The 72,089-nt window shown below is 34.7% G+C and overlaps 1 protein-coding gene across 1 annotated transcript; it reads right to left on the reverse strand.

Annotated features, from left to right (window-relative positions):
• Positions 1–43,769: 43,769 nt before the first annotated feature.
• On the reverse strand, positions 43,770–45,534 carry ENODL1 (early nodulin-like protein 1). The gene is made up of 2 exons (XM_089788110.1): positions 45,301–45,534; positions 43,770–44,815 (listed from the first exon to the last, which is right to left on the reverse strand). Exons 1-2 carry the CDS (start codon positions 45,479–45,481, stop codon positions 43,968–43,970), a joined length of 1,029 nt encoding a protein of 342 aa, XP_089644236.1. The 5' UTR covers positions 45,482–45,534; the 3' UTR covers positions 43,770–43,967.
• Positions 45,535–72,089: the final 26,555 nt, after the last annotated feature.

Raw genomic sequence — 72,089 nt, forward strand, 5'->3', positions numbered from 1 at the left:
AAGGATAACCTATGACCCCTTTTGACACATTATGACAATATATGTCCCTAGGACCTATTTGATTTGTTTGAATTGATCAATTCTATGCATTTCACGACAACCTATGTCCCTAAGGGTCCTGGGGACCCTAGGGACCTCTTTGGTTTGTTCAAATGGGTCAAAAGGGGTCATAGAAGAACCTATGACCCCTCTCAATTCATTTCATGACAACATATGTCCCTAGGGGTCCTTGGACACCTAGGTGCCTCCTTGATTTGTTTGAATAGGTCAAAAGGGGTCATAGGATAATCTATGACCTCATTCGACACATTTCATGACAACATATGTCTCTAGGGATCCTGAGAACCTATTTGATTTGTTCAAATGGGTCAAAAGAGGTCATAGGATAATCTATGACCTCTTTTGATGCATTTCATGACAATGTATGTCCCTAGGGGTCCTATTTGATTTATTTGAATGGGTTGAAAGGGGTCATTGAATAACTTATGACCCCTTTTGATGCATTTCATGGCAACATATGTCTTCGACCCATTTCATGACAACATATGTCCCTATGGGTCCCAAGACTCCTAGGGACCTATTTGGTTTGTTCGAATGGGTTAAAAAGGGTCATAGGATAACTTATGACCCCTTTTGATGCATTTCATAACAACATATGTCCCTAGGGACCTATTTGGTTTGTTTGAAATGGTTGAAATAGGTCATAAGATAGCCTATGACCCCTTTCAATGCATTTCATGATAACATATGTCCTTAGAGGTCCTGTGATGCCTAGCGACCTATTTGGTTTATTTAAATGGATCAAAAGGGATCATAGGTTCATAGGATAACCTATGACCCCTTTTGATGCATTTCATGATAAAATATATCCCTTAGTGTCCTAGGACCCCTAAGGACCTATTTAATTTATTTGAATGAGTCAAAAGGGGTCGTAGGATAACCTATGATCTATTTTAACATATTTCATCACAACATATGTCCCTAGGGGTCCTAGGACGTCTAAGGACCTATTTGGATTGTTTGAATGGGTCGAAAGGGGTCATAAGATAACTTATGACCTCTTTCAATGCATATCATGTCAACATATGTCCCTAGAAGTCATAGGACCCCTAGGCACCTATTTGGTTTGTTTGAATGGGTTTAAAGGGGTCTTATGATAACCTATGACCCGTTTGAATGCCTTTCATCACATCATATGTCCCTAGGGATCCTAGAACCCCTAGGGACCTATTTGGTTATTTTGAATGGGTCAAAAGCGGTCATAGGATAACCTATGATGCCTTTAAATGCATTTGATGACAATGTATGTCCCTAGGGGTCCTAGGATTCCTAGGGACCTATTTGGTTTATTTGAATGGGTCGAAAGGGATCATAGGATAACTTATGACCCCTTTCGATACATTTCTTAAAAACATATATCCTTAGTGGGACCTATTTGATTTGTTCAAATAGTTAAAAAGGGGCCATAGGATAACCTATGACCCCTTTCGACGCATTTTATGACAACATATGTCCCTAAGGGTCCTAAGACCCCTAGTGATGGAGACACAACCCAAGAACAGAATGTACACAACAAAAAAAGAAAATTGTATTAATTGAAAAATAAGCTAGTATATTCAGTACAGAGAAAATAAACTTCAAAACATGCCCTAAGGGCTTACAATAGCATAAATGTGGAGATAATTTCTCCTTTCAGTACCTCCTCTCAAACTCCACTCCGAACTGCTTTTTACAATGCCAAGAATCTCCTTAAATAGACCCCAGAGGGTTAAGGACTAGGAATACATTCTAGAAGGTTCTAGTAGGCATTCACCAACCAAATAGAAGGCTCTAGAAGCTGCGTTAGAAGTCGGTGCAAATCTAGAAGAATCCAGAAATGGTAACCAAACTTTCGGGAGGCATAACTTTTGAACCGTAGCTCCGATTGACAAACCGTTTACATTTCTAAAAAGCTCTCGAAGTGCTCTATAGCCCTATGGACAAGCTTCGCTCATCCCACATTTTTTACCCTTTTTGAGGTCATTTAATGCCCCTAACTTGACTTTGAAGCATTTTTAGGAGGTCTCCAAAACTCAAAAAACTACAATAACTTTCAAACCATGGGGCCTTTTGACCTGATTCTTTTTCTGGAATACTCTAAATCACAATTACATTCATCTGGCCAATTCACACCTTCTAGTTTACCAAAATGATGGCCCAATTACATGCTCCTATTTTTTTGAGATTTATACGAACACTGATAGTGGAACTATGAGAGTTGGAACCTTTATTTGACCCAAATGGGTATCCAAAAATGAAAACACATGAAGCAGAAACTAAGTCTAAGTACATTTTTTTGGGTGACACAGGATTGCCCTTATACCTCTTGATGCTCCTGCATGAGACACCCAGGGTAGATTGAAAAGTCACCCTATCACTTTATGAATGGTAGAAGAAATCCCAAATGGGAAACCTCAGCTGCTAAAATCCAAGTTGAGTCCTCGATCAGTCATCCTTTCCATTTGACCAAATACTCTTCATACTGCTTGTTTCTCGTACTCCTACCCACACGATGATCTAGAATGGCTTCTATCTCCTCCTTCTTAGAAATAGGAATTAGACATGGCTCTAACAGCAGCTCCTCATCTACACTATCATCATGCTACTCTATTAAATCTGCAATGTTGAAAATGGGAGAAATGTGAATACCATCTGGCAGCTCCACTTCATATGCATTTCCTGAGTCATGTTTCTTCAAAATTTTGCAGGGGCCAAATTTCTTCATTTTCAGCTTGTTGTAAGTACCGACTGGAAATATTTCTTTTCGTAAGTACACCATGACTAGATCCCCTACTTGGAATTCCTTATGTCTTCTCCTTTGATCAACCCTAGCTTTATACTTTCGATTCATCTTGGTAATGTGTGCTTGAACCTCTTCATGTAGATGCTTGATATGTTCAGCAAATTCTTCCACTTCAGCACTTATCCTCTCCCCTTGCTCCATCTTCCTCAATTCTGGTGCAGTCCTTGGGCTATTCCCATATACAATTTGAAATGGTGATTTTCCAGTACTCTTATTTATAGAGTTATTGTAAGAAAACTCTGCTTATGGTAGAATCAAATCCCATCCCTTGGGCTTATCCCCAACTAAACATCTTAGCAATTGCCCAGACTTTTGTTTACCACTTTTGTTTGGCCATCAGTTTGTGGGTGATGCATGGAACTGAATTTCAAGTCGGTTCTTAACTTTTTACACAATGTCCTCTAGAAATACCCCACAAATTTAGTATCTCTGTCAGAAACTATACTCTTTGGAAGAACATGTAGTCTTACCACCTCTTTGAAAAAAAAGTCTGCAATATGGACAACATCATCAGTTTTGTGGCATGGAATGAAATATGCCATTTTGGAGAACCTATCAACCACCACGAATACGAAGTCATTACCCCTTTGTGTCCTTGGCAATCCAAGAACAAAATCCATACTTATGTCCTCCCATGGCCTTGATGGAACATGCAATGGCTGATATAGGCCAATATTGTGACTAAACCCCTTGGCAACTTGACAAACCTGGCAACTCTGTACAAACTTCTTCACATCCTATGAAATTTGAGGCCAAAAATAATGTTCTCTAAGAATGGAAATGGTCTTATCTCGACCAAAATGTCCTGCCATCCCTCCACTGTGTTTCTCCTTAATCAGATTTTCCCTCATGGAACTCCTTGGAATGCACAATTGACTACCATTGAACAACATGCCATCCTGAATCCAATAGTCTAACCACTTGGTTCTATCTACAGCAACAGGTTCTTTACAAGCTTTCCATGCTTCAGCAAAATTAGGATCCTCGGGGTACAAATTTTTGAGTTCATCAAACCCAACTACTTCAACCTGCATTACTGTAAGCAACAACTGTCTCCTACTTAGTGCATTTGCAACCCTATTAGATTTTCCACTTCTATGCTTTAGCAGAAATGTATAACTCTGCAAGAACTCTACCCACTTCATATGCCTCTGATTCAATTTACCTTGGCTATTTAGGTACTGTAATGCCTGATGATTAGTATATGAAACAAATTCCTTTGGCAATAAATAATGCCTCCATTTCTTTAAGGCTTGAACTATTGCATAGAACTCTTGATCATAAATAGAATACTTCTTCTTTGCATCATTCAATTTTTCACTAAAATATGCAATAGGCTTACCTTCTTGGCTTAATACAGCCCCAATAGCAATACCACTAGCATCACAATCCACCTAGAACACCTTTATAAAATCTGGAAGTGCCAACACAGGTTGTTCTATTACCTTCTTCTTTAGCAATTCAAAACTTCTCGCAACGGCTACAGTCCATTTGAACTCTTTTCTATCCCCTCTTATTGTATCAATTAGGGGTGCAAATATGCCACTGAAATTCTTAATAAACTTCCTGTAAAAATTAACTAGACCATGAAATGATCTTACCTCAGTAGCAAACCTTGGAGTAGGCCATTCCAAGATGGCTTTTACCTTCTTTGGATCCATTTTGAGACCTTCAGGTGATATAACAAACCCCAAATAGACTAACTCCCCTTTTGCAAAGATACACTTCTTCAGATTAATTAATAGTTTCTCTTCCCTTAGCCTTTCAAGGACACTATGAATATGCAGTAAATGTCCTTCCAAAATCTTGCTGAAAATTAAAATATCATCCAAGTAGACAATAACAAATTTTTCCAAGAACTTCTTAAGTACCTCATTCATGAGCCGCATGAAGGTGCTTGGGGCGTTCGTCAATCCAAAGGGCATGACTAACCACTCATAAAGACCCTACTTGGTCTTGAAGGTTGTTTTCCACTCATCTCCTTCTCGAATCCGTATTTGGTGATAACCACTCTTCAAATCTATCTTTGTGAAGTACTGAGCTCCACTCAAGCTATCCATAAGATCATCCATCCTTGGTTAATGAAATCAGTACTTGACGGTTATCCTATTTATAGCTCGAGAATCTGTACACATCCTCCACTCTCCATCCTTCTTTTGTGCAAGTACTGTAGGTACTGCACATGGACTCAAGCTCTCTCAAATCAAGCCCTTCCTCAATAGCTCCTGAACCTGTCTATTTAGCTCCTCTGTTTCAGTAGGAGTCATCCTATGAGCAGCATTGTTAGGCAAACTAGCTCCTAGAATCAGATCTATCTGATGACTAATTTTCCTTACTGGTGGCAATCCATTTGGAACATTATCCGAGATAATATCTCCAAACTCCCCTAGTAAATCTAAAACTTCAAGTGGTATTTCACTACTACCTTCTTTATCATTCCTAGGAATCAAAGCATAGCACATATGTTGATGTTTCATGCCATCTAAAAACTTCCTTCCATCAACAAGACAAATCCTAGCACTACTACATACCTTTTCACCTTCCTTTTTCATTGGCTTCAATTTGTGGCAAACTCCATCCTTTGTCAAAGAGTATGTGTTTGCATGTCCGTCATGTACTGCATGTCTATCAAAATGCCATGGTCTACCCAACAGTAGATGGAAAACATCCATCAAAATAACATCACAGAGAACTTCATCATGGTAACTCCCAATTTTGAATTTCACTAAACATTGTTCACTTACCAAGACCTTATGATCATCTTTTACCCAATCAATCTGATAGGGTTGGGAATTTTTCTCCCTCTTGAGCTTCAGCTTAGAGACCATCTCTTCTGATACCAAGTTATCAATGCTACCACCATCAATGATCACGTCACAACATTTATCCTCACACTTGCATCTGGTATAGAAAAAACTCCTCTGTTGTCCTGGTTCAATCTCACCACTTAGTAGGACTCTTTCATTTACCAAGGTCTCTCCTCTTTCTGCATCCTCTGAATGTGATGATTGTGCATCTTCATCCACATGAGCAACCCTAGCTTGGCCCTCAACTCTCCTATCTATCCTTCCTTTTTGTTGAGGGCATTCAAAGGCATGATGACCTTCTTCATTGCAATGGAAATAGGTACCACAAAAGCCTCCTCTTCCTTGTCCACATCCTCTACCTCTTCCTCTTTGATTTCCAAAGTCTTGATCATGGGAGTGGTTGAAACTCTCATTCCTCTAGTTCCTGCTAGTACCCACATCTTCATTTTTCTTTTGGATTTCATTGCGGCCACCAGATGATCTACTGCTTCCCCTTCCTCCTTGACCGCGCCCTCTTTTTCTTCCTTCAAACCTTTTATTCAGCTTCTCTTCAACTCGTAGGGAAAACTGATATGCCTCTTCAACACTGGTCATTCTTACCAAACTTAATTCCTCCTAGATGCTAGGTCGCAACCCACTGATATAACAAGAAACCTTCTCCTTATTTGCTTCTACATGCCCCGCTCTAATCAAGAGTCAGTAAAATTCCTCTATATATTCTTGGACTGATCTTCTTGCTTGCTTTAACCCATGCATCTTCTTAAACAAATCAAGCTCGTAGTCCACAGGAATGAATTTCTTCTTCAATTTGTCCACCATGTGATCCCATCTTGTGATCTTCTCCTTTCCTCTTCTGTTTCTTTCCAATTGAACCTCTTGCCACCAAATTTTGGGATGGCCTTTCAGTTTGGCCTTTGCAAACTTAACCCTATTTGGGTCTCTGATATCCTCATACTCAAAGTATTCTTCCAGTTCATTAATCCAATCGATCAACTCATTTGGTTTTAGATTTCCTGAAAATACACCCACTTCAATTGTAGGTCTTTTCCCAAACTTAGTAGTGGCCCTAAAAAGCCTTTCCTCTGCATGATTTAGAACTTCCCCCTCAAATTCCTCTTCTGGTCCCATTTCTTCTTCTTCATTGTCATCCTCACTGTCGTCACTTGCGGCAACATTTGATCCTCTACGAAGCTCCTCTTGCAATGCATGTACCTGCCTTTGGAGGGCTCTAACCTCCTCAGGATTAATAGCTCATGCCCTTTCACCACGCTCTCTTTGTGGAGGCATCTTCTAACTCGAACCCACAACCACACAATCCTGGTGCAAACTGCCTCATAGTCAGCACTCTATCTACACCCTCAGGAAAACTAACTCTGATACCACTTGATGGGGACACAACCCAAGAACAGAATAGACAGAATAGAAAAAAGGAAATTGTATTAACTAAAAAATAAGCTAGTACATTCATTACAGAGAAAATAAACTTCAAAACATGCCCTAAGGGCTTACAATAGCATAAATGTGGAGATAATTTCTCCTTTCAGTACCTCCTCTCAAACTCCACTCCGAACTGCCTTTTACAATGCTAGGAATCTCCTTAAATAGACCTCAAAGGGTTAAGGACAAGGAATACATTCTAGAAGGTGCTAGTAGGCATCCACCGACTAAATAGAAGGCTTCAAAAGCTGTGTTAGAAGTTGGCGCAAATCTAGAAGAATCTAGAAACAGTAACCAAACTTTTGGGAGGCATAACTTTTGAACCGTAGCTCTGATTAACGAATTGTTTACATTTTTGAAAAGCTCTCGAAGCACTCTATAGCCCTATGGACCAGCTTCACTCGTCGCCCATTTTTAGGCCCTTTTCAAGGTTATTTAATGCCCCTAACTTGACTTTGAAGCATTCTTAGGAGGTCTCCAAAACTCAAAAAACTACAATAATTTTCAAACCGTGGGGCCTTTTGACCTGATTCTTTTTCTGGAATGCTCTAAATCACAATTACATTCATCTGGCCAATTCACACCTTCTAGTTTACCAAAATGATGGCCCAATTACATGCTCCTATTTTTTTGAGATTTACACAAACACTGATAGTGGAACTGTGAGAGTTGGAACCTTTATTTGATCCAAATGGGTATCCAAAAATGAAAACACATGAAATAGAAACTAAGTCTAAGTACATTTTTTTGGGTGACATAGGATTGCCCTTATACCTCTGGATGCTCCTGCATCACCTAGGGACCTATTCAATTTGTTTGAATAGGCTGAAATGGTTCGCAAGTTATCTTATGACCCCTTTTGATGTGTTTCATAATAACATATGTCCCTAGGGGTCCCTATAACCTATATGATTTTTTTGAATGGGTCAAAAGGATTCATAGCATAACCTGTGATGCATTTTGATGCATTTCATGATAACATGTCCCTAGGGGTCCTAGGACCTCTCGAGACCTATTTGGTTTGTTTGAATGGGTCAAAAGGACTCATAGGATAATATATGGCCCCTTTTAATGCATACCATGACAACATATGTCCTTAGGGGTCCTAAGACCCCTTGAGACCTATTTTCTTTATTCGAATTGGTCAAAAGGGGTCTTAGCATAAGCTATGACCTCTTTTAATGCATTTTATGACAACATATGTCCCTAGGGGTCCTAGGACCCCTAGGTTTGTTCGAATGGTTCAAAAGGGTTCATAGGATAACCTATGACCCCTATCAATGCATTTCATGACAACATATGCCCCTAGGGGTCCTAGGACCCCTAAGGACCTATTTGGTTTGTTTGAATAGGTCAAAAGGGATCATAAGATAACCTATGACCCCTTTTAATGCATTTCTTGAAAACATATGTCCTTAGGGGTTCTAGGACCACTAGGGACCTATTTGATTTGTTCGAATCAATCAAAAGGGGTTCATAGGATAATCTATGACATCTTTCAATGCATTTCATGACAATATGCCCCTAGGGGTCCTAGGAACCTTAGGCACCTATTTGATTTGTTTGAGTGGGTTGAAAGGGGTCATAACATAGCCTATGACACATTTTATTACAACATATGTTCCTAGGGGTCCCTAAGACCTATTTGATTTGTTTTAATGGGTCCAAAATGGTCATAGGTTATCTTATGACCCCTTTCAATGTATTTCATGACATTAGAGACCTATTTTTTTTATTCAGATGGGTCAAAAGTGGTTATAGGATAACATATGACCCATTTTACCACATTTCATGACAACATATGTCCCTAGGGGTCCTAGGTTTCCTAGGGGCCTATTTGATTTTTTTGAATAGGTTAAATGGGGACCCCTTTAGATGCATTTCATGACAACATATGTCTCTAAGGGTCTCAAGGACCTATTTGGTTTCTTCGAATGGGTCAAAAGGGATCATAGGATAACCTATGACCCCTTTTGATGTATTTCATAACAACATATGTCCCTCGGGGTCTTAGGAGCCCTAGGAACCTATTTGATTTGTTTGAATAGGTCAAAATTGTTCAATTTCCCCTTCCAATGCATTTCATGACAACATATATCCTTAGTGGTCATAAGAACCCTAGGGACCTATTTGATTTGTTTGAATGGGACAAAAGGGGTCATAGGATAACCTATGACCCCTTTTGATTCATTTTATGACAACATATGTCCCTAGGGGTCCTAGGACCCCTAGAAACCTATTTGGTTTGTTCAAATGGGTTTGACTCATTTCATGACAACATATGTCCCTAGGGTCCCTAGTGACCTATTTCGTTTGTTTAAATAGGTTGAAAGGGGTGATAAGATAACCTATGACCCTTTTCAATGCATTTCATGATAATATATGTCCCTAGGGGTCCTAGGACGTATAGGGACATATTTGGTTTTTTTGAATGCGTCAAAAGGGGTCATAGGCTAGGACCCCTAGGGAAATATTTTTTCTTGAAATGCATCAAAAGGGGTCATATGTTATCTTATGCTCCTTTTGATGCATTCAAACAAACCAAATAGGTCCGTAGGGGTTTGATGACTCATAGGGACATATGTTGTCATGAAATGTATTGAAAGGGGTCATAGGATAACCTATGACCCCTTTCAACACATTCAAACAAACCAAATAGGTCTGTAGGGGTCCTAGGAGCTCTAAGGAGATATGTTGTCATGAAATGCATCCAAAGGGATCATAAATTATCCTATGACCCCTTTGAACCCATTCAAACAAACCAAATAGGGACTACTAGGGACATATGTCGTCATGAAATGCATTGAAAGGAGTCATAGGTCATCCTATGAACCCTTTTGACCCATTTGACTTTATTATATTTAATAATAATATGCATAATCATAATCATAAAAATAATCATATATTACTATATTATATAATAATAACAATAATAATATATCACTATATTATGTTTAATAATTATTATTGTTATAAATTACTAATAAATATTAATATATAATATTATACAATTTAGTTGTTGGTTGCCCACATTTGCCAAATTTTGATTTCACTCCAAAATTTGGGCTATCATTTCAAGTACCTAATATCTAATCTTGAATTGGATATTGAATATGGGATCGGGTACCCAAAATATTCTCTATCATTGCAAACCTGATAATCACATTTTTTTGGGTTCATTTTCATGGGTTTGGAGAAAAAATATTGTTTGGGAACCATATGATTGAAATTTTTTCTATAAGGTGTTATTAGGTGTCTGGTATTGTTGTCTGAAATGGGAGCAATAGTCATCAAAAGGCTAAACGCAAAAGGAAGGTATTGAATGAAGATACACAACATGTAATGAAAGGGACAAGATAAATAGTTAAAGGAAGAGACAAGGTATGTTAAATTTGAATCAAGTTGATGATGTATTGATCAAAGTTGAAATCATAGAGTTATATAATGAATATGTTCAGTTGGGGAATTAAAATGTACCAATTGATAATCATAATGTCAAGATTGAAACTTTAGGAAATGAAAATTTACTGGTGCATAATGTAAATGCCATGATTGACCATGTCAAAAATGAAAATGCATAGGAATGTTACATTTCTCCTAATTATAATCGACATGAAGGTCCTAGAACACCAAAATGGATTATTGAAATTGATGAAATGATTATTACCAATTTAGAAGCAAAAAAATCACAAAAAACCATTTGGTTAAGGGCTTCAAGACTATATAAGATGTTTTTCGGCAACAAGACAATAGTGGAGAAATGTCAACTTTTTATGCACTTATTAAAGATGCAAAAGATTAGACCTATTCTTTTGAAATTGAAGATTCATATCAATAAAAAAATGGAAAGAAATGCCATTATTTTGAAGAATCTTTGTAGTTCTCTCAATAGCATTGGAAAAAATAGCAAGGAGAAGGATAAGAGAGTTGCTTGAAGGGTTATTACAACCTCTTTTGTAAGTCATCATTTGAGAAAGGGTAGATATATGAGACAAGCTTGTATTGACTTGAACCTAAATCATACTACTTTGAGAAGAGCACTTAGTAGATAAGAGAGAATTGATGATCCTATTCAAAATGAAATATCAACTTTTGGTGGGAGACTTCCATGTTTTGATAAGAAGCTATTTGATGATTTGAAGAAAGAAATTACACATTTTTGCCACTCTAGCTTAAGAGTATCACGCAATGCTAAAGATGTGTTGAAGTTGAGAATTGGCCTCAAAGACCACACACCACATCCTAAACATTATTTGGAGGTAAGTCAAATAATGTTGTTCAAAGAATTTAGAGAGAGTCATCCAAGATTGTATATATTAGAAAGGGCTTTTGAATCCTTGAAGCCATTTTATTGTGTGCCACTTAAAATTCAAAATACCTGTTGTTGCAAATATCATGTGGAGTTTTATGTGCACCTTGAACTATTATGCTCCATCCATTCTCCTTTGCATAGTAAAGAAATATTGGAGAATTTTGGTTCTAGTGGGCTTCCAAAATCATCAAGAGACTTGTTAGATCATTTTTTATGTCCTAGAGTTGATGGTTGTATCTTTTATGGAAATTCTTTCTTAAATGAGAAATGTTAAGAATGTGGTGGAATATCTAAGTTTAACACATGTTTCCATGAGGGGTGTAAAAAATATCTTGGGAGGAAAATAGTTTTAAAAATGTTATATGAAATGGTGAAATACACATTGAAGACTGGAGGTTAGGGCTCTAGATGTGAATTGGTTGCAAAAGAAATTAGTGTGGCTAGTTTTGTTTCAAATTTCAAGACAAATATTTTCTACAAGTATGCAAGGCATAGTCATAGGTCTCAATGGTTGGATCAAAAATTTAGAGTATGCAAGGAGACCTTTCCCATTGGTATTATTATATCAATTGTTGACTTTCTAGAGAACTACACATTACAACCCCAAAATGAGCCATAATCTTAGTATTACAACTCCACTTAGATTTCTATTTACATAACATATAGACATACCCCTAATAGTGAAAAAGACAATTAGAAGATTATTAGAGAGTGCCATTTTTACATGAGTGATGATAGATCTCACTCTCACAAGTTTGTGCAACATTGTTTCAAGAATTATTTTGATTTCTTACAAGAGCATGATAGACTTATGGATAGATAGATCATTTGGTCAGATAATTGCATAGGTCAATTCAAGAAAGCTCACATATTTTATTGGTTGTGTAGGATGCACATAGAGAGTGAGGTGCCTCATATTTGGAGTTTTTTTGGTTCATACATGTGAAAGGGGAATATGATGGAGTAGGGCCATGTGTAAAGAGAGCTCTAATCAAGGAGAAATTGAATATTTTAGGAGTAGAGCTTCTTGATGCTCATAGCATTTTTGATTGGTGTAGTTCAACATTATCATGGGGGGACTCTTGATTCAGTAGTATGCAATTTCTTTTAATTGGTTGAGGAAGGGTCCATAGGTGATAGATCATATTGTTCTACTATTAGAGACTCATCAAAAATGCATTTATTATGGAGCTCTGATTCTAGTACATGGGCCATATGGATAGGACAACTAGCTTGCTTTTGTCCTAGTTATTTTTAGTTTGATTGGGATCACAATGAGTCAAGTGAGTAGGTTGACACATGGGATTCATATTATCTTACTCTATTACCTATCATACCCTCCATCAGAAATGATGACACGAAAAGTTAACTCGAGCATAACTATCTATTGGATCTTCTTTAGCTAAGACATGTCTTTGCATTGGTTTCACCATAGGGGAATGATGAGAAATCAAATTTTTGGTTAGCACATTGTGTAAGAGGTAAAAAAAAGCTTTCATAACTGGTCATAGATGATGATGGATTCACATATCCTACTGGTTTAGTTTTTATTGTTGGAACATGGCTATAGATATACATATTGAGAAGTAATGGAATTTTTGCATTCAAAGACTATCAAAAGCACAAAACAATTCTCATATATTCACATCTTATTATAGCAACAAATGTGAATTTTTTGAACCATCAAGGAAGACCAAAAGTAAAAGAACTTTTCACTATTACTAATGTTGATCATAAAGCCCTATTGGAGACCCTAAAATAGAGAGAGGACCCTATAGGAACACTCGACTAGGTATATTTACTTCTTATGTTCTTTTGTTCATAATGATTTAGTGAACTTGTGATTATCTTGTTTAATATAATTATTTAATAATATTTTTTATGATAGTGGAATGTAGGTACATCATGAAGAGTATCCATGCATAAGACAAAACCTAAATAAGGAGTAGAATGAAGAAAAATCTATTCTATTTTTGACACTACAATTCTTGACAATATGGTTTTTGGTAGTTTTGTATTGATGTAGTAATGATGAAACACTTGAGATATTGTAAATGTAAACTTGTTGATTTAATATAAGAAACAAAGATGTTTTTATTTAATGTAATTTATGTGAAGGGGCCTTAAAATAGATGATTTCAATTAATACTAACACTAGACTTTGAAGTTGTTGATCTTGGCATCAAATCATCAATGCAATTAGCTCTAGATGGGTAGATGGACCCTAATGACACCTTATCCCATCCATAGAGAGCCTCCATCGTTCGCAACCACCCTATACCGAAGAGTCTCCAAGATGTTTTAATTGCATTTAGAGATCGATGATTCGATGGTTGTAACTTGAAGCTCATGGGGGCTATCAGTGAAATGTCAAATTCTACAATATGGTCATGTCAAGACCTATAATAACATATCTCATTTCTAAGAGATCACATTTTGTTTGGATTTAGCATAGTCATCTACCTCAATGCCAAAACTTGCAATGTGCCTTAGTTCATAGGTGCATCACTGTGTAACTTTGAAACCATTGATCTTGGCATCAAATCATTAGAACCATTAGCACTAGATGGGTGAGTGAACCCTAGTGATACCCTTGTTCCAGCCATGAGAGAGCTTCCATCATTCACAACCACTACATACTGAAGAGTCTCCAAGGTGCTCTAAGTGCATTTGGAGGTCAATCTTTTGAGGGTCATAACTTGGAGCTTGTGGGGGCTATAAGTGAAATATCAAATGCTACAAGATGGTCATGTTGAGGTCTATAATAACTTATCTCATATTTGAGAGATCATATTTTTTTGGATTCAATATAATGATCTTGCTCGATGCCAAAACTTGCAATGTGTGTCAGTTGATAGGTGCATCACTATGTAACTTTGAAACCACTAATCTTGACATTGAATCATCAGTGCTATTACCTCTAGATGGGAGAGTGAACCATAGTGACACCCTTTTTTTGGCCCTGGAGAGCCTTCATCATTCATGACCATCCTATACTAAAGAGTCTCCAAGGTTCTCTAAGTGCATTTGGAGGTTGATCTTTTGAGGTCATAACTCCCAACTCATGGGGGATTCAATGAAATGTGGAATGCTACATGATGATCATGTTGAGGCCTACAATAACTTATCTTTTTTATAAGATATCACACTCCATTTAGATTTGGCACAATGATCTTGCTCAATGCCAAAACTTGTAGTGTGCTTAGTTCATACGTGCATCACTATGTAACTTTGAAACCACTGATCTTCACATCAAATAATCAATACCATTAGCTCCATATGGGTGGGTGAACTGCAATGACAACATTTTTCTAGCTGTGGAGAGCCTCTAATGTTCGCAGGCACCCTATACCAAAGAATCTCCAACATGCTTTAAGTGTGTTTGGAGGTCGATCTTCTAAGGGTAGTAACTCAAACGAAGCTTGTGGGGGCTATTGGTGAAATTCCAAATGCTACAAGATGGTCATATTTATGCCTACAATAACCTATCTCATTTTTAAGAGATCACATTTCATTTGGATTCAACACAACAATTTAGCTCAATGCCAAAACTTGAAGTGTGCTTTCGTTCATTGGTGCATTAATACATAACTTTGAAACTGTTGATCTTGGCATTAAATCATCAATTCCATTAGCTCTAGATGGATTTTTGAACCCTAGTGACACCCTTTTTTTGGCTATGGAGAGCCTTCAACATTCATGGCCACCCTATACTAAAGAGTCTCCAAGGGGCTATAAATGTGTTTGGAGGTTGATCTTCCAAGGGTCATAACTGACACCTCATGGGGGACATTGGTGAAATGTTGAATGGTATAGGATGGTCATGCTAAGGCCTACAATACCATATCTCATTTTTGAGAGATCTCATTCTATTTAGATTCAGCATAGCGATCTTTCTCAATGCCAAAAGTTGTAGTGTGCCTCAGTTCATATATGCATCACTATGTAACTTCGAAACCACTAACCTTAGCATCAAATCATTAATGCCATTAGCTCTATATGGGTGGGTGAACTCTAGTGACACCCTTTTTCAAACTACAGAGAGCCTCCAATGTTCACAACTACCTCATACCGAAGAGTCTACAAGGTTCTCTAAGTGCATTTAGAGGTCAATCTTTTGAGGGTCATAACTCAAAGTTCATGGGTGATATCAATAAAATTTCAAATAAAATAGGATGTTCATGCTAAAGCCTACAATAACTATCTCATCACATTCTATTTGGATTTAGCATAGTGATCTCGCTCGATGCAAAAATGTGCAATATTCCTTAGTTCATAGGTGTATCACTGCATAAGTTTGAAACCATTAATATTGGCATCAAATAGTTAGCACCATTAGCTTTGGATGGGAGGGTAAATCCTAATGACACCCTTTTTCTAGCTACAGAGATCCTTTAATTTTCATGGCCACCTTGATCTGAAGAGCCTCCAAGGTGCTCTAAGTGAGTTTTGAGGTTGATCTTCTAAGGGTCATAACTCGAAGCTCCTAGGGGATATTGATGAAACATCAAATGCTACTGGATAGTCATTTTGAGGCCTATAGTATCCTATCTCCTTTATGAGAGATCATACACCATTTGTATTTGGAACAATGATCTAACTTGATGTTAAAACTTGCAGTGTGCCTCAATTCATTAGTCCATCACTACATAACTTTGAAACCACTGATCTTTGCATCTAATCATCAGTGCCATTAGCACTAGATGGGCAGGTGAATCATAGTGATACCATTGTTCTTTCCTTGAAGAGCCTACAACATTCACAACCACCTCATACCGAAGAGTCTCCAAGGTGCTCTAAGTGTGTTTGGGCGGGTGAACAATAGTGACATGTTAAGGGATTGTAGAGATCATTCCAAATTAAACATATATGATATAATTTTAAACTAAAAATTGCATCAAAATTTGATAATAAAGGTTGTTAAAATGTTCTTCACAAATCATTGCATTTGAATTGAATATTAAAAACATGATCAAAATGAATGATATTGCATAAAAATGAACAATACAAACATGATCTAAGATAAATTGAATAATACTATACTAAATTAATATGTATATCATTGTGCACATAAATTAAAAACATTTATATCAAAATACATGTATCCATAGACAAGTTACACAAATATATATCAATGGTCATATACCCATAAACAAATTATGCAAATATATACCAAAATACATAGATCCATATGTGTATAATATCAATGTTTTTGTATACAATGTGGCATATGCCATCTCAAAATGTCCCATGATGCATTCTATGACAACTATAGTATCCTATGCTGCTAGTGGATGCTCAAAATGTGGCCTCTTTGCTGCATTAGGTGGATCAAATGCCTCCTACATAAACAAAAAAGGAAAACCAAAAGTTAGACTACTAAATTTATATGATTCTATGTATCTAACATTAAATTTTTCAAATTCATAATGATCCTTTTTTAATGAAGATTTATAGTATTAAACTTTCATCATAAATACCTCTCTCATCAACCTCCTACATCGGTCAGGAGTTCTCTCATATGTCAAGATGCCTAGAATTTGGTTGGTTGTGGCCTATATATGTTCAAGTATGTTTGTCAAATGGATCTATAACTTAAAGAAAATAAAAAATATATTATACTTATAAATTTATACATACAATGGGGCTCTTGCTACAAATTGAAATGCTAGATGGTCTACAATGCCGAATCTACTTGAACTCATCACCAATAGCCATGCCTTGTACAATAAAGAATGTAACTAAATTTCATTACCACAAGCATTTTACAAGAATGCATCAATATTTAATCACTTTTAAAACACCTAATTACCTTTCCCTTGACAATAGGTTGTGCCTCACCCCCTGCAGTTTGCCCCCCACTGACAGGTGATACCTATAAGAGAAAAGAAAGATTAGAAACCATATATGCTCCAATATAAAATAGAAAAACAATAACAATGTAACATAATGTACTGTATATGTCTCAAGGCCAAATGAAATAGGCAAGAGTGTGACATCATGTTGTAAAGTTTTAGTCTTCCCCCTTTTTAACTTGTGGTCATTGGTTAAAGTGAGTGTCTTTCCAAGTGAGAGGTGTCTAAGTCTTCTTAAGGTCACTTTTCATCTTTCCTAAAGCACTCTACTATCTTCATTTTCCAAGTCTCCCTTTACAACTCATTTATTGAACCTTTCTATGTGGGTTTCCCATTTTTTTGGTGCATATGGGGATTAGGTGATTTAGGTGTGGTTGTGGTGTGATCTTATGTCCTCCCAATGAGAAGTAAGTGTTATACACCTTATTATCTATAATCTTTCCTTAGCATTGAATATCTCACAAATTTTGTGCCCATGAATTGTTTCTCTTATCAAGAAAACTAGACCAACTGTGATCCGATGATTTAAGTTGTGGAAAGTGATTAAAAGGGCTATGAATATAATTTTTCCAATGCCCAAGGATTTAAAATGCTATGGATAGAGGCCAAGATGTCTCTCTTTTAGATCTATGGAGATAAGATCAAATATTACTAAGGGTTACAAGTTTATGGTTTTACTGCTACATATTCAATAAATGGAACCATTTTGTTCTATTTCCAAAGCCTTATGAACCTGAGCCAAATCTCAGTTCAAATAATCAAAAAGTGTGGGCAGAATGATTTAAAGGCTCATAACTAGTAAGGCATGCTTGAGATGTAGGTTCAACACAAGTATATTTTAACAACTATTTATCAAGAACTACATCTAAAGAGATCAGAGCTACTAGTTGTGAAAGATCAATTGGCTTGGAAAGTGAGTTAAACTATTATACAAATAAATCCATCAATTTCTACAACTTGGGTGATCTTCATAAGAAGCTAAATTCCCAACCCATTCACCCAATCACCCTGAAACTCAAAGAGAGTGGATTGGTAGAGGTAGCCAACTTTCCAATGGTAGTTCATGCACCTAAGTTAGTAAAAGACTGCATAGGGAGATACAATCTAGAAACAAACTAGATTTTGTTTCTAGATTATTCCATTCTCTTGTCAATTAACAAGGCATTAATGCAATCAAAATTTGGCATCCTTGTTCAAGAGAAATATTGTGACATTTATTTTGTGTCCTCCACATCCATGTGTAATGAAAAGAAGACCCTTAGACGAGAGGACATGTAGAGAACCAGGTTTCAAACTACTCACTCAAAGAAGAGAAAAATGCCAAAGAGTCTATTTGGTAGTAATCTAAAGCAAGAGATTGTGGAATCCTCACGCTCCTCCTTAGACTAAAGGGACAAGAGGATATTTTAGAATTCATCAAGCACCACCTCTTCCTTGTACAATAAATTTGTGTTAGGGATATAAAGATTGATTGGGAACAAATCATCTATGATGAGATTGTTTCATGGTTGAATTCTGCCAGAGAATTCAATTTTATATGTCCTCTTATTTGGTTTATGCTTTGGAATCCCACCCTTTGTGGTTTGGTCTCCCCAGCATTCCAAATTATGATGAGCACACCAAAGTCTATGAATTCTACCTACATATGCAACTACAAAGGTTTTATGAGGAGTATGTAATTGTTAATGATGCCTTTACAATGAGGTTGTGTTGGGAATTACAAGCATAACCTATGATGAGATTCTCACCACAAGAAATTTTGGCTATAATCCAGTTGGGATGCTCATTCATTCAATTTCTGAGATTCTCCTATTTAGGAATAGGATCCTATGATGGATTTCCCAAGAGATTGCCTAGATATCCAAAGGACAAGGTAGTTATAGGCAAGTTGTTTTGACAAATCTTATAGGTAAACACCCTGTGTTCAAATGTTAAGAAGATTATTGGCATTTTGTTTTGTATTGTGGTAGGCCAATATTTGTGTGCTTCAAGGTAGATGCTCAGAACTTGGCAAAGATTTTTGAAAGAAAGACCAAATTGTTAGATTATGAGGTGCTCAGACCTCAATATGATCCAATTAATTTTAGAAGGGATCATCTGAAATTGGGATATGCCTATAGACATGTCCCAGATATTGAATATTTTTGGTTCAGTCAATTGGATCCAAACATAGAAGAGAATAAGAACTTACTACTTAAGCTACAGAAAGAAAGATAATTCGGGCAAGTAAGCTAAGCTTGGGTAGATCAAATATGGGCTCAAGGTCCCCCACTGGTTGAGAATATGGGAAGTCTAGTATTGAATGCTCACAAGATCATAGAGACACCATTAAATCGTCAAACAACCATACAAAAGCTAGTAGAGAAGATGACAAAGTAATTGGCCCTTCTACAAGAGGTGATAGATATGAAGACTAATGTGGCCATTGCTCACAGGATTCTAGGGACTGGCCAAGATTCACTATTCCACTAGAAGAAATCATTGCAGTTCTTTATAGAAAACTTCATGAGACCAACAAGTGAACTCAATGATGTGCATGACCTAGTGCAATAGATCATTGACAAGATTGTTTCAATATCTAAAGATTTTGTACACAAAGTCCTTTGTGTCTACTAATGCAAAGTTGGTGGACATTGAAAGAATGAAATCCAAGTTCTTGGCATTTTTTGACAAATCCATTGACCCACTCAACTTCCAAGTGGCCAAGATCTAAGAATTGTCAACAACGGATGTAGTCATCAAGAGATAAATGGATAAGTTCCAATTGAGAGTGACTAGAATTGATAAACTTACCATGATGCATGACTACTAGATGGTCCAAGCTAATAATATTCTCATTCTAGGTGTTGAAGAATTCAATAAAGTAGCCAAAGCCATGAAATATTATAGAGCTAAGTTAGTTACTTCTAAGAAGAAATGACGCTCTAATCTTTTCCTAACATCTATCATTATTCCCTCTTCCTCCTTTTGTCACCCTTCTTGGCATTTTTCTAATCTCTGTAATGGACAACGATTCAAGCTTGTCCTATTTTTCTATTTTTCTATTCAGAGGTGCTCTCCTAAGTAATCATCCAATGTAACCGGCCATTTTGAGAAGGCCTATAAATGTAATCTTTTAAGATGTAAATATGATTAGAAAAATTTACTTTAGGCAAACCCTTGTAACTGGGACTACTATGTGAGACTTTGAGTTCTTTTTAAGTCATTTATTTCATTTAGTTTAAGTAGAAGTTATGGAATGAATGTGTTAATGTTAAAAGTTGGATGAATGTGAATGTACTTGGATTCATTTCCTCTATTCAATAGATTGTATGCTTTACTATCCTTAGCATAAGCATGTCTCCTATTCATTGTGGTACATGTGTTCAGTTTAGTTCTTTGCATAAGGAAGCTGAAAATTGGTATGGGAGAAGCTAAGGAATAGACAATCTGGGTATTGTCAAAAAATTAGCTGACTTTGTAATCCAAGAATTACTTACTTCACTATCTCTCATTTATTGTTGTTTTTGTATTTAATATTACATATTTCTTTTTCTCTATATTTTTAGTTTGAGTAGATTTCATATTGTGAGATAATCCACCTTCTTTGTCTAGGTTGTTTAAAGTTTTGAACAACTTGGTTTTTTCCTTTTCTTCTCTCTAGTTAAGAGCATACCCCCAAAATTTGAAAGACAAATTCATTGGATATCTTGCACTCATAAGGGAGTTTTACATTTCAATTTAGGGGTCTTTGATAGATTACTACACAAACCCATTCTGTTGTTAACTCTATATTTTCCATAAGCCTTTATGCAAGTAAAGAGTCAAGGTATAAACCATTATATCAAGGAAGACAAACTATTAACCAACAATTTTTGGCAATTCTATTGAGGATTTACTCATATGACCTAAGTTCTCTTAAGTAAGTCTGTCTATGGATTTACTAAGAAACTTAGAAATTGTCTCTATGAAACACAAATAGTTGAGTTATGTATTGCAAATTATAATAAGAAACGATGTTGCCTCATGAAGGACAACTCCTCATAATGCAACCTAATCTTGGCTTCCAAGATGAACAAGAGGATATAATAAATTATTTGACCATCCTCACCTAGAAAATTTGAAAGCCCCTAGACCAATATGTTATAGTGGGGTTGTCATTTCACCAAAAGACTAATCTATCAATGCCCAATACAACCACTCAAATTATAGTAAACAGGAGGTAGTTAAGCCCTTATCATGAATCCTAAGTGGAGCACTAGAAAAATTTCTAACAATATCCACCTTAGCATTACTCGAGGGTCTGAGGATTCAAACCTATGACCAAACTCTGATACTACTTGTTAGATTGGGGTTGTCATTGCACTAAAAGACCAATCTATCAATGGTCAATACAACCACTCAACTTATAGTACATAGGAGGAAATTAAGCCCTTGTCATGAATCTTGAGGGGAGCGATGGACAAATTTTTAACACAATATTGAAGAGTTAGCTTCACCCTTGAAAGAGAAGTAGTAAATGTTGAACAATTGGAGGGAGTTTTTCAAGAAAGAAGATTGAGAGAATCATGACCATTGTGAGCTAAAGAGTTCACCCTAGATTCTACATATACTTGCAGTGCTCATGGTAAAGGAAAATGCTAGCCAAAATACCCTCCCACCAAATAAATTGATTTTAAATGATAATTTATCCAATGGTCACCTAGGGTTTCATTCTTTTTAAATATTAAAAGGGTCAAATGAAATGATTTCACATTGGCTATATCTTTTGTCCTAAATCTATGCAGCCTTTTTATGTTATACCCTTGAAATGTTTTAAGTTGTGACCTTGCAAATCAACCTTTGGTTCATACAATCACAATGGACTAAGAGCTGACAAAAGTTTAAGTGGTGATGAAGCAATTGAACTATTTCTGCTTGGATAGTGGGTTAAAGTTTAACTAAGGTTCGGGCCCTAATGGTGCAATTGTACTTTTTGTGTATAGTCACATGGGTTAAGTGGTAGACCATAGTAGATAGTGTGATCAAGAGATCTTTCTTGTTTCATAGGGTCACAATGACTTAAGGCTAGCCTCAAGTTTAGGCAATGATAGTCTAATAGTAGTTAAGATCCCATGCTTCGCAAGGTCACAATAGTTAGCAAGAAATGTTGAGGGTAGGCCACAAAACAATGATAATGGTTTATTTGCATGACTACAAGAATATAATGCTAGGATGGATATCAAGTGGTAATGATGCAAGAAACCAATTCACATTATCAGCTAATAGCAATAATTAGAGGAAGATTTAAAGATAAGTTGTGAAGATAGATAGGTGGTCATGATTTTTTAGGAAATAATAGTTAATGAAGAAGGTGTTGGGAAAGCTACAATCATGGGCTATCAAACATGAAACATAAATTTAAATGCTGGTAAGTTGGTGAAATGATAAAGGATGATTGATCCATGTGGCAAGGCCTTAAGGTTGACTCCAGTTGACTGATGAAACAGCTGATTTGGCATACTAATAACATAGGAAGAAGCTCTTTGGTGGTAGATCCAATCTTTTTGATCTCCTTCAACCACTTTCATCATTACTCATGCATGATAAATGTAAAGGAGCACTCCATTGCTGCCTAGCAATCCATCTAATTGGTTAGAACATCTATGGCCACCATTTCTATCTTCTCAAGGCTCTCTTAGGTGAAGAAGTGATTCTCCTACATCTAGATGTGTGCCATGATTAGATCTTTCCTAGATTTCTAGTAACTATTCTCTATAATCTTGAATGCAGTTGTTGAGTTTTTCCTTAGGGTAGAAGCTATCTAAGTTATGCTTAAGCTATAAAAGCACATTTTAATATGAAAAATCCCATAGATTAGATCAAGTATTTTCTTTCATGCATTCCTACCCACTTTTCCTCTCTAAGAATAGTTAGGTGCATCTTGCAAGCAAAGGAAGTTCACTTTCTATAAAGAATCAACCTCATAGTTCAAGTCCCATAGCTTGGAGGTTGTTTCCATGTCTCACAAGGTTTCCTTTAGGTAAAAATTTTAGGCAAGGGTGCAAACTTTTGTGACAATAGTTTTTGGCACGCCCGATGGGAAAGGTATCAAAGGATACATATTAAAGATTAGAAGTTCATTGGTGTCAAAGAGTGATTTCATGCTTGTGTTGAAGAGATAGTACTATCTTCAGTATTCAAGTCTTCAAGAGGCTTATTCTCCAAGTACTTGGTGACTCCAAGCTTCGAACGACTCTAGTTTTAAGGACCAAGTTGTTGATTCATGCCCAAAGAAAAAATAAGGGCATCTTATAGAGGTAATTTTTAGTATTCAAAGCTCTCATTTTCAAATCCTAGAAGAAAGAAGACAAGATTGTCTCTATCACTAGTTAGGAGTATAGAAGAAGTCCATACACTTACAAGATCTCAACCTAGGATACCATCTACTCATATCAATAGGCCACTTGCTTATATGGCATAACATAGAGCTCATGCATTTGCCACCTTTAATGGTGTGAGTCCTCTCCTCTTAGCTTAAAGACATGATATTCTAGTATCAACTCTCAAAAGTATACCTAATTTCACTAGTGAAACTTCCATCTCCCTTGTGGAACATATTCAAGAGATTTCAAATGCTTGTACTATGCATGGTATTACAGAGTATGATGTTTCTATCATGCTTCTATCTTCATCCTTGAAAGAAAAAACATTAAAATGGTATGAAGGTTTGCCTCATAACTCTATTACTAATTGGGATGGGTTAGGAGTAGGGCTTTGTAAGAATTTTGATGACAAGGAGGGAGGTTAGCTCCAAGGCCCCCAATGCCCTTCTTTCCTGACATGCGCAAACATCAACCTATTGTAGCCCCTATTCCTACTTCCTCTACAAGTAAACCCCTTTTTGTGGTTCCAATAGTCTCCACAAGTTCTAATAGAGTTAATATGACTGAGGACATGATGTAGACACCGATGCAGAGTATGGAGAAGAGATTGTAGGATCAAGAAAAGAAGATGGAGGGCAACAATATAGTAATATGAAAAAATGAGTAATGAGTTGGTGACTATGAAGAGGCAACAAGAACAAAATAATAAGCCTCCCCAACTTTAATGTCAAGGTCCCATACACAATAGACCCCCAAACTAGAGTCATGTTCCCTACAATCAGAACAGACCTACTAGCAACAACTAGACTACAAATAACAACCTAAATAGGGCCTTAGTCCATTAAAATAGTCTTTCTCAAGATCAAGACTTCTGTCTTTCTTGTAACTACTCATATGAATATTGTATGTGTTAGAAGGAAGAGTCTTATTTGGCATACACTATACAAGAAAAAGTAGTAGATTGCAACACAATGCTAATCAACTTGTTGATGCTTCTCATCTACAACAACTAGGTGATTGCTCCTTTATAAATCATCAAGCAGAAAAGCATTGTCATGTGAATCAAGATCCCATTTCTCATAACACTAGGAGCAAGAGAAAAGCCATTGAAGATGTTAACCCTCCTCCTCCTAATCAAGCCTCAACATCAAATGCAATACCTCATGTAAAAGAAATGAATGATCAATCAGATGCTCCTCAGTAGCAAAGGTGAAATAATAATAAGAGAGATGTGAATGGTCCTCAAGTTATTCCATCTCAACCTCCTACACATGCAACCCCTAAGGTTTCTACCAAAGCACCTAATGCATCATTCATTGTTGTAGAATAGATGAAGAAAAAAAATGTGACTATCTCTATGTGGGATGTTGTTGTCACTATACCCTTGCGAAAGAGGTTGTTGCAACAAGAATTGGAGAGAATTGAACCAAAGGATGTACTACCTGTTGAGATAATGGTATGTTTTCTATTCTCTTGCATGTGGATTTTAATTCTGTGTTTATTTTAGATCTATTATGGGTTATGTGGAAACGGTTATATTCTTTATTGCCAAGTTTCCTTACAAGTGGTATCAGAGCTATGGTTTTATTATTTGTAACCCTAGATTGAATCCATGGGAATGCATGAGAGGATAAAAGAAAGGGCAAGATATATGAATGATTTATTGCAGATCTAAGGGTTTTGGATTTGTTGTTATGATGGGATATTAAAATATTTGGGCATGTGAAATTGTGGACAAAAGAGTTTTTTGGATGTTTCATTTAAATGAGGGTTTTGGGGGGTAGCATGCAGAAATGACCTCCTGGGTAAAAATAGACCTCACCATTGGATCCGGGTTGACATTTCCATAAATTTTGATATATAATATGCCCTAGTTTGGCCATGTTCAGAGGAAATGAAAGGGTTTTTTAGTTTCAGCCCATGATGGCCGTCAAATTTAATCCCGTCGGAATTTTCGTCACTGGAAAAAAATTTAATATGAAAAATCGTACTGAAAATGGTAAAAAGACTGTCTTAGTAAAATGGCCATAACTTTCTCTCGGAATATCAGATTTTAGAGTTCTTATAGGCGTTGGAAAGCTAATTCAGAGCACTACAAGATAGTGTAGGTTTGTTTTTGTGATTTTGAAAATTTTTCAAGTTTTAAGAGCCCTAAAGTCAGATGTTATTTATTTTGAACATGAATTGGGGCATAACTTGGGCATACGGAGTCGGATTTTGGACTTCAAGTAGTCAACAGAAAACTCTTGGAGAGCTCTACACATTGGTTTAGATTTAGTGCAGGTTTGGCATGATTTATTTGGTGATATATTTATCTGAACAGCTTATAGATATATTTTTTACTATGGTAACATTGTGAGTTTATGGCATTGGAGATTTAAGATTTGATGTCATTGTATACTCAGTTCATATTTCAGATTGGTCTCATTATGATATGGTTATCAGTGTTTGGTTTGGATATGCATGATGACTTGTTGGGTCTACAAGTTGTGCAGTGTTGTAAGTGGTCTATACTTACAGGTTGCATTTATAGCTTGGTTATGGGTTGTCTTTGCCCATTGATCTTTTATTATTGATGCATATTCAGATTGGTGGCTTGGGTTTGGGTTGTCTATTCCCTAAGTCACATGATTTACTATTTTCTTCATGTAGAAGGGATGAGATGTTGTTACCAGGTACAGTCATGGTGGAGGATTGTGGTTGACTATTTTATGCTAACAGGTTGGACATATTGAGAGCCTGATGCTCGGTTCATGGATGTGATCATGGTGTCATGGATTTTGGCATGACATGATTGGTTATACAGGTACATCCTTGATGTTCATTAGCTTGGATTTTTTGATTTGGTTATGGTGGTATATCTTCTTGGTTGAGGATCATGGTTATTTGGTTCCTTTTGAGGAGCTCATGATGTGCACTTTGAGTTCTTTGATGGTTTGATGCCTTGGTTGATTCTCATGGTTAGAGGATGGATTTGTTCATCATATGTCATGGATAGCTTGGATACATGGTTTAGTGGGAGCTTGTGACAGTGATGAGGTGACAGTGCAGGATTAGTTCTTGGTTTGGTTTATATCTTCTTGGTTTGGAGAAGATGGATTTTATGATGCCATAGGTGACTTGGTACCATGGTTGAGTGGGAGTTGTTGGCATTGATATATTTATTGAGTGTTTGCAGATGTTGGAGGTTTGTCTTAGATCCTGTTGCTACAGAAGCATCTTTGACATTTGCATGGTGCACTTGTTATCTTCATGGTGTGTGAAGATGGTTAGATCTTGAGGACTCATGGAGTTCTTGGTTATCTTCATCGTATGTGGAGATGGTTCTTCCCGGTATGTGGAGATGTTTTTCTTCATGGTGTATGGAGATGGTTGCATCTTGAGGACTCACAGGGTTCTTGGCAAAGGTGTGGTTTATGATTTTATTTGGCATGTTATCCTTGGTATGAGGATGGTTCCATTATTATGTAATGTTATACTCTTGATACGCGTTTAGAGTTGTGACATGTTATAGTGTGTTCATGTGGAGCATGTTATCTCTTTAGTTGAGATGGTAAGATCATGTTGTCATGTTTATGTTCCTGAGGCCATGGTTGGAACTTTGACATTGATCTTGGTTTAGTTTCTTGGTATTGAGTACATTGATCATAAGCTGGATACTTCATGATATTGCTATGTTGCATTTGGAGTTGGCATGGATTGATTGGTTACAGGTGCTCATGGATACTTAGAGACGGTGGTGACACTAATTTCTCTTGGATTAGAGAAGTATTTGTTGGGACGGTTGATGGTTTCAGCAGGAAGTTCGAGGGGCAGTCACCTGATATGGACTTGAGAGGAGATTGTTCTTAGATGAGTCTTGGTTGGAGACTTGGGTATCTTGATGAGCATTCTCATTCCCCACTCTTGGTCTACTCGGTGGTTTTCTACTTGAGAGGTATAGCCCATTGTTTCTCTCAGTTGCATTATATTTATTCTTGTCTTTCATGGATATGGATCTTGAGCTATGGTACATGAGTTAGTTCTGGAGGGTTCATTTGAGAGATGGTTTAGCATTGGTTATCTCCATTTGCATATGTTGTTATGTTGGTTGAGTTTGGGAGATGGTTTTATATTGGGCATTTTCCTTGGTTTAGGAATGGTTTATTGAGTTTGATCTTCTTGTGAGAGGCTTACATCCATGATTAGTTATATGGTATGGTTTGGGTGTTGTTGAGGCTTCTTGTTGGGGTGTTATGGAGGAGATCATACTTGTAAAATTTACATCTAGAGGTGTGTGTAGAAGGACATGATATAGGTTATGATTTGCATGGTTTCTCTGGTCTTGGTTATCTTCTTGGATGTTCAGTTTTGCCTACATTGGATTTGAGATTGGTTGGAGATTGTCATCACTGGTTTGTGCTCATGTATGTCATGTGAGAGATGACATGGTTATTACTTTATCTCTTTCCTTTGTTAGTTGTAGAGAATTTGGGAGACTATTGGAGACTTGTTATGAGAGTTTTTTCTTGCAAGATATTGGTTTATGTATTGTGGATTTCCTTGAGACTACATGGATTCACTTCTTTGAGATGTGTTGAGTGGATTGGTTATAGATTTGACATTATCTTTTGCAGTAGGAGCTTCTTGGTATATATGTGGTAGGTATTGCTCTTGAGGCTTGTGATTGCAAGTTGCAGATTGGATATGTCAGTGATATAAGATTCACTTGTTATACCTTTGAGGTATGGATAGTTGGATGGGTTTGGCACTTTGTTGTGGGTGCTATTTCAGCTATGGATATTTTGACAACTATGGATACATGTGATTACCTTTGGATCAGGTTTTTTATGTGCTTGGAATTTTAGTTGGTACAGGATTTTATGATCTTCTAATGCGACAGGTTGGGTGGTTTTCTCTTTGGATGGCTTCTATGTATGTCCAGTGGGAGTGGCACAATAGGAGGTGAGATCATTCATGTTCGAGATGTTGGATACTTTGATTTTGTTATGGGTACCAGGATGGAGCATTTGGTGTATTTTGATCCATGATGGTGGATGTGCTGGGAGGGATTGTTCCCTTGTTCATTTATGTGGCTATGGATTGACACTATGCAATGTATACAACAAGTGGGAGATTGTTGAGATAATGGTATGTTTTCTATTCTCTTGCATGTGGATTTTAATTCCATATTTATTTTAGATCTATTATGGGTTATGTGGAAATGGTTATATTCTTTATTGCCAAGTTTCCTTACACTACCTAGCATGGAGATTGCAACAAGTCTTGTACAACTAGAGAAGGAAGGAAAAACAAGTAAGAAAAATAGACTTCCTCTCTTTTATGTCTCTATGATTATAGGGGATAAGCTAGTACATAATTGCATGATTGATTCAAGGGCTAGCAATTCACTAATACCTAAGTGTGTTTTTTATGTCCAAGAAATGAAATATGAGGCCATTGTTAGGGATGTATTGTAGTTGGATGGTAGTACTTTCAAGACTATAGGAATCCTTAGGAATGTTGAAATGGCCCTACATGCATGCCCTAGTTGTACTATAGTTCAAGATATATTAGTTGTTGAAGTTAAGCCACACTTTTCCATTTGTCTTTCAAGAGATTTTACTACACAAATAGGTGGCTACATATCCTCTGATTGGTCATACATGTTTTTTAGAACATGATATGGGACTAAAGATTCAATCAGAGCAAAACCTTTGGCCCTCAATCATATTGATCCCTACACTCATAATCTCATCAATATGAATTGCCCTATCCTAGAGATAGATGAAAATGACATAATAAATGATCCTGCCACTTTCTTAGTAGAGATACCTAATTTCCTCTTAGATGAGTGGGCTGGTGCATATCAGTTCAATCTTATATTAGAAACCCTATTGATTGTCCTTGGTACTAATTGTATATTAGAGAAGGATGCTTTTGTCCCTAACCTTATGAAAAACAAAGAGGATACAAGTGGGATATGGAGCATGTACTTTGATGGATCAAGGAATAAAAATGGATCAGGTGCTAGTGTGATATTGGTTTCCCCTACACTAGAAAGATATTACTTCTCATTTAGGCTTTATTTCAATTGTACTAATAACATGGCGGAGTATGAGGCATTTGATTCAAGGTCTCCTACTTGATCAAAAAAGATAAATTCAAGCCTTAAGTGTATATGGAGATAGTGATTTGATTGTCCATCAAGTGAGAAATCAAAATGTCACCAAGAATGGTTTGCTCAAGTCATATAAATATAAAGTATGGGATTTTCTTGAAAGTTTTAATGCATTTAATATTCAAAGCATCCTTAGAAAAGAGAATAGATATGCTAATAGACTTGCGATAGTGGGTGCATCTTATGATGTGCCAAAGAGTCTTGAGGATGAGAAGAAGTACTAGATTAAAGTGGTCACTAGACCTATTATTCCTAATAATAATGTCAATTGGCAAGTGTTTGAATCTAATGCATAGATTGTGAGTTTCTTGCATAATGAAGAAAAATTCTGAGATAGAAATTAGTCAAGATTACATGACTAATATAGGGATCAAATTATTAATCTCAGGTCCAAAAAGTTGTCTAAGGTTCTAATTACCTTAGAAATTTCTTTCACTCTTGATGATCGAGCAAGAAATAGAGGTATGAACCTTGCTACAAGTAAAGATGATCATATACCAGTCATGGTTGCTAATGGAAGATCCTTAAACATGGGAAAGGTATGTACTAAAGTTGAGCAAGAAAATTTCATTCATCTATGTTAGGAATTTAGTGATGTGTTTGCATGGACATATGATGACCTAAGGGGTTTTGACCCAAGTATATTTCAGCATACCATAGATTTAAATGATAATGTCAAACTAGTAAGACAAAAGAAAAGGCCGGTGAATCCTAAAATTTAACCCTTGGTGAGAAATAAGCTATCTAAGTTGATTGAGGCTAATATTATCTTTCCTATCAAACATTCCTCTTGGGTAGAAAACCTTATCCTTGTTATGAAGAAGAGTGAGGAAATCATATGATGTGTAGACTTGAGGGACCTTAACCAAGCCTCCCTTAAAGATCATCAAACCCTTCCTTCCATGAAACAAATCTTATCCAAGATCAGTGGTTCACAAAGGTTCTAATTCCTAGATGGATTTTTTAAGCTACAATTAAGTGTTGGTTAAAGAAGCTGATAGGTATAAGATTGTATTTACCACAAAATAGTGTACCTATGCTTACAACAAAATGCCATTTGGGCTAACAAATGTAGGAGCCACTTTAAAAAATGCTATGGAGATGGCCTTCAAGAATATGATAAAAAAAATTGTATTGGTCTATCTTGATGACATTACAATATATTCTAAGAGTGTGATAGATCACTTTGGCCATCTCAGACAAGTCTTCTTAAGATGTAGAGAGTTTGGTGTGTCCTTAAATCCAACTAACTATGTCTTTTCCACTAACCAAGGAAAGTTTTTAGGACACATTGTATCTAAGGATGGTCTAACTATTTATTTTGAAAGAACTAAGGCCATTCTTTCTCTCTCCCTTCCTAGCCACAAGAAAGGGCCACAAAGTTTCCTTGGTAGGATAAATTTTGTAAGGAGATTCATTCCTAATTTAGCTACCATGGTGAAAAATCTTACAACAATGCTCAAGAAGAATGTGTTCTTTTCATGGAGCAAGGAAGGGAAAGCAAGTTTTGAAGAAATAAAGGTAGTCGTAGCCTTAGCCCCAACTCTCATTAATCCAAACTTTAAGAAGGATTTAATTCTTTACACCTTAGGAGGTGAGTCAAGTATTTCTACTATTTTGACTCAATTTAATGATAAGAATGAAGAACAACCCATTGCATTCTTTAGTGAAGGGATTAAAGGATATGATGATAACTATATTTGTGTGGAGAAACATGTCCTTACGATCATAAGATCTCTGAATAAAGTTAGACATCTCTTATCCCATAATAGGATACATCTACTAGTGCCCCATGCATGTGTCAAGGATTTCCTTTTGGGAAAAGATATTAATGAGAAAAGAGTTGGTTGGATAACTAAAGTTATGGAATATGATGTGGACATTCAAATCACCAAGTTGGTAAGAGGAAGAGGACTATGCAAGAAGATGATCTTATCTCAAGAATTAGATGAAGATATTGCCTTATTATTGATAGAACAACAAGAAGTAAGGAATGAGAATCCAAAGAGCTAGATAGATGACATGAAGACCTTCTTAGTAGGAAATAGATATACTCAAGGATTAGATAGAGCTAAAAGGAGACAATTCAAATTGCAGTCAATCCCTATGCCATAGTTGATGGTATTATTTTTAGGAGGGACTTCAATGGAGCATTGCTAAGATGTATAGATGTAGATCAAGCTAAAAGGATGATTAAAGAGCTTCATGATGGTCCCAATGGTGGCCACCTTTCAGCAAGAACAACTACCATGAAGATAATGAGAGTTGGGTACTATTGGCCAATCTTATTCCATGATTTCCACATGTATATTAGGAAATGTGAGAAATTTGCCTTCTTCTTAGGTAAATAGAGGTTAGCGGCTCTTCCCCTACATCATATCTAGGTTTATCATCCCTTTTCTCAATGGGGATTGGATTCCATAGGCCCAATTAATCCTCCATCTAGTTCTAGTCATAAATGGATATTGGCTGCTATAGATTATTTCACTAGGTGGTAAAAGGAAATTGCATTAAAGGATTCTACAAAGAATTTAGTTGATGAGTTCTTCGATGGAATTGTCACAAGGTTTGGCACTCCCTCTACCATTATTTTAGATAATGCTAAATCATTTGTAGGAGCTTTGATATGTTCATGGGTTGTAGATCATGGCATTTACCTCAGCACATCTTCTAACTACTAACCTCAAGGTAATGGATTAGTTGAATCATCCAATAAGAATTTGATTAGGATAGCCAAAAGAGCTATAGAGGATAATCAAAGATGTTGGCATCAAAAGTTGAAAATGGCTCTATAGGCTAATAGAATAACACCCAAGAGGTCTATTGGGAACTTTCCTTTTATGCTATTGTATGGTAGGAAGCAAGGATTCCTATTTCACTAGAGTTTCCATCTCTTGAGTTGGATCATTAATTGTAGCTAGCTAAAGATGATGCTATGACAATGAGAATACCATAATTGATGGGGTTGGAAGAGAAGAGAAACCAAGAATTGCAAACCTTGGAAACACATCAATGGGAGATGAAAAGGTCCTTTTACAAGAAGGCTAAGCTTAGGAATTTCAAGAAAGGTGATCTTGTGCTAAAATGGGATGTAGATAGAGAAAAACTAGGGACACATTCAAAATTTGATGCAATCTAGAGTGGTCCCTATGTGGTAATCAATTGCAAGTAGTTGAATGATTTTCCATTAAGTAGGCCCAATGGAGAAATTCTGCCTATTCCAGTCAATGGGATATATCTTAAGCCCTATTTCTAATGATTTTTGTTCCATGTACATAGTTAGAGTAGATTTCTTTCTCTCCTTTCCTATTTTCCAAGAAGTGTAGGGTGCACATTGTGTTGTTCCTCTGGAATGACAAGTTTTGAGGAGTTTTGTAGAGGTTGCAAAGATAGAACGAGTATGTTTTGTGGTTCAAAATGCACCATAAATAGTTGAATGGATGATTTTTATGGTCTCAGAGACTCCATAGCCCAATGGATTTTTCAGTGGTCACTGGTCATATGCATACCAGGCTTGCATCTCGTCTGAGTCACTAGAAATGTTATCTTAAATGCCCTCTCACTAAATAAATTTCTTTTAAATGATAAGTCATCTAGGGGTCACCCAAGGCTTCATTTATTTTATATATTAAAAGTTTTTCATGAAATGATTTGACATTGGATATATCCTTTTTCCTAAATCTATGTAGCCTTTTTATGTTATGCCCTTGAAATATTTTAAGTTGCAATCGTGTAAATCACCCTTTGGTTCACATAGTCACAATGTAGTAAGAGCTAATCGAAATTCAAGTGGGAATGAGGTGATTGCACTATTTTCTTTAGTCACAGTGGGTTAAAGTTTTACTAAGGGTTAGGCCTTGACAATGTGATTGGAGTGTTTGTGCACAATCACATGGGTTAAGTGAAAAACCATAGTAGATGCTGTGATTGAGAGATCTTCTTTGCTTCATAGGGTTGCAGCGAGTTAAGGTTGACCTTAGGTTAAGACAGTAATAGTGCGATGGTAGTTAAGATCCTAGGCTTCGTAGGGTTACGGTAGTTAGTAAGAAATGTTGAGGGTAGGCCATGAAATAATGATAATGGTTTGTTCAAATAGTCATAGGCGTCTAATGCTAGGATGGATATTAAGTGGAAATGATACAAAATGCCAGTTCAAGTTGTCGCCTAATCATGGTAGCTAGGGGAAAAATTAAAGATAACCTACAAAGATAGATAGTTGGTCATGATTTTATAGAAAACAATAGCTAATGAATAAGGTGGTGGAAAAGTGGCGATCATGGGTAGTCAAACATGAAACATAAAGTTGAATCCTAGCAGGGTGGTAGAATAATAAAGGATAATTGCTCCACGTGGCAAGCCCTGATGATTGACTCTAGTTGACCAATGGAATAGCTGATTTGGCATACTAATAATAGAGGAAATGACTCTTTGATGGTAGATCCAATCTTTTTGATCTCCTTCAACCACTTTCATCGTTCCCTATGCCTGATAAATGTAAAGGAGCACTCTAGTATCGCCTAGAGGTCTATGTAATCGGTCAGAACCTCCATGGTCTTCGTTTCTATCTTCTCAAGGATCTATTTGGTAAAGAAGTGATTTTCTTGCATCTGGATGTGTGCCATTATCAGATCTTTCCTAGATTTGTAGTAACTATTCTCTATAATCTTGAATGCAGTTGTTGAGTTTTTCCTTAGTGTAGAAGCTATCTGAGTTATGCTTAAGCTATAAAAGCACATTTTTGTAATCTTTTGAATGATCAATTCTTCTCTATTTTTCTTGGCATGTTTTGGCATACACATTGTAAATTCCTTTTGCCTTTGAACTATTCATGATATTCTATTTTATCTCTTTCAGCCATTGATGTATTGTGCAAGATCTATTTGCCTCTCTTCAATGTATTGCGGTTGTTTGTCATTTTTCATTTGCATAATTGTATCTCATTTGGCCTATGAATGATATAAACTAAATCCCTTCTTCCTTGTGTCATTTTTCTAGTTGTCTACTATATATGTGATTGATAGATAAAACAATTCTAAATCTATATATTTTGATGTCATAATAGTTAACTATGCATGTATGGATAGGGAAAGGATTGAACACTCTATTTTGGTGCATCACCTCCTTAGGTTAGATTAGGTAGTTTTCTTTCATGCATTCCTCCTCCCTTTTCCTCTTTAAGAGTAGTTAGGTGCATCCTAATAGAAAAGGAAGTTGGCCTTCCCTAGAGACTCAACCTCAGAGTTCAAGTCCCATAGATTAGAAGTTTTTTCCATGTTTCGCAAGGTTGCCTTTAGGTAAAAACATTAGGCAAGGGTGCAAACTTTTTTGACAATAGGAAATTTGATCCTATATTTGAAGAATTGTAGAAAGTTAAGTTCTCCATATTGGAGGATCTTATAGGAAGAGGAAGAGCTTGGTCTCAAGATCTAGTATATCAAGGTATCTATGGTGCTCTTTTTCCACCACCTTGCCCCAATTCCTAGAGACATAGTCATTCCTCATCACCTCCTGTTTTCCACACTCAAAACCCAACACTATGAAATGCCCTTACACTTCATGGAGTAGCCACCCCTATTATTGTTACCTTTCAGGCTATACATATTATTCTTCCTACCTTAATGGATGTTCCATGTTGTAATGCCATTGGCCCATTCCAATTATTTGCTAATAATGATCTACTTAGAGCCTCAAGAAAGAATTTTCCTAAATTAAATGGTGATGGGAAGGTCTCTACTAATGAGCACATTGTAGCTTTCTTTACTGCATGTAATATTGTTTGTCCTAAACATGAGGATGTAGCAGTAAGGATGTTTGTTGAGACTTTGGTTGAGAATGATGGTGATTGATTTTAGCACCTCCTTGTTGGATATATCAGAAAGTAGAATGATATGTAAACTCTAGTTGAAGCACACTATAAAAGTATAGAGGATGAGTGCACACACTCTCTTAACTCAACTTACCTAGATAAAGAAGGAACCAAGCATTCCTATGAGAGATTTCATTGCCACATTTAACAAGCTAGTTAATACAATCCCTACTGCAAGTAGACCCACTACTGCTAACTAGAAGATGTTCTTCATTAGCTCTATGCCCCCAAACATAAGCTTTCAAATTAGATGTGTGCATGTGGCTAATTTTTTTGCTACTAAGACTTTGGAAATTGAGTAGGAGGATGACCTGATAATGGCCAGAAAATGGAAAAGAGATTTAGAGTGGGGCATCTACAAGATCTATTTGTGGTGTTACTAACAATAGTAAAGCAATGCTTCAAAATCTCTCTAATTAAATGATTTCTAGGAAGAGACAAATGGTAAAACTTAGCCTTTCACTCTAGCAACTGTATCATGACATTCCTCATAGGTAAAATGAAGGTAGACCATTGAAATTATCATCTTCTTAGCAAAAGCTTGCTATTAAGGCACTTCCCAAAAAGAAAAACATGTGCATTTTTCATCTATGAGCAGATCATGACGGTGATTCTTGTTCAAAAATGAATAGATACAAGTAGCTCACTACTTCTAATGAGCTAACCATTGAGTACCCTAAAAGTGAAGATGATTATGCTCCCCATGGTGACTATGGAAAATTATTTTTGGAGTATGAATTAGATTCAGAGGTTGGAGGTGATTGCTTCACCACCTTGGATAGAATTTAGACGACTATGGCTACAAGAAGTTGGAGAGAGAAAAACTTAGTGAACTTTGTTCCTTCCTGGAACACAATCACTTGCCATTCACCAACTATAGCTAGAGCATCTACTCTTTCATCTTGGAGGAAAGAGAAATCACAGTTTGAACCAAGTGGTAAGCCTCCTTCCTCATTTTATATTACACAATATTGTAAGGAAGCTCATATCCAGGTATCTCCCTTGAGTATCTCAAAAACCCATCCGACCAAATTTCAAAAGTTAGTAGATTATTGTAAAAGTGATGCTAATGCCAAAAATTAGCCTAATGTCAACTCTACCATTAGAAATGACTAGTCTCAATTGGATAGTGCCCCCCAGCTAATTAAGAGCCTATTTTTCCTATACTCTTCAAAGAGGAAGAAGTATTAGTTTTAGCTACCTCACTTGGTCAAAACTTGGACCCCTTCTATGTGTCCTTGTATGTAAATGGCCATAAGCTTAGCAACTGTATTATTGATTTTGGTGCCTTTGATAGCATCATGCCCTTTTTAGTTGCTCATTCCCTTGGCTTGCCCCTTACCAAAACTTTTGGATTTTTCTATTCCATGGATGCAAAGCAAGTGCCTCTAATATGTCAAGTAAAAGATGCACAAGTGGCATTGACTGCTCACCCTGCAAAGAGAATGAAGTTAACTATCCTTGTAATAGATATTCCTACTAGCTACAAAATGTTTTTAATTAGAAGCTTTTTTAGAGACATGGGAGGTGAGATTAAGATGGATCAGTCTCATACCATTATTCTCATGGGCAATAAGAAAATCAAGCTAGAACCTAAGGAGAAGGCCAAATTCATAATTTTAAAATATGATGATCCCAAGGCACTGATCTTGTATCAAGAGATGGAGTTTGGGAATTACATGATGTTATTTTATTATGATTATTAAGAGAAACAACCAAATCCTTCTAGTGATTTGAGAATTTGAACCCTAGAGTTCAATGGCAGTTGTGCAACTATCGGGTCTAGGGCTACTGTGGTGCTTGTGTCCCCAAATGGAGATGTAACTCAACTTTCCTACAAGTTGTAAGTCAAGAACACAGACAATACAATAAAGTATGAAGCCTTGTTGTTATGTATCATTGCTAGAAAGTAGAGAGGAATCAAAGTTATAAGAACTCAAGAAGATGTTGAGTTTATAGTAAAACAAGTTTGAGCTCAGTACACTATGAAAAATGCTAGACTCAAGAACTACAAAAAAAGAGTGTGGGATGATATTGAGCACCTAGATGCTTTTTCAATTTAAGTTGTTCCAAGGGATTATAATGCAAAGGAAGACTTATTAGCAATGTCTTCCTCACTATTCTCCCTCATCATAATTTCACAAATAATGAGTACAAGGTTGAAGTCTTATTCAGACCAAACATTCCTAATAACATAGAAACCTGGAAAGTATTCAATGATGATAATAAAATCAAATCTTTATTGGAAGGATCTAAACCCTTTAACAATTAGTACTTTGAAGGGAGTGAAAATGTTTGCAAGGATCTCTCCCTTGATTCCAAGAAGAAGTTTGAGCTTGGAGCTAAACAAATCAAAGGTAACAAAATCCCTCGTCACCTTATTTCCCTTGAGAAATATTTTGATTGCCATGATGAATTTATTCAAAGGGAAAGAGGGAGGAAAGGTAGAACTTCTAGATAATATGAAGGGATGAATATTGACACCGAATATAAGCCTAAAATGGTTAATATTAGTTTTAGTTGCTCAAAGGAAGAAAGAGGAAAGGAAAAGGCTTTGTTGATAGAATACTAGGATGTGTTTGCCTTGGGATATGAGGACCTAAAGACATTTAGGAATGGTGAGATCAAGCAAAAAATCCCCCTCAAGCTTGATGTTGTTTCCTTTAGGAAAAAGTAGTGTAACTACAACTCTATGGTCTCTAATGCCATCTTTAGGGAGGTGCACAAGATGTTGGAAGCCAAAATTATCTACCCCATACATCATTTGACATAGATAGCTAACATTGTCCTAGTCTAGGAAAAATTGGGGAGACCATAATTTACATGGACTTTAGAAATTTGAATCAAGCATCTCTAAAGGACAATTATGCCTTTCCTAACATGAAGCACCTGTTGCAAATAGTTGATGGCCTCAAAATGATGTCCATGCTAGATGGATTCTTAGGTTTCAACCAAATTGAGGTAAACTCAAAATATCAGTTGAAAACTACATTCACCACTCCTTGGGGAACATTTTCATATAATAGAATGTACTTTGGGCTTATTAATGTTGGTGCCACCTTTCAATGGGCTATGAATTCATCATTTTCTAATCGAAAGGATAAGATCATTGTCATTTATTTGGATGATCTAACAATCTTCTCCATGAAAAGAGAAAATCATCTACTAATATGTAAATAAGATCAACAAAATTTACTTTGGGCAAACCCTTGTCGTTGGGACTACTCTAGTGAGACTCTATTCTTTTTAGGTTTTGTTGTTCATTTAGTTTAAGTAGAAGTTATGGAATGAATGTGTTAATGTTGAAAGTTAGATTAATGTGAATGAACTTGGAATTATTTCCTTTGATTAATAGATTGTATGCTTTATTATCTTCAGCATAGGCATGTCTTCTGTTCATCATGGTTTGTGTATTTAGTTTAGTTCTTTGCATAAGGAAGCTAGAAATTGGTTGGGAGCAACTAAGGAATAGATAGTCTAGGTATTGTCAAAACATTGGCTAACTATATAATCTAGGAATTACTTACTTCACTATCTTTCCTTTCTTCATGTTGTTTTAGTTAATCTTGCATGTTTCCTTGCTCTGCATTGTTAGTTTGAGTAGATTGCATATTGTGAGATAATCCCCTTTCTTTTCCTAGGTTGTTTAAAGTGTTGAGCAACTTGGCTTTTGCCTCTTCTACTCTCTGGTTAAGAGCATACCCCCAAAATCTAAAAGGAAAATTCATTGCATATCTTGCACTCATAAGGGAGTTTGTACCTTTTAATTTAGGGGTCTTTAATAGATTACTACACTGACCCATTCTATTGTTAACTTTGTGTTTTCCATAAGCCTTTGGGAAAGTAAAGAGTCAAGGTATAAACCAATATATCAAAGAAGATAAAATTTTAACCAACACACCATCAACCTGTCTCAACTCCTCCTCAGTCACCAACTAAACATGAATGAAGATCGCATACATGTATAAGTTAGTATTGGTTAAAATTACTCCATTATAAAGACTAACTTTAAACCACATATATTGCAACAAAAAAATGTATACACGTATTGACACAATAGGATCCCATGCCTCTACATGTCCCTCCTCTCTCACATCAAGCTGTGTAGTCTTTGTACATGTGTCTAGTGTATCATCCTCCTCAAATACAAACTAGTACTCATAAAGATCACCTATGGACCCAAACAAATATTCTTGCACATTTTGCAAGTATGGGGCAAGCTCAACAATGATGAACTCACGCTAGCATCATGAACATGGAGTGGCAACACTGACCTAGCCTAGGATATCAATAGGCTACTCAATCTATGGATGACTCTAATAGTCTAAGAGCTAGCCTCTGCAATGATACCAGGATGTTGCACTAAAGAAGGGGGGAGACATCAATGGGGGGACAAAAGTGTCAGCTTTCTTCCATTGGGAAAAGGGTCTATCTTGAGAAGCTCCTCCTCCTACACCCATGTTGGGCCTCATGCTCCAGTAGTTCACCTTGAGGTGCAACACAAATTCAGCATACAATTTTTTAATGAAATAGAATAACACCTCTAAATTTTTGTGTGGAGGTTTGTCAAAAACCATCCACAAACAATCCCAAAAGTTTGTATGCATGGCTTAATTTGTGCACCATTTAATTGATAATTTGGGCTTTATGCATTCTACTAGTTTACCAATTTTTGGGTCTGCAAAAAGGTTAACTATATCATCTTTAGTTCTATTTAGGGCCACAACCTCATCATAGTCCAACTCATCATCAAACATGGCATGCATTTGGTTAGGCCAGTGAAGAGTGGCATTTTGTTCCCTGGTAAGTATTTGAATATTATCCACTGTGGTGTTTAAAGTGGATAACATGGGAGCCAATGCATGTATATTGTTATATGTGGTTTGCAAAATTTTCAGTTTAGTGAGATTTTCAAATATCAAATCTTCAATTCAAGGAGGGTTTTGAGGGGGGAGAGGATCGTTTGGTGGAGGGTTACGAGGAACATTATTTCCTGGCTCAGTGTCATCATTTGGGTTAGCCATACCTATTAAATTGCAAAACATAATTTCTATTTATAAAACTTAAATTTCAAAAAAAAAACCTAATTTTTAACAAATTCTATTTAGAACAACTAATTTATATTAAAATTCATGGGTAAAAGCACATATCTGTGTCACCGTTTGTGATACAAAAACCTATTTTGGTCAAATCTCATTTCTCTATCAAACCCCAATTTTTTTCAAAAACTAAAAATACCCTTTTATAGATCTCAAATTCAATATCATCATTATATAAATTTTTGAGTGTTTTGATTAGTTATAATATGTTATAATCTCAAAATACTATAAGTTGATATTTCAATGTTTCAAAAGATGCTCCCTCAAAAAAGGTAAAAAAATAGTAAATCATATCAAAAAATAAATAAAATTGTATTTATCTCTAGAGGAGAGAATTCTCTTCATGAATATGTAATTTTTTTTCAAAAAGGTATAGATTTGATAGGGAAGTTTTCACGATAGGAAAAAACTGTTAGATTTTGATAAGGTCGAACTTGAGTACTTATAACTAAGAAAATACACATCAAAAATAATTATTTCTTTTTTTGTTCACTAGCTATACATGTCATCTATAAGATATTTTCAAATTAGAACAAAAAAAATGATTTGCATATACTTGTTTGATGGGAACTACACCCTATATTTTTTACAGTTAAAAAAGGGACTTCAAAGTAAAATAAAATGAATAAATTCTTATTTAAAAAAATTATAAAAGTTATAAGCATAAAATTCATCCAATTCTACACATTTCATCAGTTTACATCATCTTCATATTTTAAACACAGATACCATTTTTTTTGTCATTAATGTTGAACTATAGAATTATGATATCATGTTTCTTTATAAAAGGTGACACAGGTTTGTGCTTTTACCCTCATTCAAATCATTAATAAAAAATAAAAATAAAAACATTACCTATATATCTGATACCTATTCCTATATCCGATACCCAAAATGGAGCAGCTCAAACAAACAAACCCAAAACCAAAATGCCAAAAATTGCTCTCAAGTTTTTTTCAAAAAATTCTTTGTCATAGGTTTCAGGTATCCAATTTCATATTGAATACCTGATATTATATTGAATACTTGATAATAGGTCAGATACCCGAAAAGACTCGGCCCAAACTTTTTTTCCTTGGTATCATAATGAGTTGAAAAAATTCAGAGCAGATTTTGAAATGCTTTAAAACATTTTCAAACTCCACTTTTTTCATATCACCACTTTTTGGCACACCATGATCCTGCTCATACCCATATCAAATATAATTTAAATCATTAAAAACACATTTTATGTCATTGAGGGTTCATTTGGTTCCTGGAAGATGACATGAATTGGCTTTTTCAAAATCTAGATTTGAAATTTTTTTTGTTTGTTTCAAAATTGGCAAAATGGAGTTAGCATACCAGACTTTCGATTTTGCCTCAAAACTAAGTTTTTCAACTTCCTACTAGCAAGTAGGAATTGAAAATCAAAACCTAGTTATGTTTTTTAAGGAGTGTAAAAACAATACATTGGACTACTTTTTGAAATTTGTCTTCAACTCCAAGCTTATGCATAAAAATGTGTCTTCACGCTCATCTTTCGAGTGAAACAAATAGTTCAAGTAAAATCCCAAAAATTAGAATGAAGATTTGCAAAACCTTGATTTGGCTAAACTGAGGTTTGTAGACATTTGGGTTTTTTAAATTCCATGAACCAAACAGACCTTAAAAGACAAAAAAAAAAGAAAAAGAAAAATTGTATCCAACAGTGATAAAAATAGAGTGTCATAAAATGTATAAAATAGTTTGAAATATAGAACATGTGGATACAAATATATATACACATAGGCATAATTAAAAACAATACACATTTTTATAATTTCTTTTATCTATACATTTATTTTCATGAAAATATATATGATTTTACATTTTAACTTTCATTTTTCCATTCATAATTGAGATAAATTATATTATTGTATTTTAGAGTCTATTACATACACATTTAAATAATTGATTTATTTTTACAAAAAAAATAGGGGGAGTACACTTAATTTGATTAAATTGTCATTGATATCATTTATAAGATTATAAATAAAAGATAATATTTTAAAATGAAACATACAAAAATGTGTTATTTTCTTGACAAAAAAATTAATCAAGTTTCTATTAAGATAATTATTTAATTGTTTTTAGAAAGAGTATGATCATTTAGATGCATTGTGTACTAGTTATACCATTTATTTTCATAAGAAATAAGTTTTTGTGAACTTATTACAAATAAAACATAAGTCAACAAATTTGACTTGAAAATTACATTGGAATTTTAGAAATAAAATAATAATTTTAGATTATAAAAATCTTCACTTAACAAATTTTCAAAAATAAATTCAATAACATTAATAAATCTCTTTGGTTGTGGGAATAAGAATATGAGAATAGGAATACGTATTGCAGAATTGTTTTTCTAGAATATAAAATAAGAATACATGATATTCCTATTCCTATTTGGTTCAATCGAAATTTGATGGGGAATTCATGGACCCATAAATTTATGTTTTCTAAAATAAAACAAATTGAAATAGGAATACATATTCCAATTCCACCTATTTATGTGAAATTGCAAATGCTCATTTTTGGGCCAAAATTGGAATACATATTCCTATCCAAAATTCCCATTTGGTGCACCCAAACGGAAAATTTGAAATTTTAAGAATTGACATATACCTATTCCACTCATATTCCAACTACCAAACGGACCCGAAATGAATTTCATTTTAAAGATACGGAATTTTTTTTTTTTAATTAAATCTATTGCGTACGTCCATTTATGAGTCATACACTAGCCCTACCATTTACAAAATATACCCTTCGAAGACGCATACGTTGACACGATTTTAAACTTTTGAAATCACTTGTTTGGTCATTTTAAACTTTTATTATAATTTTGTTTGCCCAAACACGTGTATACTCAAAACTGGCCACCGTAGTCCATTTTAGTTATCGCAGCAAACTTTTTCAAGTGGAGGAGGTGCAATCTCCACCATCAAATTATAGAGCAATGGAAATCTGGTCGACAGATATGTAAAATTACATGTAACCGAATCGGTTCACACAATAGTCCAAGATAGACAACAAATGTAGTCCCAGCTAAATAGACTATATGATAATAAAACAATGAGTAGGTACTAGTGCTATTACATGTCGGCAACAATGAATAGTAATGAAACTGAGAATAAATAATAATAATGGAACTCTGAATGTACGTTGAGATCACGCATGAATGAGCGATAGATTCTGTATATGGATGTGTACTTATTAGGCCCTTAGCTGTTAATAAGTCTAGTATTTACCAAAGTAGCAAAGAGAAGAGGGATGAGGAGATTTGGTGAAGGAAGAATAGCGGAGGAGGCAGAAGGATTTGAAGGCGGACTTTTTGGAGAATTTGAACTTTCTTGTGGTGCAGGAGGAACAGCTGACCCTGTTGGAGATGGAGTTGGACTGGTGGGAGATGGTGGAGATGGAGGTGAATTAGTTGATGGAGATGGAGATGAAGATGGACTGTTCTCAGGAGACAAAGATGGAGATGGAGAGGATGTCGGACTCGTTAGAGGAGATGGAGAGGGAGAAGAAGTCGGACTAGTGAGAGGAGATGGAGATGGGGAGGAAGTTGGACTCGTGAAAGGAGATGGAGAGGGAGATGGAGAAGAAGTTGGGCTCGTAAGAGGAGAGGGAGAGGGAGAGGGAGATGAAGTCGGACTAGATAGAGGAGATGGAGATGGAGATGGAGAGGAAGTTGGACTAGATAATGGAGAGGGAGAAGGAGATGAGCTCATTGGAGTAGGAGATGGAGCTAAAGTTGGAGTTGGAGGCGGCCCAAAGAGAGGGGGAGAAGGGGAAGAAGAGGGAGAGGGAGAGGGAGAGGGAGAAGAATTAGGTTTACAATATATACCCTTGCCCATATGACATGGAGCCAAAACAACCACAATGAGCTTCTGCCCCATTTGACACCTGCTCTGGTTCCCACTAATGAAGTAAAAGGGGCCATTGATGGGGAATTTGAACACAGTGTTTCCATCAGTGTAGGATGCAATGGGGCCCGACGTGTTGCACATGTTATAGCTCTCCTCTCTCACTCGCGCAACTGAATCCACCGTATTGTCATATTTGAACACTGCATAATCAATGCATAAAGGTGAATGCAGTCTCACAAAAGTTTGTGATGGTAATTAACAACACAAAACATCTCCAATAAAGACTCTCTCCTACGTAAAGCAATCATAATTTTGTCATTTCATTGAGTGCTAGATTTCCTTATAAACATTTAAGATCACATTTTATGATGTCTTAACTTTGATCTAAAACATCAATAATTACAATTTACATACAATTAAATTGAGAAGACTACAAAATGATACTCATAAACAGTGGAAATCTGATAACTTCAATCATTTTAAGATTTAGTTAAGTGGGAATTTTTTTTATCAAGATTCTAGATCATATTCAATTCTGCTATTTTGATTATAGATTATGAAGTCTGATCTAAAACATGAATAATAAAATTTCACATAAGACCACCACAAATTGATAATCTCATCATCTGATAACTTTAATCGTTTGATTTCACAAACAATCTATGGAGAAAAACAATGAACTTACAGAGAGTATCACCGATTTGGAAGCGGTTCCTCTCGGCCCATTGGTTGTAAGAGTCCTTGTCGGAGGGAGAAGGCAAGGTCCACCCCTTCGCTCCTCCCACCACAAACTGATAACCCACAACACTCTCAACCCACACCAAATTAGCCAAGAAGAAAACCACCCAACTCCAAGATTTTCCCATCTTCTTGATCTCAACCGGTGCAATCTCAGGGGAAGATAAGAAGTAAAAAGCATACAATGAGAAGGCGTGGTGGGTTTAAATAAACGTGAAGGAGGTGTCGGCTAGTTCATTCTTAGCCACACACTCCAGACACCATTGCCTAGTTGCATGTACTTTACGTCACAATGTTGCTACTTTTCAAATGGTGTGAGGAAAAACAAGTGCCATACCAAACAACAACTAATACTTGTGAAGCTGCTCTTGCAACACCTGTGAATGATGAATAAGTCAGCCTTGAATGCTTCGACCAAGTCAATTGCTAGGCAGTTTCCTTGTGTTATTTGTCGAGTCTTCTCAGACTTTTGCTTCCTCCACCCAGATGTGAATCAATCTGCATTCATTCGTAGCGAGGTCAAGCTGTCACCTGCTTCTTCCTTTCATCTCAGTCCTACACGTTTTCCAAGCATTGAGATTGTGGGAGGCCTTGTCTTGTAATGCATAGGAATTGTGGGATTCGTGGCACCATAATATCATAGGAAATATCACATTTGCTTAATGAACGTCAAATCAACTCAGGTTTTCTCAATTCCTTGTAGGCTACGCTCTTCTCAGGCCTCACGATGATCTTAAAAATATCGTTTATTTTTGGACTATTTCAATGCCTCCAATTTTTATATAATTCCCTTTATGGAGTTCAACATCGAAACAAATAGTAAAAGTCGATGGTTTCTATCGAGGTGTCATAGATTTCGTCGTTATGAAATTATTATATATGTAAATTAATAGCCGATCAAATGGTTGTCAATATGAACTCTTATATGAGGAGATAGAACTTATCGTATATCGTATTAAAAATACTATACAGAGCTGTAATAAATATTGTTTTTTTTAGTTTTGGCATATCTCTTATTGAAAAATAAGACATAACTAGCACTTGTAAGAGTTTCAAGGGATAAGCCGATAGAGTAGTTTATGAATATTATCATTGTCTGAAATTATGTAGATCACTAAAGGGTTTAACATATTTTTCTTATGATTTATGAAATTTTTGGTCATGAAATAATAATAGCCACGGTGGTCTAAAAGTGCTTCACAACAAAGGTATTTTTTCAACTCCTCAAGCTATCTCTACCTTTGAGATTTTCACAAAACTTATATTTTCAACTTCCCAAGTTATCATTTTCACAAATAGTGTATTGTTGATTTGATTAACTTTTGCATTTTAGGTGAGTTTTTGACATGTTTTTGAATTGGTGTAAAGCCCATTATAATTTCTTGATTAAGTTATCGATGTGATTGTGTAAAATGAATTTATTAGCGATATTTTTGCACTTTAATAATATTGATTAACTTATGGATATGAAAACTTTCAAAGTTTAGGGTTACTTTTTTAACTCTTTCATCCTATGATGAATTACCAAGTGTGATTCCAAATCATTGATTATGATAAAAACAATAGAAAATAAACAAGTAAATGGTGTGCTAATGGCTTGCATAATGTATGTCTCTATGGTCTCAAAGGCCTTCAATTAAGCTTGTTGGCATGTTGAGATAGGCTCATGATGGGGCACCACCAAAAACACTACAAGGGATGCTATCTTACCCTCCATTGAGTAGAATGTTAGAGCCACCATTGAGTTTGGTAAATCATTTAACTATATTGTTGAATATTTTTCCAAAAGAACATGTTCTAAAGGACGCATATTTAGTTATTCGATCATTATGAATGAAACTATATTCTTCTCAATTTCGTTTATCTTTCTAGCTTTATAATTTTTTAAGTTAAAATAAATTTTCCAATTCTCGAAAGCTTTTTTATTATATAATATTTATTCTTTCTTATAAAGCATTAAGAGTGAACTTTTATGTATGTAAATAGTATTTATTATGAACTTAAGATAATAAATTTGTTTTGTATTTGTCCAAACATAGACTTAAGCAATGAAATATTTCAAATGCTTTTCTAAATAAGTCACCTTAAATCATTAATATATTAAATTAATTTAAATTTTTATTTAAAACTTTATTAGATTGTTATTAATTTCAATTAAATTAATTTCAATAAACTAGTTATTTAATTTTTTATAAGTTAAAAAATATATATTCATTTTCATTTTCATTTTTAAAATTTATTTTTAAATGCTTCAAAATATTTCTATTAATACTCATATATAAAATAAAAGATAACTTACATGAGGTTTAATTTTTTGGTTCAAAGATTTCAATAGTGCATATGTGTGCGCATATGTGTAGATTTTTGCTACCAAGTTATCCTTTGGTTTTCGAGCCTTGTCAAGTTTTCTTTGGTTACCAATATTTCTTTGGTTGTTGAGATTTCTTAGGTTGTTGAGTTATCCTTTGGGTTGCAGAGTGTCTTTGGTTTCTGAGCATTATCGAGTTTCCTTTGGTTGTCAAGTTTTGTTGATTTCATCAAGTTGTAGCATTTATTGGATTCTTTGTTTGCCAAGTTGTCTGTGTGTGGTTTCCTATTGAAGCTAACCTTTGTATTTAATTTCATGATAGGTATCTGTTGTGAGAAGACTTGTGGCTTATCCTAGCATTTAATATGAGATTTTATTTTGGTTGTATTTGCAATAGGTCGACTTGTGGTCATGCATGTATTTAAAGAGTTCATTGATGTGTGTGTGTGTGACGTGTAGACAAATAACCCAAATCACATTTATAGCTTATTTTGAGTTGCATTCCATTGTATTCTTTGTTGTTGATTCAAGGAATCAAGTAAATTCTTAGTATACTTTGACATAATTGTGGAGTTCATGGAAGGATCTTGATAGTAGAGGATTCATTGTGAAAGTTGATGTCTCATTTACAAAGTGAATGGATAGATCATGAGAATCTTGATGTATGTCTTAACTTGTGCAATACCCAATGGATAGGGCAATGATCGCAGCTTTAGGATCTACATTTTATTGGTGTTTGGTTCATGGGTTATGTTGAAATATTTAAATATCATAGTGAATTCTCCCTAACTTGTTTGTAGAGATGAAACAAAGACATCTACTTAACTTGTGAGCTTCTATTTTGTGTGACTAGCTATTACACATATAGTTTTGCTACATAAATGCAGAAGATTCAAGGGTTTCATTTGCTTTGTTTAAATTCTAAGGACATGTTTTAGCACTAGTTATGTTTATGAGAATCCTAGGTCTACCCACCTAGGTTTTGTAGAGCCTGAAGAGTAGAGGATAGTTTCCTTATAGTTGGCCTAGGTTCTTTTCAAAGTGCATCCATCATAGGAATTAGCTACCCTTAAATGTATTTTTTTCTAGCTACCTAGTTATTTAAACACTGCTAAATTAAAAACCAACATGAGATGTGGATTTCTAATCTAAGGTCATAATGGAAATCCATTATGGGTAGGGGAGGCCAAATCACCTTATGGAAGCAACAATGAAGCAAAATTAAAAGTGTTGTATGAAGGCATGAATTGGTGTGAAAAATACAATGAAGTTGATATTGAGGGTGATTCAATTTTAATAGTAATGGCCATATCGATGAGTAAAGAAACAAGTAGGAAACTTTAATATTGGGTGCATAGCATAAAATAAAAAAATTTATGATATGGATAATTATTATGTAATAAATGTAAACAGGGAAGCAAATTGGGCTGTTTTTTTGGTCAAAAACTATCATCAAAGAGAGATGAGCATAATTATGCCCCATGAAAATTTATGGGAAGGTTTGAGAGACATAATTGGCAACAGAAAAAGAGACACTAGTAACAACCTTACAATAAAGGACCTACTCGAGCCTAGGAGTGACATACGTGAAACTTTCAACAAGTGGCAATAACCTCAAATAGGATGGACACTTATTCTCACTTTCTTAGGCTAAGTAAGGATGCATTATGTACATGTATGATGATTATGATATTATTACTATATGTCATGAATATGATATGTTTATCTATATGATTATTTCTTATTTGAATACATTGCTTATGCTTTTCTATGTGATGTATATGTACATTATTGATGATGTTTCATGTCATGAATGTGTCATTTATGATCCTCTATGTTTATGTACTTCTACATGAAGAAATGCAGGTGCCATGTTGATGAGTATGCCCTATGTACCAACATATTATGATTGTAGGATGAAGATGAATTTTTTATGCTAGAGTACTAGACCATAATGATTGTGGGAACCAATTAATATAATGTTAGCAGTATGAGTAGGTTAAGAGATGATTGGGTAGAATGAACAAAAGGACAAATTGACATCAATTGAAAACCTGAATTGATAGATAACAATTACTTTTGAATCTTCATTCTTTGTACAATTATTTTTATTTTTTTTAAAATTATTTGGAGATTGCATTCAAAATTGATGAAACTTTCTGATTCAAGCTGCCCCTATGTAGAGAGTTTCCTAGAAACTTGATATTATTAGGAAACATGTCAAAAATGGAGTAAGTTTAGCTTTGGTGACATTTAAAAATACGAGAAAGATGTGAGTTTTAAGATTCAAGAACATATGGTTAATAGAAATTTCTTTGAATCTACTCATATGGAATATTTAAGAGATAAATAAGGAGAATATAAAATATGAGGAAATGTTTTATAAATAAGGTTCTAGAGTGTAGTGGTTGAAAGAGAAAGGCATAATTTTTGCTTTCTTTCATATGTCTCCAACAAGAACAAGAAAAGGAATACTATTCAAAGCCTCAAGGATGACATGAACCAAGAGATGACTGGTGACATCTAATCAAGGGTGTGATGGCTTCTAATTGTTTTGAAAAATCTCTTAGAAAAGATGCCAAAGTCATGAACAAGTTGGAAGAATGGTTATTACATTGTCTACCTAGTACCTTAGATCCTATTAATAATGGCCAATGACTTTCCTGGGTTACCAAGGAAGGGTTTAAGAATGATGTGCATAGGGTTCTCACTAGTCAATGATTCATGAGTGGTTCAAATATATGAAGTGATATCATCAAGAGTAGGTACATTATTTAGATGGGATTCTAACGAAAGATGGAAAATTTCTATAAGGTTAGGTTTTGGGAGTATACCTAGCTAGGACATAAAGCTCTAGCCTTGCATCAAGTGTTTATATATATTTGTGGTAGTTCTAAGATGTTCTTTGGACACTTGGTGGAAGATTATTTGTTTCCCTCACAATCTTTAAAATATATTAATTAATGTTTCCTTGTCTAGCTTGATATGTTGTAAGGCTATGGAGTTGTAAAATTCATCAAAATAAATCTCTCCTTTCAAATGAATTATAAGATATTTTGAAGTAGAAAATATTGAGGTGAAATTTCCTATTAAATCAACCTACATTGCACTCCTAAAGGTAGGTAGTCTCATTGGTTTATGAAAAATAGTTTGGGATCCCCAACTAATTCCAGAAAGAAACTTTTTCTATCATGCAGTTGTGCATAGGATGATTCTCACTTAGGATTATTTGTTAAGGAATGAGTTCAAAATCCCTAATAGATGTGTTCCTATGTAAACAAGAGGAGGAATATATCCCCTATATATTGATCCACTAATAATTTATCTTGATCTTTAGAGTAGGGTGTTGTAGAATATTTGAATTCATTGGTTTAGGGGTGGGGAAATATATTCAAAGTTGTAGTGGAATAGATGGGGCCATAGTATAATCATCTCATCATTTATTTTTGGAGGTATATCCCACCCAATCTTGGTTACTGTATATATAAGAATACAACCAATAGGATCTTGAGTGAGATAGATAGCCTGGTTGCTGATTTTTTACATTTTTTTTATAAGATGCTTATGGAAAATAGTGAAATTTACTACTTGGTCTTTCCCATTACCCTACTCCCCTAGATGATAGAGATACCAAGAATTAGGACCTTCCAAGATCCTATGCCAAAGTTTATAATTCAAAAAGCATGAAGTTGACAAATACTAAATGGTATCATTATACACTTAGATGGTATAAGCTAAATTTTAATGGTTTTACAAGAAGGGCCCAAGGAAATGTTGAGATAGAGGGAAGTATAAGGAAAATACTGGGAAATATGATCACAATCTATACTAGTAACCTAGTAGGAACACTAACAATCAAGTTGAATGGATGACCTTATTATTGGGACTCAAAAGTTGCCCTCTCAATAAGAATCAAGGTACTCTTACCAGTAGAAGGTGAATCTAAACATATCATTAATGTTTCTAAAGGCTTGTCTAAGTTCAATTCATCTATAAAAATAATTATCAATCAATAGAATACTTTTAGGTATAGAGTTTTTTAAATTAACCATGTTTATAGGGAAGAAAATATAGTCACTTCCACTACAACAATGTTAGGCATCCAGCAAAAAAAAAAGTTTGAGAGGTTAAGGTAATAAAGACTTCCTTCCACTTTGTGTCTAGACTTTTCTAATGGGAAAGATCTCAACTACCTCCAACTTTCCTAATAGATAGACCCCACTATTGGTTGTCAAAAAAATTACTTTATGACCATTTTGTGTTTGTAGGGATATTGAGGAAATCAATTTATAAGGTTAAGGATTTTTTTTTGAAATGGATAGGAAAATTGAATGGAAATTGGATAATTTGGCCCCAGACATTAATTAGGAAAGTTTTCAATTAGGATTGATGTGTATATGTCATAATATGTGAGGAAAAAGAGGGGATGTGGCAAGGGATGAAGAATAGGAGCCACATGAATAGTATGGAGGGATCCTTATGTTGAAAACAATTAATTAACTATGTATTATCATTGATGTTACACAAAATTTCGTATCATTTAGTGTTAGTGAATGTGGAGCTCACTCAAGCGTTGAAGATAGTTTCCTATGTTTGTTGAGAATTCTAGAGTTTTCCTAGTTCAGAAGATAGTGTCTACCGAGCTCACTTGGTCGTTCAAGGAAAGTTTGCAAATGTTGAGTGTTAACTGAGCTCACTCAGTTAATTAAGGAAATATTGTAAGGAACCAGTGTTAACCAAGATCACTCGGTTACCAAAGAAACTTTGTGAATATGCAATGTAACCAAGTTCACTTGGTTAACACAGGAAAATTGTTATTGTGTTAGTATATATCAAGCAGGGTTAGCTAACAAAGGATTTTCTTGTTTTGGCATATTGATTTCAATTGAATTAATTGTTGGTTATGGCCGACTGAGGAGATGAATATTAATTATTCTAAGTTGCATTCAAGCTAACTTGATGATATATATATATATATATATATATATATATATATATATATATATATATATATATATATATATATATATATATATATATATATATATATATATATATATATAAGGTCAAGTAGAGGATTGATTGTGTGGAACATAATAGAATATTTGATGATGCTTAGAGGAAGCGAATTGGAAGGATAAGCAAAATATCCTTGTTGAGCTACAAAGATACATTTGATCAGGAAGGATCAAGTATACAAACCAAAATTGAGATTTGTAATCAATAATTCAATTGCATCAAAAATCAGGTCATCTCATTGTTACTTTCTAACCATTGTAGCAATAATCTAAATCTCTTAACTAAGTTGGCTTAACAACTATTTGTCAATCCTTTAACAAGGTGGTAGTTCTATTTGAAGTGTCTAAAGACCTCTAACAATGCCACTCCTGACACAGTGATTAAATACTCTAACAGGGTCACTCCTAAAAATGTGTTTTGTAACCTTTAACAGGGTTGGCTCCTAACAGGGCTCACTTCAGAAGAGTAAAAATCAATAACTAGCTACAATTGGTGGTTTTTCAGAAATTGGGTTTCCACATTAAATCTTGGTGTCAATTGTGTTCATGCTATTTGTTTTATGTGTATGCAACTAAGTTAAGTAAGATTAATCACAGATAATATCTTAAAGATTTTCATGTTAAGCAGTTAGTGATTTAGTTTAGTGTTTGTTGAGTCACAACATTTGCTTGTGTAAACTGGGTGCATGTGTGTTTGTCAAGTTACATTAGAATACAATTTAATCAAAGTTTTAATTTGTATTGACATCTAAGGGATCTAGGATTTATTTTAGTGGTAATTGATTCACCCCTTCCCTCTCAATTACTCTTATATTTCCAACAATTGATATTGGAGCTTCTTGGTGCTTGCAGAAAAAGGTTTCAAGGACCTAAACTAAAGATCATGATGTCTTACAGAAGGGAGATCCCAATGTTGAATAGAGACAACTTTACACCATGGCAAGAACTTATGAAGTTGCATCTAGTAACCATTAGTGATTCAAGTTTGAAATTCTTAAACACTACTTATTGGTACAATGTTTGTAGAAGAAATTGCTGAAAAAAAATCATAATATCATGATGATTAACATAGCATCAACTCTTAACTATGTTGAATTTGATGAAGTCAAAGGATGTGCTATTGCTCATGAAATGTGAACCAAACTGAAGGATATCTATGGAGGTGATGATAATGTAAAAAGATCAAAGGCCGAAAGCTTGAGAGGCCAGTTTGATCAAATGAAAATGACAAAGGATGGAAACATTGAAAAATATGTTGAAAGAATCAAAGCTAGTGTTAGTGCTATCAAAGCCTCTAGAAGAACAATTGATGATGTAATCGCGGTAAGAAAGATACTCAGAACCCTTCTTCCTATCTATACAATCAGAGTGTCTACTATTCAAGAAATAAGATGTGATCCAAATAACAAGATAACTTTTGATGCACTAGTTGGAAGGTTGACAACATTTGAACTAGATAACTATGATAATTATATTCCTAGTTCTAGCAATCTTGAGTTAACATTTGAAGCCAAGGTATCACTCAAGAAGAAAGTCTAAAAGAAAACAGTTTAAAAGTGAAGAGGAAGATAGCTCTGATAGTGATCTTGAATCCATTGAAGCATTACTCACAAGAAGGTACCCTAAAGGAAAAGGAAAGTATAAAGGTAAAATTCATTTAATTTGTTTCTCTTATGGAGAAGTTGGACATATTGCTGCAAGATGTCCAAACAGAGAAGATAAAAATGAAAAGAAACACAACAAGTTCAAAGGCGAGAAGGATTTCAAAAACTACAAAGACTACAAGGACAAAGGTAAGAAATCTTGTTTTATAGCTAAAGATTCAAATAGTAGTGAAGATGATGAAGTGGTTTACATTGTTGTAAAAGATGAATTTAATGATGAAGGAGATAAAATGGCACTTATCTCTCATGTTGCAAAAATGATAGATGGATTATTGATAGTAGGTACTCACATCATATGACTGGGGATAAAACAAAATTTGAACACATAGAACATTATGATGGTGGTAGTGTGAGATTTGAAAATAATGAACCTAGTTGCATAAAAGGAAAAGGTTGTATCTCACTAAAAACTTAACTTAGATGTGACATCTATTAAGTGTGGAATAGTTGAATAACATCGGATTCAAGGTGGAACTCATGAATGGAAAGGAAAAGCTATTGGATGGAAAAGAAAATCTAGTTAGGTCTGGCAAACAAACAAAAGGTAATCTATTCTACCTATATCTCAGTGAAAGATCATGTTTTATTGCTCAAGTAGAAGAAAGATTATTATGGCATAAAAGGTTATGTCATGTGAACTTTGATAATCTAGTAAAGATAAGAAAAAACATAATAATAAGAGGTATTTCTAGTCCGAGGAAACTTGATATGGGTCTATGCTAAAATTGTCAAATTGGAAAGATGGGAAAGACAAGTTTCAAAAGTAAGAACTATCAATTGGAAGAAGTCTTGGAGTTCCTTCATACAAACCTATGTGGATCTAGTGAAATAGAGAGTTACAGTGGAGATAAGTATTTATTCTTTTTCTTTTTTTTTAATTCTAGAATGATGATTGTAATGTATCTAAAAGAAAAATCTAAATCTTTTCAAAAGTTTAAGTGGAATTTGGCAAGAGTAGAGAAAGAAACTAGAAAGAAGCTAAAATGTTTGAGATCAAACAGAGGTGGTGAATTCATTTCCAATGAGTTTAATGAATTCTACATTGAAAAAGGAATTAAAAGACAAGTATCAACCCTTGGTACACCTTAGTAGAATGGTATAGCTGAAAGAAGGAATAGATCCATCATGGATTGTACAAGAACCTTAATGATAGAAAAGAGTGTTGCAATCAAATTTTGGATGGAAGCAATTAATATTGCAGTGCATTCCTTGAACAAGGTATAGTTGAAGAAAGACTCAAATCAAACTCCTTATGAAATATGGTATGGCTACAAACCCAATGTAAGTTACTTGAAAGTATTTGGCAGCAAATGTTATATCTTGAAGGAATCTAGGAAAGGTAAATTTGATGTCAAAGGTGATGAAGGCATATTCCTAGGATAGTCCTATAGAAGTAAAGAATGCAAGTTTTTGAACCTAACTACTCATAAGATCATAGAAAGTGCACAAGTGAGACTTGATAAATTCATAGAAAAGAGTGAAGACGAAAGTAGCAGAGAACTAGAGAACCTAAGGATTAGAGAAGGCTTGTTTACTGTGAACCTGATACATTGCCAAATCTAATTGGAAGTTAGGAGGCCTCACCTTTTGCGTCCCCAAAATCTCTAAAAGATATTGAGTTGTAACAAGTGTAACCCAAGTCATAGTCTAAAGGACTCAAGTTGCAGTTAGTAGCTACTAAGCTAGTGCTAGAGCAAACTGAGTTTGATGGACCTAAGTCATACACTAATACATTTGGCATCGATTTGCAACAAAAATGTGTCACCACTATGACAGTAGTAGACGTCGTTGTTTTTTAGTCACAAATTGCGACGTCTATCCTTAGATGTCGCAATTTTGATGCCTATTCGTCACAATTTCACCATTCTAACTCAACATGGCTCCGGTCGCGATGCATGTGTATCCTGTCGTAATTCTGACGTCTTCCCCACATATTGTGACGGGGTGGCGTCGGCATCTGCCCACGAGTTCACTGAGGCGAGAGCCTTTCCAGTTCTTCCCTGGGCGTCACACTTGCGACGGCCTTGGAAAATTACGACGGGGACGCGACGGTGCTAGCGGCGCGGTAGCGCTGCTGTCGATGCCGTCGGCCGTCGCAATGTTTTCAAATGTGTCACAATTGCGATGCAAAGTCAGGAATTGCGACGACGTCGCTAAGAATGCGATGCACATTTTGTCGCAATGCGTGGGTAGATGTAGCAATTGAAACATCCATGGTTAGCAATATGGCAGGGCCGCTATGGTAGCGATGACAACCACAAGCATCATGCATCATGGGGTATATGAATTCATATGCCCCCCAGGTGACAGAAAACATGCATTCTTTCCAAACGACAACAATCTCTTTTAGTGTTGCAGGTATAAACAAGATATCCCAACAGGTAGAAAATTTGTCAAATGTTAATTTCATTTCAGAAAGTCTAAAAAAGAACACAAGTTCTGGCCAGTCATGCAGTAAATCCATATCATTAGTAGATCATGGTGCATCATGCTTGCGACGAGGCCGCTCGCGTTGCCGCCACAACGGCCCCGCCACAAGCATGATGCATCATGATCTGCTGATGATCTGGATTTACTGCATGACTGGCCAGAACTTGTGTTCTTTTCTAGACTTTTTGAAATGAAATTGACAGTTGACAAATTTTCTACCTATTGGGATATCTTGTTTACACCTGCAACACTAAAAGAGATTGCTATCGTTTGGAAAGAATGCATGTTTTCTGTCACTTGGGGGGCATATGAATCTTGTAAGTGGTTTTCCTTTAGATGTCCAATGTTCAATGACACCCTCTTCTTTAGTTTAGAGCCATTATACTGAGATTCAAACCCACCTATTGTTTGAATGCTATATAAAATAGCATGTAAGCTTTCTAGGAAAGCACACTTTTCTCACTAACTGAATAGACCTAGAGTACAAAATGTCATAAGAATAACTTCAATCAGTTTAAGCAACTTTAGTATAATTAGTGTTACCATATAAAGAAAAGGTTCTACATAAAATTGTAGTTCTTTTGTGTATCCTATTATACACAAATTATAATGAGTTTGCTCCACAAAATTAAACATGTCTTCACAACTATAGCAAATGTATACCCGATTATCATCTAAAGCATGCCAGATGCCTGTGGATGAACGAATAAAGCAAAAATAATGACTAGAATGTCTGCTCCAACCATCATGAACAAGAACACCATAAAGAGTGCTCTTAAAATTTCCCTCCTGTGATTGATCAATAGATAAAGAAACTAGAATATCATTCAAATGTGCAATATTTATTAAAAAATTTTGTAGATAAATGCCAAACCATCTGCAAGGATTCGAATAATGTCATCTTGACTTCTATGTGCATAAATGCCGAACCATCCAAAGGGATTCGAATAATGTCATCTCGACTTCTATTGCGTGCATGATAATCCACAAATTGAGCCAAGCTACTACACCTGAATAATTGTCGCATCCGTGGAATAATGGGGATGTAACGAAGAACCTTTTGAGGCACCTTTTTTGTTAGTCGATCTGTTTGATATCTACTTGTATGACATACAGGGCATTGTGTTGCAAATTCATGTTCTTTATAATATATAATATGATGATTGGGACAAGCATGTATTGCTTCATACTCCATTCCAATATCTTTCATAGCAACAGTTAATTCTCGATATGAGCGAGGTAAAATATTTGATGATGGTAACAGAAAATTGCCTATCAATCTACAGCAAAAAATATAAGTTGTTAATATAAATAATATTAGTGGTACATTATTCACCCTTTGTTAACTATAAAGACATATATGACATACCTTAACATACGTGACATTGTTATGTTGGATAAACCATTCATAACCTTCAAGTTCAACTACAACAATACAATAGAGAGAAGAGTTGTTTGGGAGTCTTTGTATAGGGGCTCGTATGCCTTCTAAAGTAGAGGTACATCGAGGCTATCATCATCATCATGATCAGATACACTTGGACTAGATGTGTCATGGATCAATGTATTTATACCATCCTCTTCAATTGTGTTTTCTGGTGAATGATCTTCATCTTCCATGGGATCATTATCTTCACCTTGGATATTTGCACCTCCATGTTCCTCCACTTCGAAAACCATATTCTTCGAATTGTTGTGGTTCATATCATGTACTTCCCTGGGAAGATCAACCTATAGAAAATTGATTAACATAAATAAACCATGATCATCAACTCATCATCAAGTGATTTCATATGTATATAAATTGTTAAAATGATATAATGAACGACTTACCAGTGGATGATAGTCATGCCCCCCTTCAATGTGACCATTCTCCCTACAATGTCTCTTAACTATTTTGATTAGCAGTCTTCTACGATTTAAGCCCTTACAAATATTGCAAGGACAATAACATTTTTCATCACCTTTTCATTTCAAGTTAGACCACAATCTAGCGATTGTCTCCCTATTTTGTTCTTCACTTATATTATCTGACATGATCGTTCTTTGTAGGAAGCAAAAATCGGGCTATGAAAACTTCGGTCTACAACTTTCACAAACTAAGAAAAACTGTCGAAAGTACACAAATCTTCTTAGACCTAGCTAAATACTTTAATATTTTAAAAATACTTTATTTGACTTTATTCCTAAGATTATTTGTAAGACTTTGACCAGCCGCCTGAAGGTCTTATTTCAAGAGACCTTACAACATTAAGCCACTAAAAGCAATTTCAAAACATATAAGCTAAAAGTCTAGTTAAAATATACATTAGAATTTTAAAAAAAAAACAATTTTCATACCCGAGCGCGCGGCTATAACTTGTGCAATGGCCTTCTTGCTTAGCTGTAGAAGCTCTCCAGCAATCAAATTATACAAACTACAAGGCCTAACAAAAATTTCAAAACATATAAGCTACAAGTCTAGTTAAAATATACATTAGATTAGATTCAACAATAGCAAGCAATGTTATTCAGAATTAGATTCAACAAACCTTAGCAATGTAAATAGCCATCTCCTCTAAACTGGACTCCAAACACGAGGGGGCATTCACATACTCTTCCCCTAAAGGTATCTTGGAGAAAAAAAGCCACTATTCTTGAGTTTGTGAATTGCACCTCGAGATGAATGAAGCTTAAAAGGAATGAAAATTGTTTTCATACATTTAAATCAGGATGTAATATTTATTCATAAGTATATACCTTGCAAGCACTTAAAATTGTTGTTATATGTGTTGTGGGAAAAGAAGAAGTTTATACTTATGTGTATAGACACACTTCCTATATGCGATCCAAAGCTCGAATGTTATCAAGTGTGTCCAATGATGGGGAGACACCTCCGTGCAAGTAGAAGATATGCAATGAAACAAAAGAAAAGAAAATTTTCTTATAGTAAGAACAAGTTTGTTGTGCTACACAGGGTACCAACAAAATAGTGTATAATATCTTTTTCTTTACCTAGCTTTCAATTCAGCATGAGACCCTTTAATAGAAAAGTCAAGTTGACAACATATTAAACAAGAGCTGCAGGGCAGCATAGTTCCTGAGTAAGTCCAAGACAATGTGTGAGGATTGACATAGATTTGTGTAAGTCCAAGAAGATGTGTGAGCATTGACATAGATTTTGTGAATATTTTCTATGTAATGAAGATTTTACTACAAATGGAATGAACCTAGGGGTCAATTGGTAAACTGATTATTTGTATCAAATGGTGTAAAATTGAAACTAAAACCATTTCAACTGGCCACACCACTCATGAACTGTTCCTCCATATGTTATAATACTTTCATCATATATCACAAATATGAAATAGAATATGTAGCACACTAAAATAAAGCATTAAAAGATAGTGTCTAAATGTAATTATATATATGGAACTGGTTATAAGAATCTGTACAAATCAATCAGAATGGGTTGAAATCAGTGCATCTTACTTCAACATTTCATGTAACACAGCCAAATCCAAAAGAAATCTCACAGACAAACTACTTGAGATTTATAACCTTTATCTTCCAATATCCAATGGCTCCTTATAGGTGTCAATACAAAGAAGCCAACTATCAAAAACTATGGCAGTGATAAACATTTTGAAAAATAAAATTGTATTAGGTATAAATAAAAAATAGTGAAGAATGGTGTAGACTTGTAGCCAGAAGATAACACAGTGAAAATTGATGAGCTCTTTGTTATCACCCACCTCAAAGAAATGTGCATATCAACTCCAAGTGTCAAATGTTAGCTATAAGTGCAACAATACAAGTGCAACAATACGTGTGTTGAAAATATGATTTTTTCTTGATTGATTCGTGATAGTTCGATAATTTCTAATTCTTTTGGTTTGCCTTTTTTTGACTAAGAAGATTTTTACTACTATGGTAGATAGTAGGAAACCACTGCAAACTTTCGTTTACATAAAATATAATGCCATGATCAATAATGTTACAGGCTCTTTTAAAAAGGGAGAATTACAATTAACTCTTGAAATGAGCTGGCCTATTACAATTAACTTTATCAATGTGTTGGACTATTAAAAGTTTGATTGGAATTACATGATATAACAATGCACTTGCAGTGTGGTCTATTGCAAATTGACCACTGTTTCCAAAAGAATATGTTGCATTTTATTCCATTACACAGAATATGATACTATGAGCCTGCATTCCCTTCCAAAAACTGCACTGTATTATGGTTATGGCACACAACTCAGGAATTTGACTTCAATTCTTTTGGCATCTTTGCTGCACTTGTAGAAAAAAATGATATTGCAAATATATAACCATGCAACTCAAGACAAAATTGTAAACCTGTTATATTATAAAACCCGTTGCAACCATACAAACTCAAGAAGAGAATCATCCATAGGAAAATCAAGGTTGTTGTGCCTCCTACCAACATTCCTCAAGATGAACTAAAGCAATAACCAACTCAGATCACCTTGAAAAAAGAAGCGACTAGGTTACCCCAAAATTTTCTCAACAATTGGGTTGCTACCATCAAGAAAACCCATAGTTAAAGAAAGTGGTCAGACCAACCATCGACCTGAAAGACTTGAAGGAGCTCAAACATTTGGACATTGAAATGAATGGGCATGCTTTTGATCCTGCAAAACATGGAGAACAAAGGAGTAATGGGTTTATTTGTCTTACACCTTGCCGATGGACATCTCTACCCGACCCTCTGAATGCCTCGAGTTCGCCTCAATGCCCCTCTCAATGTTGTTGAAGTGATCTCTCGCGCGCGTGCCTTTCCTTTCAAAAGAACCCTGTGTCGCACGATTTCATTCAAATGAGGGTTTTTGGCTCTTTTTTTTCTCTTATATCCCGCTAGTGTCGCAATTGTGATGCCTGCCGTCACAATTGCGATGGCATCGAGCTAAAATTGAAAAAAAAAAGCCAAAACCACATTACCTTTTCTTGCTGTCACAAATTTACCCCTAATGTATTAGTGATAGGTAGTGGGAATCAAGCTTGATATAGAAGATCATGAAGAGGGTAGTGGATCAAATTCTAAATACAAAGTACCTGTGTTAGAAAGATATGTCAAAAGGAACCATGAACCTAATCAAATCATTGGAGACAAGTCAGATGGAACAATGACAAGAAACAAATTGAAAGGTACATGTTTTCTTGCCAAATTTGAACCTAGAGACATCAAAGATGCTTTCGATAATGAAATTTGGATTGAAGCTATGAATGAAGAAATAGAATAGATAGAGAAGAATAAGACCTGGACTCTTGTTCCTAGACCCAAGGATAAAAATGTAACTGGCACAAAGTCAATATTTACAAATAGCTAAATGAAGATGGAAAAGTTTCAAGAAACAAAGAAAGGTTAGTGTACAAAGGTTATTCTCAAGAAGAAGGTATTGACTATGGTGAAAATTTTGATCCTTTTGTAAAATTAGAAAGTGTTATAACTTTACTAGCATATGTAACACATAGAGGATTTAAAATATATCAAATGGATGTAAAATTTGCATTCTTGAATGGAATTCTTGATGAGGAATTCTACATAAAACAAACTAAAGGTTTTGTAGATACTAGCAAAAGATATATGGTATGCAAATTACTCAAATCATTGTATGGTATCAAGTAAGCTCCCAAAGCTTGGTATGAAAGATGTCATAACTACTTGATAAAGATTGGTTTTTTAAGAACAAATGATAAAAATAGTCTGTACATCAAAGAAGGACTAGACAAGAAAATTGTGTTGGTAGAAATATTTGTGGATGACACTTTATTTACAAGAAATGATGAATTATGCAAGGTATTTTTAGAAGAGATGAGTAAAGAATTTGATATTTCCATGTTTGGAGAGATAAAATTCTTTGTTGGATTACAGATCCAACATAAGAAAGATGGTACTACATTACTCAATCCAAATATATCAAGGAGATACTAAAGAAGTTTGGAATGGAAGATTCAAAACCTATTGGAAAACCTATGTCTAGTGGACATAAGATTTCCAAAAATTATGATTCCAAAGAGGTAGATCAAACCACATATAGATCAATGATTGGAAAATTGCAATATGTAGTGCACACAAGGCCTAAAATTGCATTAGCAGTTGGTATGGTGGCAAGATTCTTAGCAAATCCCAAAGAAAATCACATGATGGGAATCAAGAGAATCATGAGGTATTTAAAGGGTATTGAAGACTATGGATTATGGTACAAGAAAGGAGCCAATTTGGATTTGAAAGCATTTACAAATGTTGATTGGGTAGGAAGTGTTGATGACAGAAAGAGCACATGTGGTGGAGCATTCTTTCTTGGTAAAAGACTAGTGTCTTGGACAAGCAAGAAGAAGAATTTTATTTCTTAGTCCACAACAGAGACAAAATATGTGGCATCAACAGTTAATTGTTCAAATGTTGTTGGGTTCAAGCAACTATTGTTAGGTGTTAAGATAGAGATCAAGGATTGAGTGTTTATCTTTTGTGATAACACCAGTGCAATTAATATATCCAAGAATCATATGATGCATATCAAAACCAAACACATTTCTATAAAATATCATTTTTTGAGAGAATTGGTACAAGATAAAGAGGTAATATTGGATTATGTGAATACTAAAGAGCAAATTGCAGATATATTCACTAAGCCATAACCTAAGGATGCATTTTTGTATCTAAGAGCTAAGTTAAGGGTCATTCCCCTATCTAAAGCTCACTAAATATATTTTAATGATGCATCAACCAAAGCATGTTGAAGATTAGCAAGTTAATGTAGTATTGTCAAGGCACATTGCAAATGAATCAGTACATGAGGTACATTCATATGCACTGTCTATTGTCTTTGGAATGAAATTTCAAAGAGGGAGAAGTTTGCTATCATATCTCACAAAAAATTATCTTAGAGAAATTTTATAAAGAGGGAGAATATATATTTCCAGAGATGTCAAAAAGGGAGAGCTTGGTCTAATATCAAAAGGAGATATTGAAGATAGAATTTTTCAAACATTGGGAGAAACTAAAGGTAGAGGGAGTTCTCATGGATGAGAATCAGAATGAAACTAAGGATATGTTCCTTATTTTATTCTTGCTCTAAAAATTTCATTGTGTTATGACATGTTGTGTTGTCATCAATGCCAAAGAGGGAGATTGTTAAAAATAATTATTAATTATGTATTGTATTTGATGTTATACAAAATGTCATATCATTGTCTATCAGTGTATGCTAAGCTCACTAGAGCTTTAAAGATAGTTTCATGTGTTTGCTGAGCATTTCAAAGTTTGCCTAGTTCAGAAGATAGTGTCTACCAAGCTCAATCAGTCATCAAAGGAAAGTTTGCAGAAGTTGAGTGTTAACCGAGCTCACTTGGTTACCAAAGGAACTTTGTGAATATGCAGTGTTAACCGATCTCACTTGGTTAACATAGGAAAATTGTTGTTGTATTAGTATCTAATGAGCAGGGTCGGCTAATGGAGGATTTTTTTGTTTTCATATAATGAGTTCAATTGAATTATTTGTTGGTTCTAGCTGACTGAGGAGGTGATTATTAATTATTCTATTTTGTACTCGAGCTGACTTGATGATGTGTAAGATATATATATATATATATATATATATATATATATATATATATATATATATATATATATATATATATATATATATATATATATAAGATTTGATCATGCATAGAGGAAGCAGGATAAGTAGAATATCCTTGTTGAGCTGCAAAGATACATTTGACCAGGAAGGATCAAGTATACAAGCAAGAATTGGGCTCACTTTAGATGAGTGAAAATCAATAACTAGTTGTGATTGGTGGTTTTTTCCAAAATTGGGTTTCCACATTAAATTTTGGTTTCAATTTTTTTCATGCTATTTCTTTTATGTTTGTGCAAATAATTTAAGTAAGGTCAATTATAGATAATATCTTAAAGATTTTCATGTTAAGCAGTTACCTAGTTATTTCAATGTTTACCAAGTTATAGAATTTGCTAGTGTAAACTTAGTGTATGTGTGTTGGCCGAGCTACAACAGAATAAAAATTAATTAGAGTTTTGATTTTTATTGACATCTAAGGGATCTGGGATTTATATTAGTGGCAACTAATTGTAACTGATTCACCCCTCCCCTCTTAATTACTCCTCTTATATTTCCAACACCTTGATGATGCAATGTCATTATTTTGAGATGGCATTTATATTATTTTGAGTCTTCCATTAACTTATAAAGAGGAAATATTAGCATATACCATGTGAATCTAACCTTTATATTTTGTGTATAAGGTGAAAACTATCAAAGAGAAGAGATTTAAGAAGTTGCCAATGAATTATACCCAATATGGTATGTATGGCTCCTTTTGCCACTTTATGTGGTGGTCTTTTCTAGTTTTTTTCCCCTACATTTCTCAAGATAATTTTTTTGAATTTAGAGTGGACCTAGATAGAATTAGTAATCATGCCATAGGGTGCAATAGATACATTGAAGAAAATTTTAATGATTTGCAACTTTGAGGATATGTATATAATTGAATTACAATGAATCAAAGTTTGATTTTCTAAATGTGAAATAAGATATAATAGAACATCTATTGTTTAAGATTAAGGTAAAAATAAGTTTTAAAGGGACCTAAAACCATTTACAATAAACTAGAGATAAAAATTAAGCACCACTAGGTATTACAAGGACCTAAAACCTAAACAAAAGATAAAACCAACACAAAAAACTAGGAATCTCACAGGTTTAAACCAAATAAAAGTGACCAGGTTTTACAAGGACGTAGAACATAGAGTTTTAAACAAGCTGAAAAATAAAAAGCAAAGCTAATGAAACCACATGAACTAGCAATCAGCACACCAACACCCATGACCAACACTTACAATAGCTCTTTGATGATATTTGCAACCTCTTTACCTGCTTCTATAGTACTTTGGATAATTTTAGCTAAAGTTAAAGCAAGAGCCTCAAGAGCCCCAATGAACTTTTCCTCATGCTTCGCCTAGTTCTCTTACTAGGTCCTCCTAAACTCCCCATCCAGACATTACCTGGAGACATTATCTCCTCTTTTCTTTTCTTTCCCAGACTGGTCACCACTATACACAAACTAGATGTAACTTGTTCCATTCTTTGCCCACTTTCCTTTATTAAGTAACAGAGCTCCTTCTCATATTCGTTGAGATTTTCAGGGATGTTTCCAATTTTTATTTTCCAATTGAGTTCTCATGGTACATTCATAGTCCAGCTCTTTTTGTAATACCGCCACTTTTTTCTTGAGTACCATGATCTCATTATAAAGCCAAAAATTTCCTTGAAGGGAAGCCTCCACTTTAAGCTTAGTAGTATGAAGGAAGGATAATTTCACTTCATGAGACTCTTCCTTATCTTCATCATCAACCCTAATATCAAAATCAATAGTAGTTGTAACTTTATTGATCTAGATATCAATGTTGATTTCCTGCTTCTTTGTCCTCTCCTCCTTTTCCTCTTTACTCAGGCTATTGTTCTTAATAGCAAGGTCTTTACCCTAGTTTTCCTTACCATTATCCTTCTCCATTTTCTCCTCACTATTACTCCTCTTTAGATGGGAGGGTGAATACTCTCTTTCTCTTCATCCTCCCCCAAAGCTTCCAACCCACAATTAGAATCAGTAATTTTGTCCTTGATACCCTCCACATTATCTAAGTTGGAACTAAGGTCCCCCATTTCCATTTTCTCATCATTGTCAAAATTCTCAAACTCTGTGATTTCCTCCACATTTTTCTTATTACTCTCCCATTTGAAACCTTTTTTATACTCTTTCTATCACTAGTGCCCTTCTCACTATTGACCTTAATTCTCTTAGAATTAGGATCATTGCCAAACACTTTCTACTTCTTCTCTAAAATTGAAGAGTGCTTTTATAGAAATTTTCTATAAGAAAAATTAAACCTTCATGAAGCACAGGACAAGAATCTTTCTTCCTATGAGCATAGAGGCTTTGAAGTAGAGAATACTTCAAGTAAAATGAAAAGGAGGTCCTATCTTTATACCTAAAATTATTTAGGAAAAAAAGTGAAATTTATGAACTCTCTTTTCTCTACCATCAAGAATAAAATACTCACAGATACATGACAAGACATTTGTCCAAATGACCTTAATCTATTTTAGGTCATAGAATTCTCCATTTTTCTCCAAGTTTTTCTCTTCATCTTCCATCTTAGGAAATTTCATAAAATTCATATTTGAGATACTAGTCTCCTTAGTGAATTTTATCCCTTCCATGGGAAGCTCTGTAAGCTCAGATATGAAATCTTCAGTCAAGTTCACCTTAACCCCATCCAATGTGACCCTTTCTTCAAACTATTTTTTGAAAAAGATCTTAGTAATGTGTGGTTTATACCCATGGAGTCTCTCAATGTAAGTCATAACTTTCCCCTTCTATAGAATCTCCCACACAGAAGCATTTTCCTTCCACTCCCTACAATTTCTCGATTCTTGCTTTCTTGGTTCCCCTTCCATCTCATGTTCTTCTTTACCCCTACAATTCACCTAAGAAATGGAAACCAAAAGAAAGAGTAAATTTTTTATGATTACCAAGGAACATTTAGCCTTACATATGTACCGAATACAAATCATAATAGCACCATAGTACTTCCTAGGGAAACTCATACTATCCTCCACAAACCCATCACACCCCTTAATATCTCTAGCATGTGTCTTGTCATAATTAGCTATAGCTGTTAGCTCTACTTCCTTGCATAGGTCAGCATGCCACCTCAACTTTCTTTTCCTATAGATAGCTTTGTTGGAAATCCAATTAGCAACTAAGTTTCCCTCTCAAAATATATGAGAAAATAAAACATTATCAAATTTATTCATAAGATTTTTTATTTCTAACATACTTCCCTCAATAGTCCAAGTAATCGAGCTCTTATTATTAAGCATATTAATAATGTTGAGTCAATCTCCTTCCAACCAAAGATTCTGACAACTAGAATCCACTTCCATCCTCATAGTATACAAAGCAGTCATAATCTTTGCTTTATGGCTAGTAGATACCCCTATAGGAATTGCAATAGCATCAACAATTCTATTAGTATGGTCCCTCAAAACACCTCCACAACCAAGTTTACCAGGATTACCTTTTGTAGCACCATCAAAATTACCTTTAATCCATCCCATAGGTGGAGAATCCCATTTAACATTCTATGTCTAATCATCAATTTTGGTTTTATTGCCTTTAGTCTTCATAGGGTTATTAGTTTGGATTTTATCACTCTTTTTAATGTAAAATTTGAAGTTTTCCTTAATGGCTCTAAAAACATTTTAACCGAAAACCCACTTAGGAATTTCTTTGTCTCCAAAGATTCTATTATTTTTTCTTTCTAGATTCCCCACTAGAGATGGGGTAGAGAAATTTTCCAAAGAAAACCGATATCAACATCCTTTGAAGGACAAGTCCAACTCTAGAAACATTAATCAATGTTATTACGTTGAACCCAATATAAATTCCAATAGAGAAGGATATAACTCCAAATTTTCTAGTTGAAATTCCAATTTAAGAATAGGTGATTCCTATCTTCAGATTCCATTTTGCATAGGCAACATCTGTTGATCAAATAAAACCCTCTTTTGTGCAAATTGTCCAAAGTTAAGATTTTGTTTCAAAGCAAGATCCAAAAAAAAAAAAAATGATTTTAGGAGTAAGATCTTTGATCCATGCTTTAGCCCATAGAGATTTGTTTCCCATTTCCTCAAATCTAAAAATAGAAGAAAGTTTAAAATAAATAGAACATCTATTGTTATTCCTCAAACAAGTACAGTTTCATACTTTAACATGATACAATTTAACCCATTATTTTCCATATAACAAAAAGAAACCCATATCATTTGTAAAATGGCATGACAAAGATATACCCATTTTTCATAGTTATCAAAGTTGTTCAATTGGGTAAAATGACTTTGATGCATAAAGTCATCGATAATCTTGATCCCTTCATATGGAACAACATCATTAGTAATCATATTAATTATCATGAACATTTATACTTGAAAACTAGTCCCACAATCATGTCTCCCACTTTTGGCCCAATTTGAAACTAAGATAAACATATTGAGAAAGAAAACTTACTGTCAAATTCCTATAGCTTAAAAACTATCAGGATTTTGCCCACCCTTGAATGATGATTGATTATTTGTGGAGCCCAAATCTCATTGCTGATTTAGCTTACTAATGTGCCATATTAAAATGGAATAACTCATCATTTCATATCTTTTAGCGACTTTCCTTTCATGATTTCATGGTCCATGGATTGTTTTTTGCTCAAAAACTCTTTATCCTACTATTGTGCCTCTTTTCCAATTTTATCTATATAGTTTATTAGACCCCAAGATTATCTCTTAGGATAATCTTAGAATAGGCCAAACCAATCAACATATACTAGTATAGGTCAACCAAGTTGACTTGTACCATCACCATTTTTGGTCCATGGTATAGTTCTATCCCAAGGATTTAATTTGGAAAATTGGGTGAGCTCATTGGCTTGCTTTATTTTTTTATTTCAAGAACTAGTATAAAAGAAATTGTGGGCACCTCATTTTATGCATCTAGACATCTACTAGAAAGAACAAGATATCTACACATGTAATTTCAATAATTACTACAATAATAAAAGATATTCAAGGATCACTTCAAGCATTCAAGATGTTCTCAAGATTCAAGGATCCTTTGTGAGCATTTCCTCTTCAAGAACTAGCATTTTACTGGCCAGCAAGGGAGGAGATCTACATTGTGGCATTCATATTCTTTTTACTTTGTACACATCTTCATTCATTTCTCCCTAATTTGGTATTATATCCATTGCATTTGTAGTGGTTTTCTACATTGCTATTGAAGATTCAATGTCAATATGTAGGAATAACATAACTCTTCCTTTTAAGGGTTTCATAAAGCAAGGTGAATCATTATATTTTTCTTGCTATTTACATAATCTTTAACATTGATCTCTTTCAAGGATGATTCTTAAAAAAGGACTTGAGAAATAAAATCCCCTCCCCCCTAAAATACTCAGATTATCTTATGTTTAGGAGTATGTTTTTACAATTGCAAATTCAAATTTAGAAGCTTACATTTAGAATCTTGTGAGAGATCTAGGGTCATTTTTTTTATTTTCATTTGGGAATACATATATTAAGCCATAGACCTACCTATATAGGTTGACCTATATTTGGAGAACAAAATATTTTTAGGGTTGTATGTTGTGGTTATAGAGCCACAATCTATTTTTCTTTTGCAATTTTAGATCCACAATTTTTTGAGCAAAAATACATTTTCCCTTTCATATTTTGAGGTCATATTTTTTCCTCCTTTTCATTTCATGTCATAGATCTAATTTACAAATATAATTGGACTAATTGTTTACATATTTCTCCTAGATCTAGAAATTTGAAGGGTCTTAATTTATCTTTGTCATTTAGTCAAATTGGATCAATTTACTTTGACATTACACATGTAAGGTTAATGAATATTGTATTGAAGAAGAATTTCTTTCATACTTCCTTGGTAGAATTTTTATTTAGGTATTTCTAATCTAACTTGGGTTATATTCATATGTATGTGAGGAAGACCCTCTTTGTCTTTTATTGAACAACTTAAGGTGAATATGTTTAACCAACGAACTCATCTCAACTACTTTAATCCATTGAATTCATCATTTCCATTTCCCCCTAAACATTTTGGTGAACTTGATGCATTACATTTCCTTCTTTACATTGGGTACTCATCTTATTTTGGTGAATCCGACATGTTCCCTCTTTTGTGTGATTTTTGGTGATAAATTTTGCTACTTCATTTATGCATCTAGATCTATTCTGTATTTTATTATTTGCATTAGTGGTATGTGTGTGAAATTTGGATTTGTACTTACAACACAAATTCTTTAACTAGTCGTTATATTGGATGATTAAATCAAACATATGACTAGATGAATAAAGCATAATACTGTGATGACTTATCACCTCCTATCTAATATGAGTATGATTGCTTTAAAATTTCTAAGCTATTAGTGAATAGACAAATATATATATATATATATATATATATATATATATATATATATATATATATATATATATATATATATATATATATATATATATATATATATATATATATATATATATATATATATATATATATATATATATATATATATATATATATATATATATATATATATATATATATATATATATATATATATATATAAGTATAAGTTTTTGAGGCAAGATATGATGAATTCATCTAGATGAGAGCTAAATAACAAAAGAAAAACACATGATTTCTGAGTTATAACAATATGCAATAAAGTATTCAAAATGAGCACAATAAGAGAATTCCCCAATTTGATGCAAGATATCTCTAGAGAAAAATAATCATTATAACTCTACTCTTCAATTTCACATGAGAAATAAGGAGAGGAGCTCTAGTTTTATTAAAAATAAAGATAGAATCAATGGTCAAGATTGGCTAAGATGAATAGTTTAGATTAGTCCAAAGTTAAGTTTAAAAGCATGCACTTCAATTGATCAACTTCTTTAAGAGGTGAAAGAAGAGTGGCACATTTCTATTTGAGTGATTTTAGAATATATCAAAGATAAAAAAATTGATTTAATATGTAAAATTTAGTTAACAAATTTATCTCCTTTTATAATTATGCATTCTATAGTTAACTTTCTTTTATGATTTATGCATAGTTGCTTCTAATTTATTTAACTATTCAAACTCAACATTTTTGACTGAAACTTGAAACTAACTTGTTTTTTTGTCAATTTTGAAGATAACGAAATATTATTCTTAATCAATTAGGGTGTGTGCACCAAGATGGTGTACATTTCGGTGGACACCACACAAAAAAAAAAAAAAAAATCAATAACTTGACCAAGTTATTTGAAATTTCAAAAAGTGGCCAAGCTTAAATACCAAGCCTGGCCAAAATACATAAAAAATAAAACCTGATTGGGTTTTAAAAACAAAAAATCAATTCAAAAACCAATCAATTTATTCAAAACCCAATTTGGTTTTGAAGAAATAAAAGTATGCTGTACTTTGGAAGCCATAACTCTCACAACTGGAGTCCAATTGACTCTATTCAAAATGTGTTAGAAAGCTATTGAAGAGACCTAAAACATAACACAACTAAAATAATACTAGGAAATCAAGATTTTATGTTCTATCCATTAATTAAATCATGGTCTAAATAGGTCGTCATTATTTTTGCAAGCATGGAGCAAATAGGTAGGTAAGAGCTCTCTCTCTCTCTCTCTCTCTCTCTCTCTCTCTCTCTCTC

Source organism: Cupressus sempervirens, chromosome 6 (assembly GCF_028749045.1).
Source record: "Cupressus sempervirens isolate cs-2001-9-10 chromosome 6, ASM2874904v1, whole genome shotgun sequence".
Taxonomy (NCBI): Eukaryota; Viridiplantae; Streptophyta; class Pinopsida; order Cupressales; family Cupressaceae; genus Cupressus; species Cupressus sempervirens.

Bases quoted from the DNA above. Each gene is read 5' to 3' on its own strand.
- ENODL1 (XM_089788110.1), bottom strand. From the start codon at position 45,481: ATGGGAAAATCTTGGAGTTGGGTGGTTTTCTTCTTGGCTAATTTGGTG. The intron at 44,816-45,300 runs GTAAGTTCATTG...TTGATTATGCAG, and splicing joins CCAAATCGGTGATACTCTCT to TGTTCAAATATGACAATACG.